This window comes from Meles meles, chromosome 3 (assembly GCF_922984935.1).
Source record: "Meles meles chromosome 3, mMelMel3.1 paternal haplotype, whole genome shotgun sequence".
NCBI lineage: Eukaryota > Metazoa > Chordata > Mammalia > Carnivora > Mustelidae > Meles > Meles meles.
This window is the reverse complement of record NC_060068.1, coordinates 25524485-25596573: the sequence shown is the minus strand read 5'-3', so window position 1 is coordinate 25596573 and position 72089 is coordinate 25524485. Positions and strand designations below refer to the sequence as shown.

At 37.0% G+C, this 72089-nt stretch overlaps 3 protein-coding genes across 3 annotated transcripts; all 3 read right to left on the bottom strand.

Annotated features, from left to right (window-relative positions):
• Window positions 1-19142: 19142 nt before the first annotated feature.
• Window positions 19143-20087, bottom strand: LOC123938703 (olfactory receptor 2G3). The gene has a single exon (XM_046000314.1). It carries the CDS (start codon window positions 20085-20087, stop codon window positions 19143-19145), a length of 945 nt encoding a protein of 314 aa, XP_045856270.1.
• A 34488-nt stretch (window positions 20088-54575) lies between these two features.
• LOC123938707 (olfactory receptor 2G2-like) lies at window positions 54576-55529 on the bottom strand. The gene has a single exon (XM_046000317.1). It carries the CDS (start codon window positions 55527-55529, stop codon window positions 54576-54578), a length of 954 nt encoding a protein of 317 aa, XP_045856273.1.
• A 13617-nt stretch (window positions 55530-69146) lies between these two features.
• Window positions 69147-70094, bottom strand: LOC123939173 (olfactory receptor 2G2-like). Its single transcript, XM_046001116.1, has one exon. The coding sequence runs from the start codon at window positions 70092-70094 to the stop codon at window positions 69147-69149; it is 948 nt and encodes a 315-aa protein (XP_045857072.1).
• Between the last annotated feature and the right edge of the window lie 1995 nt (window positions 70095-72089).

Here is a 72089-nt window from a genome sequence, read left to right as displayed (position 1 = left end):
GATGAAACACATTTGTTAGGACACTCAGAGCACCTGGGGAAGAACCTAGATCTCACTCTTCATTTCATAAATGACATTTAATAGAAATGTTTATAGGAAGAAATTAACATATAAAAGTCTACAGTAAAAAACAGTGATGATATTAATCAAATATTCAGAGTAGAACACCTTTGGTTTTTATTTGTTGTTTGCTTGTTTTTTAAAGATTTTATTTATTTATTTGACAGACAGAGATCACAAGTAGGCAGAGACAGGCAGAGAGAGAGAGAGAGGGGGAAACAGACTTCCTGCTGAGCAGAGAGCCCAGTGCGGGGCTCGATTCCAGGATCCTGGGATCATGACCAGAGCCGAAGGCAGAGGCTTTACCCCACTGAGCCACCCAGGTGCCCTGAGTAGAACACCTTTGTAAAGAAGTAGTTTTTGATTCATTTATTCTTCTCCTATCCCCCTACCCCCCCATGATTGGGAGGGAGACAAACCATAAATGACTCTTAATCTCACAAAACAAACTGGGGGTTGCTGGGGGGAGGTGGGATTGGGAGAGGGGGAGCAGGCTATGGACATTGGGGAGGGGAGGCGAACCATAAGAGACTATGGACTCTGAAAAACAACCTGAGGGTTTTGAAGGGTCAGGGGTGGGAGGTTGGGGGAACAGGTGGTGGGTAATGGGGAGGGCACGTTTTGCATGGAGCAATGGGTGTTGTGCAAAAAGAATGAATACTGTTACGCTGAAAAAATAAATAAAATGGAAAAAAAAAGAAGTAGTTTTTGATATTAAACTTTGAACTATGTGCCATTTCTAGCTTAATAGAGGAGCTATTTAATTTTTTTTTCTTTTTTAAAATATTTATTTATTTCGTATTTTTTATAAACATATAATGTATTTTTATCCCCAGGGGTACAAGTCTGTGAATCACCAGGTTTACACACTTCGCATCACTCACAACAGCACATACGCTCCCCAATGTTCATAACCCCCTTCCCCCTCTCCCATAAAATTTGATGCATATATAAGGCAGATTTCCTTTTCAGATATGCCTACATAGAATCTCATGGAGTCTTGAAGAATACTGAAGCAAAATTCATTTGATTTTGAATAGCTTTATTTATTTATTTATTTAATTTTTTTAGTGTTCCAAAATTCATTGTTTATATTTTTAAATTTTTTATTGTCTTATGTTAGTCACCATACATTACATCATTAGTTTTTGATGTAGTGTTCTATGATTCATTGTGTAGCTCCACTGAATAGCTTTATTTTTAACAATGTTTACACTGGTTAGATCATTTTGAAGGTAAAGAGCGAACAGACCCTATTAATCAAATTCAGATCTTTAGGTTGTCCTTTTCTAAGGAATTAGAGATATTAGTGTTGTCCTCATTAAATGTTTCTACCTGAATAATATCCTTGGTGGTGATATGGTACTTTTTTTATTTTTTGCTTTTTTTATTTATTTATTTTCTGCGTAACAGTATTCATTGTTTTTGCGCCACACCCAGTGCTCCATGCAATACGTGCCCTCTCTATTACCCACCACCTGGTTCCCCCAAACTCCCACCCGCCCCTTCAAAACCCTCAGATTGTTTTTCAGAGTCCATAGTCTCTCATTGTTCATCTCCCCTTCCATTTTCCCTCAACTCCCTTCTCTCCATCTCCCCATGTCCTCCATGTTATTTGTTATGCTCCACAAGTAAGTGAAACCATATGATACTTGACTCTCTCTGCTTGACTTATGTCACTCAGCATAATCTCTTCCAGTCCCATCCATGTTGTTACAAAAGCTGGGTATTCATCCTTTCTGATGGAGGCATAATACTCCATCGTGTATATGGACCACATCTTTATCCATTCGTCTGTTGAAGGGAATCTTGGTTCTTCCACAGTTTGGTGACTGTGGCCATTGCTGCTATAAACATTGGGGTACAGATGGCTCTTCTTTTCACTACATCTGTATATTTGTGGTACATACCCAGCAGTGCAATTACAGGGTCATAGGGAAGCTCTATTTTTAATTTCTTAAGGAATATCCACACTGTTCTCCAGATTGGCTGCACCAACTTGCATTCCCACCAACAGTGTTTCTCCACAACCTCTCCAACACACGTTGTTTCCTGTCTTGCTAATTTTGACCATTCTAACTGGTGTAAGGTGATATCTCAATGATTTGGTACTTTTGATAGGTAATTTAAATATGATATCTCATTTTATTTTGGATTTTGCATGGTTTTTCCCACTGTATCTTTACTAAAATTCTTGAGAATGTATTTTTATGAGCTTTATCATTTTCTGAGATCATGTTCAAATATCATTCCTTCACGTATTGTGAGTGAAGGCATTTCTGCTTGAGACCGTTGTGCGTGATAGTTATAATGTTACCTGACACCACATGATCTTTTAAATAATCCAGAATTCAGTAATTCACTTCCTTTATTATATCTTACATATCTCCTCTTATTTTAGGTGCAGAAGAGCAGGCACAGTTCTGAGATCTGATTCAACAGCATATTCCATTTATTTGTTATTTACAAAATGTGATATATTCACCCCAACCATGCTACTTGCTGCCTCCATCTGGTCTAAAACATTGCACAAAGTAGATCTTACATAAGAATTTTGATAAAGAGATAAAGATAAAGAGATAAAGGACATATATTTTAAAATGGCCATTACAAAGAGAGATACAAAGGCCATAGTGGCCTTTATCACCTCATATCATTTGAAATTATTCAAGTTAAAATATTTGACAGAGAGAGATCACAAGTAGACAGAGAGGCAGGCAGAGAGGGAGAGAGGGGGAGACAGGCTCCCCACCGAGCAGAGAGCCCGATGTGGGACTCAATCCCAGGACCCCGATATCATGACCCGAGCTGAAGGCAACAGCTTAACCCACTGAGCCACCCAGGCGACCCAAGAATTTTTCAATATTCACAAGAAGAACTTTCTATTGTAACTGTCATGAAGTTATGTACTTCTCATGTGCATTGATGAGCCAGTCATATTTATGATATCACTAGTAATCAGTTTTTTAAGTACTTTATTATATGATCTTAGGGAGTGGAAGAAGGAGGATGTGAAAAGGGAATGAAATGAGAGTCAATTATAACATCAAAAAAAAATTTTAGTGATGGTTAAATTGATAAATATATCTTTCTGCCTGAAACTTATTTGATAATGGAGGATTCAGAATATATATTCTGTCTTTCAAAGGTGAGTTAGTGTGTATATGAACAAGAGTCACAACAACAACAAGAACAGAGAACTTATGTTTGAGAAGCATTTGAATTACTGAAGAGTTTGAATTCAATGTGTGATGGCTTTGTTCCAGTGGGTATATTTCACTAAAACTTCCCTGAGGTGGTTTCTCTAACTTGATAATCAATTGACATCCCAGTGAGGCTATTAAAATAGAGACAAATTAAAGTTATAGGGACTGAGCAAATAATTAAATTGTCTCTCATAGAATTTGGTAGGAGCGAGCCTGGAAAGCAATTTTGTTCACTTTACTTAGTGACTGGGGGCCCTGGGATCCCTGCCCCTTAAACCCCTGGACTGGAAGTTCCAAGGGACTTGTTAGAAAGCTACAGTACAACAATTAAAAGTTGTAATTAAACAGAGGAAATGACAAGCACTGCCTGTGTAGTTTGTATTCCTAGATTAGATGAGCTTGTTAAACATCCCTTGGGGTTCTAAATCAGCTCTTCCTGGCATTCTGACAGTAATAAAGATCCACATTCATTTAAGGTGAAATTGGCAACAGTGAAAACAAAGAGATAGCTTGAGAAAAAGTTTTAGGATTCTCCTGATATCAGATGTACTTCTCAATAGGACTTACAGACCATTTGCTTATCATTAAACACATTATGTCTGTGATGATAAGTGTATTGGGAATGGGAGGACAATTGTGTATTCATCAATCTGAGGTCTTAGAAAGCAAAATGAGCTTTCCTTGGTGGGCTGTGGGCTCATTTAATCACTATGTAACTGCCTTATGAGGCTTTTGGACTTACAATGGGTAACACCAGAATAAATCAATCATTTCAAGGATGGACTCTTTTCCCTAATAATGACACTTATTTCAGTCTCTTGAAGACAACTCCAGATTCAGATAAGCTTATTTTAATATTTTGACTATGTCATAGAATTTATGGTAAAACTCCCACTGAACTGAAAATATAAATGGTTATTTTATTAGGTGTAGAACACATGATAAGCAATTTCCTCACGTTTCAAGAAGCTATTCAGTAGTTCAGAATTTACTCACAAGTTTCACTTCATAAAATCCAAAAATGGGGGTGACAATATTCAAAACAACTAATAAATTGTATCAATTTCATAAAGATTTCAGTCAATGCAGTGAAAAATAAAAAAAAATCATACAACAGACTGAATTGACTTATTTCAGTGAAAATACTTCAATTTCAGCCCTCATTTAAGGAAAAGTATTGATTGTCTTGGAGAACTTCCAAGATAAGTCATGTTCTGTCAGTTTTCTCTGTTTTCTGCTACTTTGATGACTCTTCTCTGGCATAAAGTTACTTTTAGTATTTTCTGCTTAGTGTTTCCCCTTCCCAGGTTCTTAAACTTATGTATTTGTTTTTGAAATTGAAATGTCATATATCTCCCAAAATCTTCCCATCCCCATTTTCTTCCTTGTTTTTATGTAAGAGTATTTAAATCCTAGGTATGTTTAAGATAATAGCAGTATGATTATCATTAATATATGATGATATAACAAATGATAATAATATTTTAAATATTTAATTAATCATAATTTGGAAAATTGTAAGATTTCCCAGCATACACTATGATGTTTAGTCTTTAGGTATCTTATTTAAGATTGTAAAACCTATAGATTTTTAAATATCCATGACTTATGACTCTCATTCCCTCCATATTATAACAACTTTACATATTTCTTAACTTCTTTGTTACATACTGGGCACATGTGTGATTATTGTCTTCTAATTAAATAAATAATACTTTTTGTTTGTTTGTTTGTTTTTGTTTATTTACAGCATAACAGTGTTCATTGTTTTGGCATCACACCCAGTGCGCCATGCAATACATGCCCTCCCTATTACCCACCACCTGTTCCCCCAACCTCCCACCCCTGACCCTTCAAAACCCTCAGGTTGTTTTTCAGAGCCCATCCCCAGGGGTACAGGTCTGTGAATCATTATATGTTTATTAAAAAAAAATTTGGAAGGGGAGGTGAACCATAAGAGACTATGGACTCTGAAAAACAACCTGAGGGTTGGGAGGTTGGGGGAACAGGTGGTGGGTAATAGAGAGGGCACATTTTGCATGGAGCACTGGGTGTTGTGCAAAAACAATGAATACTGTTACGCTGAAAAAATAAATAAAATGGAAAAAAAATTAAGAAAAAAAAAAAAAGCATTGTTGTTACCTTGCTCGTTTTCTCTTTGGATGATCTGTCCACAATGTAAGTGAGCAATTAAAGTTCCCTACTATTATTGCATTATTGTCTATTTCTTTTTTTATATCTGTTAATAATTGCTTTATATATCTAGGAGCTCCCATGTTGGTTTCATAAATATTTGCAATTGCTATATCCTCTTGTTAGATTATTCCCTTTATGGATATGTAATGTCCTTTGTGTCCTGTTATAGTCTTTCTTAAATTTCCAATCTTATTTATTTACTTATTTATTTATTTATTTTGTTACTCATAGGAAATATCACTTTTTTTGTTTGTTTGTTTATTTACAGCATAACAGTGTTCATTGTTTTGGCATCACACCCAGTGCTCCATGCAGTACGTGCCCTCCCTATTACCCACCACCTGGTTCCTCAACCTCCCACCCCCCTGCCCCTTCAAAATCCTCTGGTTGTTTTTCAGAGTCCATAGTCTCTCATGGTTCATCTCCCCTTCCAGTTTCCCTCAACTCCCTCTCCTCACTTTTGACTGAATTCGGCCTTAGAGGTAGAAGCTCTCAGAGAGAACAACCTCGATCTCTTGACATTCTGTTCCTTGTGGTTTTTCTTTGACTTCCTTCATTCTCTTGGCCAAAAGGTGAGCATATTCTGCAGCCTCTTTCCTATTTTCTTTTTTTATACTGTTTCTTCAGAGTAATATACTAATATTTGTGTTGGCGGATACATGTAGTCACAAGATACTGAACCTTGGGTGCTTTGGTTCTTGGTTTTTTACGTTCTTTGTTGAGGCATTTTATCACTGCATACTTGTAGACATCTTCTTCTCTAGAGATATTAAAAAATTTGCAGGTTCTGCTAACTCATTTGGGCCCCAGGCAACAAGGCACAATACTATCACCGAGTTTGGGAATATTCTTCTCACCTTTTTTATAATGATCAATTTGAGAATACTGAGATTATCTTCCACAATGCAACCCTGAATAGATTTGCCCTTTCTTTCTCCAGTCCTCCTTAGTCTGTGGCAGGCTGAACAGTATTTCTCTTAAAGAGAACAGTTACATTCTCTTAAATATAGGAATAATCTTGTGTGTGATCATACCTTGTTCAGGCTGTATGTAGAGACTTACTACGTGGCTAAGTTTGCTGGGATGGGGAAGATGTCCCATAGCGTTCCTTTTTGAGGATGCCCTGAAAGAGTAGACAGAGAGCTTCAGTGAACACAGGATAGGACATTTCCAGGGATTTTCATGCATAGTGTCCTTGAAGAACAGTTTAAGTTGAAGTGAATGTATGCTGGGGAGTGTCAGGGCTCTGTAGAGAGGGAAGCCCGTCAGGGAAGTTGAATCTGAGGTAGGTACAAACCAGGTTATCCCAGCATGCTCAGCACAAAGACCACCTTGGCAGCATACCTGCAGCTGAGGCAGACATGGACCAGCGTTTCCTAGAGTGCTCCATGCATGGGACCCTGGCAGGACAGTTGAAGCTAAATAAGAATGATCCAGGAGGTATCAAAGTACTCTGCACTGGAGGTGCCCTTTTACATCATCTAGAGGGAAGTGGTGCAGGCCTGGAATGTTTCATGGTGCTCTCTGACTGCCACTTTGGCAAGATGATTAGAATAGTGGTGAATCTTGAAGGGGCATATCCAGATGTGCAATATACAGGACCACCTTAGTGGGTCAGCTCGGATAGTGTGGGTTAGGGGTCCATAGCTCACTTATGTGGTTTGCCAGCTAGGGAAAACAAAGCCTGCTCCTATTACCACTATCAAAATCATGGGAGAATGTAAACTGTGGTGCTTGCCAGAATCTCAAACCTAGAAAGTGTTCCCACAGCGAATATAATTTGGTACGGTTATTTATCGAAAAGGGCTGGCTCTTCTACATTCTAGTTGCTTATTTATTTATTTATTTGACTCTGAATACTTGGTTACCTTTTTGTTTTGTTTTGTTTGTATTAAATTTTAATTCCAGTATAATTAACATACAGTGTTATATTGACATTAGGTGTACAACTTAGTTACTCAACAATTCTGTAATTGTTCATCCCAACAAGTGTACTCCTTATCCAACTGAGTCCAAACTAGGATCTTTTCAACAGCCATAAAATCTCAGGTTCTTCAGGCTCCTGGGTGACTCAGTTGGAAGAGCATCTAATTATTTTTTTTCAAAGATTTTATTTATTTATTTGATAGACAGAGATTACCAATAGGCAGAGAGGCAGGCAGAGAGAGAGAAGGCAGCAGGCTCCCCACTGAGCAGAGAGCCCAACGCGGGGCTTGATCCCAGGACTCTGGGACCATGACCTGAGCCGAAGGCAGAGGCTTTAACCCACTGAGCGACCCAGGAGCCCCATAATTGTATTTTTTTATTTTATTGAGGCACCTCCATACTGTTTCCCACAGGGGTTGCACAAACTTGCATTCCCACCAGTAGTGTCTGAAGGTGCCTTTTACTCCACATCCTCACCAACACCTGTTCTTTTTTTTCTGTTTTAGCCATTCTGATAAATGTGAGATAGTATCTCATTGTGATTTTGATTTGTATTTCCCTGATGATTAGTTATGTTAAACATCTTTTCATGTGTTTGTTGCCATGTTATATCTTCTTTTGGAAAAATGCTTATTTAGGTCCTCTGCCAGTTTTCTTAATCAGTTTTTTCTTTCTTTTTTTTTTTTTTTGGTGATTACATGTTGTGAGTTCTTTATATATTTTAGGTATCAACCCCTTATTGGATATATCATTTGCAAGCATCTTCTTCCATTCAGTAAGTTGGGTTTCCATTTTGTTGATGGTTTCTTTCATTTGCTGGACAGAAGGTTTTATAATTTGATAGTTCCATTTGTTTAATTTTACTTTTGTTGGCCTTGTTTGAGGAGACAGATATGTAGATATAGATATAGATATAGCTTAGACTGGCATCAGAGAAGTTGCTGCCTATGTTTTCTTCTAGGAGTTTAATGGTTTAGAAGATATATTTAAGTTTGTAAAACCTCAAGATTTCAGGTCTTACATTTACATTTTGAATCTTTTATTTATTTATTTATTTGTGGATGTCTTTTTTGTTGTTGTTGTTATTTTTTTTTTTTATTTCAGTGTACCAGTATTCATTCGTTTTGCACCACACACAGTGCCCCATGCAATACGTGCCCTCTCTATTACCCTCCGCCTGGTTCCTCAACCTCTCACCGCCCCTTCAAAACCCTCAGGTTGTTTTTCAGAGTCCATAGTCTCTCATGGTTCATCTCCCCTTCCAATTGCCCTCAACTCCCTTCTCCTGTCCATCTCCCCATGTCCTCCATGTACTTTGTTATGCTCCACAAATAAGTGAAACCATATGATACTTGACTCTCTCTGATTGACTTATTTCACTCTGCATAATCTCTTCCAGTCCCATCCATGTTGCTACAAAAGTTGGGTATTCATCCTTTCTGATGGGGGCATAATACTCCATCGTGTATATGGACCATATCTTCCTTATCCATAAGTCCGTTGAAGGGCATCTTGGTTCTTTCCATAGTTTGGTGACCATGGCCATTGCTCCTATAAACATTGGGGTACAGATGGCCCTTTTTTTCACTCCATCTGTATCTTTGGGGTAAATACCCAATAGTGCAATTGCAGGGTCATAGGGAACCTCTATTTTTAATTTCTTGAGAAATCTCCACACTGTTCTCCAAAGTGGCTGCACCAACGTGCATTCCCACCAACAGTGTAAGAGGGTTCCCCTTTCTCCACATCCTCTCCAACACATGTTGTTTCCTGTCTCGCTAATTTTGGCCATTCTAACTGGTATACAGTGGTATCTCAATGTGGTTTTAATTTGAATCTCCCTGATGGCTAGTGATGATGAGAATTTTTTCATGTGTCTGATAGCCATTTGTATTTCTTCACTAGAGAAGTGTCTGTTTATATCTTCTACCCATTTTTTAAAATTTCTTTTCAGCATAACAGTGTTCATTGTTTTTGCACCACGCCCAGTGCTCCATGCAACACGTGCCCTCACTAATACCCACCACCTTGTTTCCCCAACTTCCCATCCCCCACCCCTTCCTGACCCTCAGGTTGTTTTTCAGAGTCCATCGCTTCTCATGGTTTACCTCCCCTTTCAATTTCGTGCAACTCCCTTCTCCTCTCTATCACACAATGTCCTCCATGTTATTTGTTATGCTCCACAAATAAGTGAAACCATATGATACTTGACTCTCTGTGCTTCACTTATTTCATTCAGCATAATCTCTTCCAGTGCCGTCCATGTTGCTACAAAAGTTGGGTATTCATCTTTTCTGATAGATTCTGCCCATTTATTGATATGATTATCTGTTGCGTGTGTTTTGAGTTTGAGGAGTTCTTCAATAGATCCTGAATATCAACCTTGTGTCTGTAATGTCATTTGCAAATATCTTCTCTCATTCCGTGGGTTGCCTCTTTGGTTTATTTATTATTTTTTTTTTGACTGTTTCCTTTGCTGTGCAGAAGCTTTTGATTTTGATGAAGTCCCAAAAGTTCATTGTCGCTTTTGTTTCCTTTGCCATTGGAGACATATCTTGAAAGAAGTTGTTGTGGCTGATATCGTTGAGGTTACTGCCTATGTTCTCCTCTAGGATTCTGATGGATTCCTGTCTCACATTGAGGTCTTTTATCCATTTCAAGTTTATCTTTGTGTATGGTGTAAGAGAATGGTCGAGTTTCATTCTTCTACATATAACTCTCCAGATTTCCCAGCACCAATAATTGAAGAGACTGTCTTTTTTCCATTGTATATTTTTTTCCTGTTTTGTCAAAGATTATTTGACCATAGAGTTGAGGGTCCATATCTGGGCTCTCCACTCTGTTCCACTTGTCTATGTGTCTGATTTTATGCCAGTACCACACTGTCTTGGTGATCACAGCTTTGTAGTAAAGCTTGAAATCAGGTAAAGTGATGCTGGCAGTTTTGTTTTTGTTTTTCAACATTTCCTTAGCAATTCGGGGTCTCTTCTGATTCCATACAAATTTTAATATTATTTCTTCCAGCTCTTTGAAAAATACCAGTGGAATTTTGATTGGAATGGCATTAAAAGTATAGATTGGTCTAGGCAGTATAGACATTTTAACAATGTTTATTCTTCTGATCCAAGAGCATGGAATGGTCTTCCATCTTTTTGTGACTTCTTCAGTTTCTTTCATGAGTGTATCTCTGGTTTCTAGCTCATTGATCTCTGCTCTAATCTTGATTATTTCCCTTCTTGTGTATAGTTGGTTTGATTTGTTGTTGATTCTCCAGCTCTTTAAGGTGTAGAGAGAGCTGGTGTATTCTGGATTTTCCAATATTTTTGAGGGAGGCTTGGATGGCTACGTATTTCCCCCTTAGAACCAACTTTGCTATATCCCATAGGTTTTAGACCAAAGTGTCTTCATTTTCATTGGTTTCCATGAATTGTTTAAGTTCTTCTTTGATCTCCTGGTTGATCCTAGCATTCTTAAGTAAGGTGGTCTTTAGCTTCCAGGTGTTTGAGATTTTTTTCCTTGTGATTGAGTACCAGTTTCAAAGCATTGTGTTCTGATAATATGCAGGGAATAATATCAGTCTTTTGGTATCAGTTGAGTCCCTCTTTGTGACCCATTATGTGGTCTATGCTGGAGAAGGTTCCATGTGCACTTGAGAAGAATGAGTGTTCTGTTGTGTTAGGGTGGAGTGTTCTGTATATATCTATGAGGTCCATCTGGTCCAATGTGTCATTCAATGCTTTAGTTTCTTTATTGATTTTCTGCTTGGATGATCTGTTTATTATTGAGAGAGTCATGTTAAGATCTCCTACTATTAGTGTATTCATATCAATATGACTCTTTATCTTGATTAATAGTTTTCTTATGTAATTGGGTGCTCCCATATTGGGTGTGTAGATATTTACAATTGTTAGATCACCTTGGTGGATAGACCCTTTAAGAATGATGTAGTGTACTTCTGTATCTCTGACTACAGTCTTTAGTTTAAAATCTAATTTATCTGATATGAGAATCGCTACTCCAGGCTTCTTTTTTTAATTAATTAATTTATTTTTTCATCAAAACAGTATTCATTGTTTTGCACAACACCCAATGCTCCATGCAATACGTGCCCTCCTTACTACCACCACCTGGTTCCCCCAACCTCCCACCCCCGCCCCTTCAAAACACTCAGGTTGTTTTACAGAGTCCATAGTCTCTTATGGTTCGCCTCCCCTTCCAGTTCCCCTCAACTTCCTTCTCCTCTCCATCTCCCAATGTCCTCCATGTCATTTGTTATCCTCCACAAATAAGGGAAACCATTTGATACTTGACTCTCTCTGCTTGACATATTTCATTCAGCATAATCACTTCCAGTCCCGTCCAGTTTGCTACAAAAGTTTGGTATTCATCCTTTCTTTCTTTCTTTTTTTTTTTTTAATAAACATATAATGTATTTTTAATTTTTATCCCCAGGAGTACATGTCTATGAATCACTAGGTTTACACACTTCACAGCACTCACGATAGCACATACCCTCCCCAATGTCCATAACCCCCTCCCCCTCTCCCAACCTCACCTCCCCCCAGCAACTCCCAGTTTGTTTTGTGAGATTAAGAGTCATTTATGGTTTGTCGCCCTCCCAATCTCATCTTGTTTCATTTATTCTTCTCCTATCCCCTAACCCTCCATGTTGCATCTCCACATCCTCATATCACGGAGATCATATGATAGTTGTGTTTCTCCGAATGACTTATTTCACTAAGCATGATACCCTCTAGTTCCATTCACGTCGTCACAAATGGCAAGATTTCATTTCTTTTGATGGCTGCATAGTATTCCATTGTGTATATATACCACATCTTCTTTTTTTTTTAATTTATTTATTTATTTTTATTTGCTTATTTACAGCATAACAGTGTTCATTGTTTTGGCATCACACCCAGTGCTCCATGCAGTACGTGCCCTCCCTATTACCCACCACCTGGTTCCTCAACCTCCCACCCCCCCCCTCCTGCCGCCCCTTCATAACCCTCTGGTTGTTTTTCAGAGTCCATAGTCTCTCATGGTTCATCTCCCCTTCCAGTTTCCCTCAACTCCCTCTCCTCTCCATCTCCCCATGTCCTCCATGTTATTTGTTATGCTCCACAAATAAGTGAGACCATATGATACTTGACTCTCTCTGCTTGACTTATTTCGCTCAGCATAATTTCTTCCAGTCCTGTCCATGTTGCTACAAAAGTTGGGTATTCATACTTTCTGATGGAGACATAAGACTCCATTGTGTATATGGACCACATCTTCCTTATCCATTCATCCGTTGAAGGGCATCTTGGTTCTTTCCACAGTTTGGCGACCGTAGCCATTGCTGCAATAAACATTGGGGTACAAATGGCCCTTCTTTTCACTACATCTGTATCTTTGGGGTAAATACCGAGCAGTGCAATTGCAGGGTCATAGGGAAGCTCTATTTTTAATTTCTTCAGGAATCTCCACACTGTTCTCCAAAGTGGCTGCACTAACTTGCATTCCCACCAACAGTGTAAGAGTATACCACCTCTTCTTTATCCATTCATCTGTTGATGGACATCTAGGTTCTTTCCATAGTTTGGCTATTGTAGACATTGCTGCTATAAACATTCGGGTGCACGTGCCCCTTCAGATCACTACATTTGTATCTTTAGGGTAAATACCCAGTAGTGTAATTGCTGGGTCAAAGGGTAGTTCTATTTTCAACATTTTGAGGAACCTCCATGCTGTTTTCCAGAGTGGTTGCACCAGCTTGCATTCCCACCAACAGTGTAGGAGGGTTCCCCTTTCTCCGCATCCTCGCCAGCATCTGTCATTTCCTGACTTGTTAATTTTAGCCATTCTGACTGGTGTGAGATGATAACTCATGGTGGTTTTGATTTGTATTTCCCTAATACCCCGGTCTTCTTTTGAGGCCCATTGGCATGAAAGATGTTTCTCCATGCCTTCACTTTTAGTCTTGGTGTATCCTTAGCTTCAAAATGGGTCTCTTGTAGACAACATATGGATGGGTCCTGTCATTTTATCCAATCTGCAACCCTGTTTTTTTTTATGGGCGCATTTATGCCATTCACATTGAAAGTGATTATTGATAGATACGTTTTTATTGACATCGTGTTACCTTTGAAGTCTTTCTGTCTGTAGATTGTCTCTATATTTCTGTTCAATGATATTCTTGGGATTTTTCTCTTTTATGGAACCCCCCTTAATATTTCCTGCAGTGTCGGCTTGGTGGTTGCATAGTCTTGTAAGCCTTGCCGGTCTTGGCAACTCTTTATCACTCGATTATTTTGAATGTCAGTCTTGCTGGATAAAGTATTCTTGGCTCCATGTTCTTCTCATTTAGTGCCCTGAATATATTTTGTCAGCCCTTTCTGGCTTGCCGGGTCTCTGTGGACAGGTCTGACGTTATTCTAATGGGCTTTCCTCTGTATGTAAGGATCCTCTTTGTCCTAGCAGCTTTCAAGAGGATCTGCCTACAGTTATAATTCTTCATTCTTACTATCAGGTGTCTCAAGGACTTTCGAGAATCTATAATCTTGGGGAGGGGAACTGTTCTGCCTCTAGTACATGAATGCTCATTCCATTAGTGAGATTGGGAAAATTTTCATAGACAACTTGTTCCACATATCTTCTAGATTTCTTTCTTTCTCCTCCCCTTCAGGGATTCCAATAATTCTGACATTGGAACGTTTCATGGCATCATTTATTTCCCTGATTCTGTTTTCTTGGCTTCTGAACTGTTTGTTCCAGGCTTCCTCCTGTTCCTTTCTCTCTATCTGTTTGTCGTCCAGATCACTAATTCTATCTTCTGTCTCAGTTACCCTAGCTTTTAGAGAATTTTGATTAGATTGGAACTCATTGAGAGCATTTTGAACATCATCCCTGGTGGCTTTCAGTTCTGCCCTAACATTGTGAACATCATCCCTGGTGGCTTTCAGTTCTGCCCTAATCAATTCTGTTTGGTCATCTATGGCTTTCTCTAACCTAGCTATTGCCTAGATAATTGTTAGCTGGAATTCCCTTTCCAACATATTGTCTATGTTGATAGCCATTAGCTCTTTTGTAGAAGGCCTATCCTCTGTATTTTTCTTCTGTTGGGCAGTTCTCCTCCTAGTCATTTTGGTGAAAGATGACTAATCGAATGTACCTGGATGTATCAAGTGTGGTGCAGTGAAGGTACACCCTGGAATGCTTCTGAGCAATCAGGATTCCCCACTCAAATGAGAGAAAAAGGAAAAGAAAAAGACATAGAGAAAAAGAAAAAAGAAAAAAAAAAGAGAGAGAGAGAGAGAGAGGAAAAAAAGGGAAAGGTAAAAGAGAAGGCTCAGCCCAAATGGGCCCCAAGGTAAGATTTATGAAGTATACAAACAAAAACAGAAAAAGAAAAGACTGATAAAAGTATATGATAAGATGGAAAAAAAATATGTATATGTATAAAAGCAAAAAAAAAAAAAAAAAAGAAGAAGAAGAAGAAGAAGAAGCTTGTCAAAAAGAACCCCAAGTATAAGATTTATATACTATCAGGACAAACACAAATACACAAAAACACTGGTGGAAGGAAAAGATGGGAGACTGATTATAAATTCTCAGTGTGGGCGAGGAAGGTTATTTTGATTCTTCCTGGATGTATCTTGATATCTTTGTTAAAGGACTCAATCTTCCTAAGATAAATGCAGTTTAAAATTTGGTTTACCTATAGGGGTAGCATTGATTGGGGAAAGGGGATTACCTTGAAGTTTAACTCTATATTAATATTAGAAAATAAAAATAAAAAAGAAGAAACTAGACTAAACTAAACTAAAATTTTATTTAAAAATTTTTAAAAAAATTGAAAGGCAAAGAAAAACACGGATGCATGTATCAAAAAGTTCAGGTTAGAAGGTTGTTATGGAATTTGATGTACTGGATATCTCACTGTGATGGTAAATAGGTTTAAAAATTATCTATATGTAAAAAAAGAACCAGAATAGTGATAACGAGTTAAAAATAAAAGTTGTGTCTATGAAGTAGTGGTGGTTATTTTTTGGTCTTTTTTTTTTTTTCTTTCCTGGTTGGTTCTCTGGGGAGGGGCCTGCCATGTGGGTTTTCAGTCAATGATGTTCTCTGAGTTAAGTCCTCCCATCCCCCTCAAGGGGGTGGGATCTGAGGAAACCGGTTTTTCAGGCTTTTGTTCTCTGGAGGTTTTTATGTTTGTTCATGTTTTCTCTCTCTCTCTCTCTCTCTCTCTCTCTCTCTCTCTCTCTCTCTCTCGCCTTGACAGCTTTTGATGGTTTTTCCGAGGTTTAGAGGAAAACAAACTGCACCCCAACCTCCCTGTCAGAGAGAAGCCTCAGTCTGCTCCCCTGTGGGTGTTGGTGAGTGCATAAATTCCCTCTTGGCCACTGGAAGAATGGGTTCTGAGTCATGGTCCCTAGGGACACAGGATCTTCTGCTTGTATCCAAAACCACAGCAGGGCAGCGGTGGCTGTCTGGGCAGCTCCAGACTGCCAGAGAGGTTCCAAGCAGTGATTGCACACTGAGATTTTCCAGCTGCCTGGGCTGGGAGTTCCTGGTCTTTTGGGGTCCTAGAGCTCCTGACTGGCACCTGTGTGCACTCTCCCAGGGGAGGGTGTGGGGCTCATGCTTCTCAGGCTCTAATGGCGCAGCAGGGCTCTAAGAGTGAGCCCTGGGCTGGTGCCAACCCGCACCTCTCTCAAGGCAAGGTGTGGGGCATGCTCGTCTCAGGCTCTGAAAGCGTGGCCCGGTGTTCTGCCATCTGGCGAGGATCCCAGCCCTTCACAAGAGCTAGACCCCATGCGTTCTCAGGTGCGCTGGTGCCTCAGGGTCCACGACCTGGTTTCTCCATCACACTCTCTCTGGCTCAGCACCAGGGGAGGCTGTCCTGGGTCTGAGGACTTAAGCCCCTGTCCCTAGCTGCCCCAATTCCCACAATTTCCCCCCATGATCCTTTGCTCTTTTTGACTGCTTTCAACCAGACCCCAAGTTAATGCTGGTCCCCAGTCACAGGCACTCTCGTGTTGGGGTATTACTTTCCAATCAGTCACCTCTGGTGACTCCCTCCCCCTTTTGTTTGTCTTCCGATATCAGTCCAATGTTCCCACTCCGCGTTACCTGCCCACTGGCATCTTCTGCCCCCATAGAGATCTAGACATATGTATTTCTGCTCTCAGACTGATTTCATGGGTGATCGGAGTTCTTTGGTAGGTAATCAGCTCACTTTAAGGTACAGCTTGAAACAGCGCCTCCTCCTACTTCCCCGCCATCTTGTCTCCCTCCACTTGGTTACCTTTCAAATTTATTTCCAATCATTTAGAGCTGGATTAATGGGAAAAAAAGGTGCCTTTTGACTCTGGCAACTGCTGCTCCCCCCAAATGTCAAGGTCTGATATTTGATGCCATTTTCCCCAGTCAGCTTACAGATGTGTCACTTCCTCTCTTCCCAGCCCTCAGACCCACTCACCCACCAAGGACTTTCACATCATGTTGATGATAAACTGCACTGTCCAGGAATATCCAGACTTTCTCCCCCACTGGCAGAGCAAAGGCAGGCCTTCTGGTTGGCCACAGATTCCCTGGATGCCAAGGAGAGGCCTCAATTCCTCCTTCTTTCCTCTCTTGCCCCAGGATGGCACCCAATTTTCCCAGGCCAGGTGTATATCTTAGGATGAGGTGTGTGTTCTCATGGTTTGCCTGGTGGTACAAATAGCAGGGTAGGCTTGTGGGGTGCATCTTCTCACATGGAGGTGAAGTAGGCATTGGGGGAGTTGAGACCTGGTGACTCTCAAATAAAGTACTGCTTTCTGCTGCTCTCACCTTTATCCCACAGGGCTGCATCTGCACTTTAAGCAAACCCCATGACCTTGCCTTCATTGGTGTGGTATGCGCCCATGTGCTAGCACAAGTAATGTAGCATGAGGAGGAGGAGGTGGCAAATCTGGAGGAAGGATACAGCCGTGATCATACCTGCAGTGATGGTGATGAACATGCCAGGGTTGAGCTGGTTGGCAGGGCTGTGACATGCTGTTGGGGCTGCTTATCACTGATAGGGGTGGGGCATCCACTGGGACAGAGGCTGAGAAAACATCAGAGTGGTGGTGAGGGCTGTGCCTGCTTGCTCCTGACCCTCAGCAGCCTATATTCTAGTTGCTCTTTTAAATTTTGGCTTTTTCTCTGTGCCCCTAATCATCTGGGCTGGTATGGATTAGTGGCCTGGGAATTACTGAGTCAGAAGTTTTCTTATAAAACCTGGACCCTGTTCTCTCTGTTATCATAGCAGAGAGAGAACATAAACCATGGTGCTTGCCATTTTCTCTGCCCCAGGGAGAGTACCAGCCATTTTTCCACTGTAGGCAGATTTTAAGGGCTAGGTCATTTAGAGTCTAGCTTCTGTTTTAAATCATGACTTTGTGTGCCTCAGGACATCCAGGACTGGTGTAAAATAGGGTCCCAGGGATCCCTGAGGAAGCAGGCAGGGTAGAGTGCCCAGAACCTGCTCTGTCTGCCATATCAAAATAGAGAGGGACCATAACCTTGGCACTTGCCAGCTTCTGTGATTTGGAGAGATTTTCAACACTCCCCCCACCATTTGGCAGGGTTTTAGGGCTTGCTTCTTTATATCTAGTTGCTCCTTTAACCCACAACTTTTTTCTGTGCCCCAAGGCAAATGAATATCCTCACAGGTCTCACTATCATTCCCCACTGCAGTTTTCAACATCAGAGGTGGAGGTTCTCTTTGTTACTGTATCTCTATCTCTTTTGTTATTCCCTATGAGACAGATCTGGTTGAACAGAAGCTGTTCAGTCAGTTCTCAGTTCTTTTTAGGAGGATTTGCTCTATCAATTGCTGTAGATTTGGTGTGTTTATGATGTGAGTTTAGGGTCTTCCTACCTTATCATCTTACATCAGGCCTTCTCCCAGTAGGCACTTCTGTTTTGCAGTTACAGTGAAAATAAAAATTACTATATGTATTTTAGAATCTGAATATTCACATTTAACTGAGAAAATATCAATAAAATTAGTGACTGTGAAAACTGCCTTTTTTGATGTTCTATTTACAATGTCAAGAATAATGTCACCTAGTGATAAGGCACAGCTTAATTCTGAAATGAAATCTAGCCTGGAAATGGGAATAAGGTAGCATCTTTTTGGGTAAAACAAAAAAGAGAAACAGTATGCTTAGTATATTTTGTTTCTCTTAGTCTTTCTTAGTAGTTGTTTTTAAATGAAAATATGGAAAAGAACAGTTATTATGATATCCTTGTTTTTAATAAATTGATAGTATGAGAATATGTTTTTCTGATGTGGTAGGGGAAGTACATATATAAAGTGCTTATTTTCCAACATGAAGCTTTAATGAAGAGACCTTATAAAGTAAATTTAAGGTGTTAAAACACTAAATAATTAATCAAAATGAAAACAACAACAAAAAGTAAATTGCAACCCAGACAATTGGTAAATATGTAATTATTTACTTTTATTGACTCCCTGAGAATAAATGTCAGAAATAAAATATAAACTTTCTGGTGAGGGCTACAATCTATACAAAGCTCTCTTCCCCGTGGCTCAAGCTCTGAATTTAAATAAGTATATATTTTGTTTAGTTACCCATACAAGAGGAAAATCTCCCTTGTTAGATTAAGTAAATGTAAGTTTAACTGGCATGAAATTGGGAAATATGGTAATGTGGTTTGGCTAAATAGAAGCTGGGTGACTGACTACATGTCTTGGAAACACTTCCTTGAACATCATGTTTGTAGGAAGCACATTTTTTTTGAAAGAAGTGTTTTCAGAGCTACTTTCATGTCCTTGTTCCTTAAAGTGTAGATAATAGGATTTAAGGTTGGGGTCACCATGGTATAGAGAAGGGAGATAAACTTGCCTTGGTCCTGAGTATAGCTGTTACTTGGTTGCAGGTACATGTAGATTATGGTTCCATAGAAAATAATTACCACTGTAAGGTGGGAGGAGCAAGTGCTGAAGGCTTTGTGCCTTGCTTCCACTGACTTTATCTTCAGCACAGCTTGACTAATGAAGCCATAGGAGATAAGAATGAGTGCTGGGGGGATTAGAAGAAACAGGACACTAACCACAAAAAGCACCAACTCATTGACAGTGGTGTCCACACAAGCCAATTTGAGAAGAGCTGGTACTTCACAAATAAAATGATCAAGTCTATGGTTGCCACAAAGAGGCAATTGTAAGGTAAAAGTGGCATGGATCAGGGAATTAGCCAAACCACTGAGCCAGGAGATGGATGCTAGCTGTTGGCATAGCCGTGAGTTCATGATAGTCACATAGTGAAGGGGCTTGCAGACAGCAATGTAGCGATCCAAAGCCATTACAGCCAGAAGGATACACTCAGTGGAGCCCAGTGCTAGAGAAATATAGAGTTGTACCACACAACCACCATAAGTTATAGTCTTCTCTGGACCCTGCAGGTTAACTAGGGTCTGAGGTGCGAGGCTAGTGGTGAAGCAGAGGTCCAGCAGGGAGAGGTTGCTGAGGAAAAAGTACATAGGGGTATGGAGAAGGGGATCCAGGTATGAGATAATGATGATGGCGAAGTTCCCCACAAGCGTCAGGAGGTAGAAAAAAAGGACAAATACAAAGAGTGCAGCCTCCAGGTGAGGGTGGTCTGAGAAGCCTAGAAGGATGAAACCCATCAGGGAACTGTCATTGGCCCTTTCCATTTCTACAGAGGGAACTGCTTCAGCTAAGAGGGAAATGAGAACAGGTACATGTGAAACAATTTATCATAGAATCACAATGTACAAGTTGAAGGGATGAAGGAAAGTATCTTGTGCAACTTAACTTTTTACCCTCAATATGTAGTTGATTCAGAATATCAATCAAGTCCAATGACTTTCCAAAACTTTTGAGTGTTTTCAACTTTGGAGTTTTCTGGACACTAATTGCTAAAACCAATCAAGTGTAAATTTGTACGTATATCAAAAAACATGAGATCATTTCTACTGAAATTACTTATCTCTCAAGATAAAGAAGCAAGTGTCATCTTCATGGTTTTAACTCTCAACAAAAATATGCATGCAAAATACAATATTCAGTTCTTAACATAGGGAGAAATGGGGATGGGAATTTCTCCTCATCTTTCCTCTTTATAACAAATTCTTACACAGTCCTCTGTGTACACTATATCGACAGAGAAAAGTAAAATACTCATGGTTTTAAAACTTTACCTAGAGATTATAAAACAAAGTTGAATAATTCAATATTTAATAATTTTTATTTTAAACTGAATTTTTGGTTTTGTGGCTGCCATCATGTGCCATGCCCAGCTACCAGTTGCACAGCTGTCACTACGCATTCCATGCAGCTGCCACACCACACTCAGCTGGTACATCATTTCCAATCTCCATGCTGCCACCAGGATGCAGCAAGCCATGTGCTCCTAGCCAACACTGCACACCAGACCCAGCTATGGCCAGCCATTCTGACATGCACACCTGGCCTCCTATCACCAGCCATCCTAGCAAGCTGTCACTGCAGTGCTTCAGGGGACCTGGGGTATGACTAGAGGTCCATCATGAACTGCTGCACTTCCAAGATTCCCAGTGAGCACACCCTTCAAGCTAGCTTGCCTGTGTCCCACTAACACCACAGAGAGTAAGTATAGCCCACAAAAGGCAGAGATGAAGTGCAGATAAGGGAAAGTGACTCAGACAAAACAGCAGGGGATAAGCAACACACAAAGAAGACTCTCCTGAAATGTCAGGTTCTAGGGAACAGCAGACAAGGTGCTGCAGGGCACTCCGGGACCTCTTCTGCATAAAGTCACTACTTTCAAGAAGAGAAGATACAGCTGACTTTCTTAACACAGAGAAACAGACATACAGAGACAGAAAAATGAGGAGACACAGGAATTTATCCAAGATGAAAGAACAGAACAAGGCCACAGCCAGTGATTTAAGTGAAACAGATACAGGTAACATATCTGTCAGAGAATTTAAAGCAATGATCATAAAGACACCACTGGACTTGAGAAAAGTGGAAGAAATGAGGGAAGCCCTTACCACAGAGATAAGGAATAGTGACTCAGAGATAAAGGGTTCAGTAAACAAAATGAAAACATACTTGATAGAATGAAGAGTAAGCTGGAAGAAGCAGAGGAATGAATTAGCAATCTAGAAAACAGAGTAATGGAAAATAATTAAGCTGAACAAAAGAGAGGAAAAGAATTATGCAAAATGAGAATAGATTTAGGGAACTCAGTGAGTCTATCAAACATAACATTCATACCAAAGGAGTGCCAGGAGAATAAGAAGAGAGAAAAAGAGCAGAAAATTTATTTGAAGACATAATAGCTGAAAACTTTCCATATCTGGGGAAGGACACAGATATTGAGATTCAGGGGGAACAGAGAAACCCATCCTATGCACCAAAACCAGAGACATATGAAGATATGTTGTAATTAAATTGGCAAAATACAGACATAAGAAAAATTTAAAACAGCAGGAAAAAAAGGAGTCATTAACTTACAATGGAAGCCCATTGGCTAGCATGAGATTTTCAACATAAATTTGGCAAGCCAGAAGGGAGTAGTATGCTACATTCAAAGGGCTGGATGGGAAAATATGTAGCCAAAAACACTCTGTCTAGTAAGGTTATCATTTATAATAGAAGGAAAGATAGTTTTCCAGACAAACAAAAACTAAAGGAGTTTGTGACCGCTAAACCAACCTTGCAAGAAATGTTAAGGTGGATTATTTGAGTGAGAGGGACTGATCAAAAGTGACAATGTAAAGGTAGGAAGCACAAAAGCAGTAAAAATGAATATTTCTGTAAAAAATCAGTCAGTGAACTCACAAAAAATAGAATAGAATATGAAATGAATTAACATATACCTAAGATGTATAAAGGAGAGAGGAAAAAATGTTCAAATTAATGACCATCAACTTAATATAGACTGCTCTATGAAGAAGTTTTATATACAAACCTTATAGTAACCATAAATCAAAAACTACTAATTAATACACAAGGAATAAAGAAAAGTAATTTCAAAAATATCTCTAAAGAAAATCAGCAAGCCATGAAAGGACAAGACAACATCAGAGAAGATCTTCAGAATAAATCACAAAGCAAGTAATAAGATGGTAATAAATACATATCTATCAATTACTTTGAATGTAAATGGAATAAATGTTCCAATCAAAAGACATACCATGACAGAATAGATAAAAAAAAAACCAATCTGTATGCTGCCTAACGGTGACCCATTTTAGATCTAAAGACACCTGCAGATTAAAAGTGAGGAGATGGAGAATCATCTATCATTCAAATAGATGTCAAGAAAAAAAAAAGCTGGGATAGCAATACTTATAGTGGACAAAATAGACTTTAAAACAAAGACTGTAACAAGAGACAAAGAAGGACACTATATAATCACAAAGGGGACAATTCAACAAGATGATATACCAATTACAAATATATATGCACCCAATATGAAAGCAGCCAAATATTTAAAATGTTTAATAACAAACATTAAGGAACTAATTGAAAAATACAGTAAAACTATGGGACTTCAACACATTACTTTAATCAATGGACAAATATCTAAATAAAAAATAAACAAGGAAATAATGGCTTTGAATGAAACACTGGACCAGATGGATTTAATAGAGATATTCAAAATATCCTATCCTTTAACAGCAGGATACACATATTTTTCAAGTGCACACTGAATATTCTTCAGAATGGATCACATAGTAGCCCACAAAACAAACCTCAAGAAAATCAAAGGCATACAATGCATCCTTTATGACCACAGTTCTGTAAAACTACAAGTCAAACACACACACACACATACACACACACAAACCTGGAAAGAAAAAAAACTCATGCAGGTTAAATAACATTCTGCTAACAATGAATGGGTTAACCAGGAAATAAAAGAAGAACCAAACACTGCATGGAAAAAAATAAATACATAATGATCCAAAACTTTTGGGTTGCAACAAAAGTTGTTTTAAGAGGGAAGTTTATAGGAATCAGGCCTACTTCAATAAGCAAGAAAAATTTCTGATGGAAAAACAAATATTACACTAAAGAAATTATAAAAAGAACAACCAAAGCCCGAAACCAGATGGAGATAAATAAAGATTAGAACAGAAATAAATTTTCTAGAAACTAAAAAGGCAAAAAAAAAAAAAAAGTCAATGAACCCAGAAGCTGACTCTTTGAAAAAAAAAATCAATAAAACTGATAAAACTTTAGCCAGACATATTAAGGAAGGAAGGAAAAAAAAAGAGAGAGAGAAAAAATTGAAATAGATAAAATGATAAAGGAGAAAGGAGAAATAACAACGCACACCACAGAAATGCAATTATAAAAGAATACTATGAAAAAATAGATGACAACAAACTGGACAACCTAGAAGATGGATAAATTCTCAGAAACATAAAGCTTGTCAAAATTGAAACAAGAAGAAATAGAAAACTTGAGTACATCAAAAAATGGCAAAGACATTGAATCAGTAATCTAAGATCTCCAAACAAACAAAAGTCCAGGGCCAGATGGCTTCATAGGTGAATTCTACCAAACATTAAAAGGCTTAATACCTATTCTTCTCAAATCATTCCAAAAAATAGAAAAGGAAAAAAAGAGTTTCCAAACATATTCTATGACACCAGCATTACCCTGATACCAAAATCAGATAAGTACTCCACTAAAAAGGAGAACTATAGACCAATACCCTGATTAACATGGATGTAAAAATTCTCAATAAAATATTAGCAAACACCACTTAAAATATATTAAAAACATATTCACCACAATTACATGGGATTTATTCCTGGGTCATAAGGGTGGTTCCATATTCCCAAATCAATTAACCTGATATATCACATCAATAAGAGAAAAGATAAGAACTATATAAGCATTTTAATAGATGCAAGAAAACCATTTATCAAAATACAACATCCATTCATTTTAAGATCTTATTTGTTTATTTGACAGAGAGAGTAAGAGAACACAAGCAGGGCAGAGAGTGGGGAGAGAGAGGGAGAAGCGGATTCCTTGATGAGCAGGGAGACTGATGCGGGGCTCGATCCCAGGACCCTGGGATTGTGACCTGAGCCAAAGGCAGACACCTAACCATCTGAGCCACCCAGGTGCCCCACAGCATCCATTCTTTTCTTTTTTTTTTTTTATTTTTATTTTTATTTTTTTTCCATTTTATTTATTTTTTCAGCGTAACAGTATTCATTCTTTTTGCACAACACCCAGTGCTCCATGCAAAACGTGCCCTCCCCATTACCCACCACCTGTTCCCCCAACCTCCCACCCCTGACCCTTCAAAACCCTCAAGTTGTTTTTCAGAGTCCATAGTCTCTTATGGTTCGCCTCCCCTCCCCAATGTCCATAGCCCGCTCCCCCTCTCCCAATCCCACCTCCCCCCTCTTTTCTTTTTTTTAAGATTTTATTTATTTGATAGACAGAGATCACAAGTAGACAGAGAGGCAGGCAGAGAGAGAGAGAGGAGGAAGCAGGCTCCCTGCTGAGCAGAAAGCCCGATGTGGGGCTCGATCCCAGGACCCTGGGATCATGACCTGAGCCGAAGGCAGAGGCTTTAACCCACTGAGACACCCAGGTGCCCCCACAACATACATTCTTGATAAAAGCCCTCAACAAAATAAAATTAGAGGGAAACATACCTCAACATAATAAAGGCCGTACATGAAATTCCCACAGCTGATGTTATCCCTAATTAGAAAAAACTAAGAGCTTCTCCTCTATGGTCATGAAGACAAGGATGTCCACTACACAACTATTATTTAACATAGTAATGGAAGTCCTAGCCTCAGCAATTGAATGAATGAATGAATGACATTGAAATCAGCAAGGAAGAAGTAAAGCTAAAACAATTTGCCAATGATATGATACTCTATATTGAAAACCTGAAAGTCTCCACCCAAAAACTGCTAGAACTGATACATGAATTCAATGAAGTCACAGGATACAAAGTCAATGTGCAGAAATCTGTTGCAATTCTGGTACACCAATTATGAACCAGCAGAAAGAGAAATTAAGAAAACAATCCCATTTACAATTTCACTGAAAACATCAAATTATTTTAAAAAGCTGTAGTAATCAAGACAGCATGGTACTGGCACAAAAATGGACACATGGATTAATGGAACAAAGTAGAAAACCCCAAAATGAATCCACAACTATATGGTCAACTGGTCTTTGAGAAAGCAGGAAAGAATACCCAATGAGAAAAAGACAGTTCCTTCAAGAAATGGTGTTGGGAAAACTGGACAGCCAAATGCAGAACAATGAAATTAGACCACTTCCTTACATTATACACAAAAATAAATTCAAAATGAATGAAAGACCTCAGTGTGAGACTTGAAACCATCGAAATCCTAGAGAAGAACACAGGCAATACTTCTTTAACATGTTATAGTAACTTTTTCCTAGATAAGTCTCCTGACTTATCTAGTCAATATATTAAATATATTAAATATAATATATGTATATATTAAATATATTAAATATAATATATTCATATTATATTAAATATAATATATGTAAATATATTAAATATATATTATATATTTATATATATACACATACATACACACGGAATACTATTCAGTGATTAAAAAAGAGTGGAATCTTGCCATTTACTCCTGAGGCAAGGGAAATAAAAGCAAAAATAAACTAATGGGACTTCATCAAAATAAAAAGCTTCTGCACAGCTAAGAAAGCAATCAACAAAACTGAAAGATAACCTACTGAATGGGAGATGTTTGCAAATGATGTATCTGTAAAGAGCTAGTACCGAAAATATATAAGGACTTATAAAACTCAACTCCCAATAATAATTCAATTAAATGAGCAGAACACATGGGCATTTCTTCAAGAGACATCCAGATGGTTAACATATACATGAAAAGCTGTTCAACAGCACTCATCATCAGGGAAGTACAAATCAAATCCCTAATGAGATACCACCTCACACCTGTCAGAATGGTTAAAATTAACAAACCAAGAAACAACAACAGGGGTTGGTGAGGATGTGCATAAAAAGAAACACTCATGCACTGTTGGTGGGAATGCAAACTGGTACAACCACTCTGGAAACATTATGGAGGATCCTCAAAAAATTAGTAATAGAATCACCTTATGATTCAACCACCACATTCTTGGATATTTACCCAAAGTATACAAAAACATTAGTCCAAATGGATACATGCACCCCTATATTTATAACAGCATTATTTATAATAACCAAGATATGGAAGCTGGCCAAGTGACTATCAATTGATGAAAGGATAAAAAGGACGTAATGAGATTTTATATATATATAATATATAATATATATGTCATAAATATATTATATATAAGACATATATATTATATGATATATATATATATATATGTCATAAAAAAGTTAAATCTTGCCACTTGCAATTATGTGGATGGAACTAGAGAATATTATACTAAGTGAAATAAGTCAGTCAGAGAAAGGCAAATAACCATATGATTTCACTATATATGGAATTTAAGAAACAAAACAAATGAGCAAATGGGGGGGAATGAAAGCAAGAGTGAGAGACTGAGAGAGACAACCAAGATACAGAATATCTATAGAGAATAAATCAATGGTTACAAGAAGGAAGGTGGGTGAGGGAATGGGTGAAATAGGTAAGGGCAATTAAGGAGTGTCCCTGTGATGGGTACTGGGTATTGTATGAAAGTGTTGAATCAGTGTATTATACACTTTAAATTAATATTTCATTGTGTTAACTAACTAGAATTTAACTAAAATATTTAAAATAATTAAAATATTTTATATATAGTATAAATAGTATATATAGTATAGAAAATAGTATATATATATACTATTTTCTTTTTAAAGTACATATATATTATTTTAAGTATATATATATATACATATATATACTATTTTCTTTTTTAAATGTGTATATATATACATGGAATAGTATTCAGTGATTAAAAAAAAGTGGAATCTTGCCATTTACAGTGACATGAATGGAAATGGAGAGTATAATGTCAGGCAAACTAAGTCAGTCAGAGAAAAACAAATACCACATGATTTCACGCACATGTAGATTTAAGAAATAAAACAAATGAACAAAGAAAAGAAAGAGAGGGGGCAAACCAGAAAGAGACTATCTATAAGAACACACTGATGATTACAAGAGGGGAGGTGGTGAGGGATGGGTTAAATGGCTGATGGAGATTAAAGTATTAAGTTTTGAATCACAATATTGAAACTAATATAGCACTGTATGTTAACTAACTCAAATTAATATAAGAACTTAACAAAAAGGATAAAAAGATGTTTCCATTCTCCTCACAAAGTAGGATTATGTAGTGTGAGTAGACAGCATTACTGAAAATGATAATATTACCTAAATAAAAATTAATTGGAGGAAAATAAATTAAATTAAAAAGACAAAATTGAACACTAAGTTTTTAATGAAAAGAGGGACGAAATGAGTACTATAAGACAATCACATGTGTTCCTTTCAGAATGAGAAAATGTAGAATGTCAAATTATATTTCCCATTCTCAAACAGTTTGTCTGATTTACCAAGAGTCCAATTCAAAATATGTTCCACTTCCCCACTGGCTAAAGTTATTCTTCCTGATTGTGAAATAATAGTAATAGAATTCAAATAAAGTGATTATATCTAGTGGGCATATTTTATGCACAGAGCAAGATATGAGTCAAATATAATCTTTCCCTTTCTATAGGTAGTAAGGAGAATGTCTGTCCATGCTGATCTCAAATGACTTTTCTATGTTTAGAAAATTCTAATGTCAAATTTGTCCCTATAATTGAGAATTAGTACACTAAATATGACAAAAGGAATAAACATGGATAAAATATAAATATTATTGTCAGTTAAAAGAAAGGAAATGTTACAACCACATTTTAAAAAGCAGGCAGACAGCAAGCTGACTTTCAATACAGATACAAATGAATAAGTAACAAGTAGTAAAGATGTTTGAAATAAGGCCAAATTGTGTGAGAAATCTTAAAATGAGGATTCTCTTTGTGTTTTCCTAAAATAACAAGTACTATGTTACTGTGTGTGTATGATGGGAGAAATAATAAAAGATTACAAAGAACTCTGTATGTTAGTTTGTTAAGGACTTTGGAATAGTTTTGAATAAGGCTGTTTTAAAATATCTGACTGTGTAGAACTGATTGGGTAAACAATAATGAAGTAAGATACAGCAAATGATGTGTTTCAGTTGAAAAAAGCAATAGTGAGTATTATCTTTTCACCTCTAATTCAAACTAAGCCCCAACCACTGGACAGAGTGACAGGCACTATGAACAAGTTCTCAAGGCCCTACTTGTGCTGACCCATGCCCCCCCATTATCTGTCTTCACCCTTCCATACCTAATTTATCACCCTGCTATACTGAGCAATTTGCAATATCCTAAATTTTTGTCACTCAGCTGCACATTTTTCCATGCTGTTCCTCTGGCAAAAATATTTTCTCCTCTAATCCCCACTCCCCTGAAAATTATCTACACACTTTTTAAGACTCAGCGCTAGTCATTTATGTACAAAGCTTTCTTGGACTCTGAAGGACATTGACCCTTTACACCCCATGTCACTTCATGCTGCAAGATTAAGTGTCCATCCCACATCCTGAACCTCCTTCGATCATAGAAACTATAAGATACTACTGGCCTAATTTTTACATCTGTATTATTTCTACCAAGCTATAAGCTACTTCTTAAACTGAAGTCATGTTTTACTGATATTATATGTAATTTTTATGGTGCCTGGTGCATTGATCAATAGCTGCCTTATGAAAGAAAGGATGAATTTTTGAGGTGTCCTTTTCCCACAGTCAGTCTCTGTTTTGGTTGTCCCTGGATAGCAGTTAATGAGGAAACAAAAGTGGTTATGGTCAGGTCAGCTGAGCTTGGATGGAGAACTGAACTGCCTCTGTTGGAGCAGACAATTAAAGCAAGCAGCCAACATAAGAGTTACAATAAAACATTTGGCCATGTACTCTAAAGGCATGGGAAAAGTCTAAAACTGTAGAAAGGATCAACAATTCCTGTTCATGTATCCTCCATGGAATGGTGCATTGGGGAAGGTGAAATAAATTAGAATGGGTGAGGAAATCGTATCTCTGTTGAGGCTACCTTGAAAAAATGGCTTCTGAAGTTTTATGGGTCCTGGAACCAAGGGGAGGGAGAGAAGTGGACAGCTAAATGTGGGTACATAGTGAGTACTGTATCAGAGTGGGGAAACTTGTCTTTAAGATTTTCCTTTCCTCCCCTCTACAAGGGGCACTGGGCAGAAACGCCTGAGGAAGAGAACTGGGAATGATGATACCTAGGATAGAAATACCAAAATGTGTAAGAACATGAGGAAGGACTGGTATTTGAATCCTTGACCTCAACACCCTTCACAGACTGCAATGCCCTGGCTGTAGGACAAGTCCAGTGTAGGAAGGGCAGCTCTCCAGGTAAAGCTTTGTGCAATTCCTTGTGGTCAAGACTGAAGAAACACACACACATAGGTTTTCAAGCAGCCAACTCCTCAGTTACTTATGCTTTGTATCACACAATCCTGTTTATTATCCCAATGACCTGACTGTACAAATCTTTGGAACAGGTGGCAGCATCATTATTTTGTCCTCTCTCAATTTTGAAAATAAAAATGTAAGACAGATGTATTTTATGTTCTAGTATATTACCTGTATGCTTTGGTCCTCCATAACTTCTGTGTCTATTGGTGAAAATAGAAGACCAATGATTATAGATTTCCCATTATCTGTTCAATTATTTTAAGTATAGATTAGAAGTTGCCCACCTGATCATGCAGTGCCTAATGTGACTTGTAAGCAAGTGTTCTCTACCCATACATATTCTGATTCCTGCTAATCCTCAAATTTTTGGTAAAATACAATCATGTCCTTAAAAAAAAAAAGAGACCATAATATCAGTTCAGTGAAGAAAAAAATGGTCTTCTAGAGAACACTTTATTCCTTCTCAACAAAATCTAACCCAAAAATTCAAATCTTTAATCATGTTGGTTAAATTGTACTTACACTACTCCTCTGTTTGAACTTCAGAGTTCAAGGGCTTGCAATGATACATGAGTTAATTAAGGTTCATTTATGGCATTTCTCAAGTATTTTTTATAGTAACTTGAAATCACCTTGAACTGAAGTGCTCTGGTTGAGTTGTGGAATTGTGTCGATGTGGAAATGAGTGTGTGTATAGTTATCTATTAATCTATCTTTCTATCATCTGTCTATATATCATCTATCTATCTGACCTCTATCTATCTATCATCTATCTACCATCTATCATTTATCATCTTCATCATTATTATCACAATCATCTATGGTGTTCTTTTTTTTAAATATAATTTTTTCAGTGTTCGAAGAGTCATTGTTTATGCACCACACCCAGTGTTCCATACAATACGTGCCCTCCTTAATACGCACCATCAGGCTCATCCAACCTCCCACCCCCCTCCCTCCAAAATCCTCAGTTTATTTCTTAGTGTTCACAGTCTATGGTGTTCTTACAAAAATTAATTCAAAAAGTTAGTTATCCTAAACATTTGCATAGCACCAACTTGGACTTATGAGGAATAACAAAATTTCTCTATGCTCTTATTTAATAGGCATAATCTGAAGTTTAGATAGTTTATCTGTCTCACCAGATGCCATTATTTTAATGATAGAATGAGCCCAACTGTGATAGAAATTGTAAAGTTGCTACCTTATTATTTTTGAAAAACCCTTGAAAGTACAAATGCACTCAATTAACACCAACAGACTAAATTTTTACTTACTATCAGAGCTATTTAAATGTGTCAAAGTTTCTCACATCTTCAAGGAAGCACTTTATATAACATTTTCTTAAATTGTGTTTATAGGTCTAACCAACCCCTGACACATAAGATGACTGATTTCTAAAATATGTCTGTTAAATATTCACATTTCTAACACAAGCAAATCCTGAGGAAACTATTTTAGCAATAATGAGAATTGTGATATAGGGGGATCTTAGAATGGGGAAGTTGGCAATGTCTTGAAAAGGTCATGGCTTGTTTACAGTTATAAGTCATCTGGGGAAAACATGTGTCCCCAGCAGCCAGGAGACTAACTTCTGGAGATCATCCAAGAAAAATAGATACACATATTTCCCTAGTGTGAAGTATTCCATTCTTTCTTGAATATTGCTTTGGGACTGTCTACTTAATAAAGGAAATAGAAGCCATTAGACTTGCACAACATAAAAACAAGTTATTTCATTAATTGATTTTATTAATTGACTAAAACAGTCTACTTGTATCGGATTCTTTCAACTTCACTCCAGTTATAAGGGAGAAAATTACTCCTGTCTTTTTGAAGCTAATCCTTCCTTCTGTATTTTGAATTTCCTGCATCATTTTACTCACTGTAACTTCAAGCACCTTTCCCTATTAGACAAAGTAACATTCAAAAAGTTTGTTCCCTATTAGAACAAAGTAACATTATAAAAAGGTGATCTGGAAAATGTATAGATTTACTAACTTTTTGCAATCTCAACTTTCTTTAAGTTTTAATGTTGGATTCCTCAACCCCAGTCCAATGTCCTCTTCTCTTATCACATTTGATGTCTCCCTAATTGAGCCCATCTGTTAATGACTATATTAATTATGTATATATATATATATATATATATATACATATATATATATGAAGACCAAATCCATTTACACAAATTACTTCTTATTTTTCAATTTTTATTTAGATTCCAGTTAGTTAACATACAGTGAATATTAATATCAGGTGTACAATTTAATGAATTAACACTTACACAAATACCTGGTGTTCATCAAAAATATGCCTTCCTTAATCCCCATCCAAATTAACCCATCCCCTCAACCCACATCCCCTTTGGTAGGCTTCACTTTGTTTTCTGTTAAAAATCTGTTTCTTGGGGCGCTTGGGTGGCTCAGTGGGTTAAAGCCTCTGCATTTAGCTCAGGTCATGATCCCAGCGTCCTGGGATCGAGCCCAGCATCCTGCTCTCTCTGCTCAGCAGGGAGCCTGCTTCCTCCTCTCTCTCTCTCTGCCTGCCTCTCTGCCTACTTAAAATCTTTAAAAAAAATCTGTTTCTTGGTTTCTCCCTTTTCCCCACTATGATCTCTTTCTTTGTTACTTAAACTCCACATATGAGTGAAATCGTATGGCATTTATCTTTCTCTGACTGAATGACTTCTCAGCAAAATACCCTCCAGTTCTGTGCACTTCATTGTGAATGGAAAGATTTCATTCTTTTTTGATGTTGAGCATTAGTCCACTGTATATATATACCACATCATTATTTTTTTTTTAATTTCAGGTTTTTATTTAAATTCCAGTTAGTTCTTATGTGGAATTTAAAATACAAAACAGATTAATATATAGGAAGGGAAAAAAGAGAAAGAAACAAACCATAAAAAACTCTTAACTATAGAGAAAAAAGTGAGGGTTGATGGAGGGGCATGGGTGAGGGATGGGCTAGGTGGGTGATGTGTATTAAGGAGGGCACTTGTGATGAGCACTGGGTTTTGTATGGAAGTGCTGAATCACTGAATTCTACTCCTAAAACTAATATTACACTGCATCTTGACTACTAGAATTAAAATAAGATTTGAAAAAAAAATTAAAAAAATAAATTTCAGTTATTTAACACATATTGTAATATTAATTTCAGGAGTAGAGTTTAGTGGTTCATCACTTCCATACAATACCCATTGATCATCACAACTATACTACTTAATCTCTAACACTCATTTAACCCATCCCTCTACCCACTTCCCCTCTGGTAGCCATTTGTTCATTCTCTATACTTGAGTCTCTCTTATGGATTGCCTCCCTCTCTTTTTTTTCCCCATTCCATATGTTCATCTGTTTTGTTCTTTAAATTCCACAGATGAATGAAATCATATATATTTGTTCTTCTATGACTGATTTATTTCACTTAGGGTTCTACTCTCTAGTTCCATCCACACCATAGTAAATGGCAAGATTTCATTCTTTCTCATGGCTGAGTAATATTCCACATATATATTCTCATACATGTCAGAATGGCTAAAATTCACAAAACAGGAAACAAAAGGTGTTTGTGAGGAAGTGGAGAAAGGGGAATCCTCTTACACTACTGGTAGGAAAACATATATTCAGACTGAATGACTGATTCAATATCTTTGCTGGTTATCAATCTGTTCAAGTTTTCTATTTCTTATTGTATCTGTCTTGGTAATTTATGTTTCTCGGAATTCATCCATTTCTTGCAGGTTGTCCAATTTTTTGCATACAGGTTTTCATAATATTCTCTTAAAATTATTGATATTTCTGTGGTGTTGGTTGTTATTTCTCCTTTCTCATTTGTGATTTTCTTTATTTGGGCCTTTTCTCTTTTTGATAAGTCTGGTTAAGGGTTTGTCAATTTTATTGATTTTTTTTTCAAAGAACCAGCTCCTGGTTTTACTGTTTTATATCAATATCATTTATTTCTGCTCTAATCTTCATTATAATCCTCCTTCTGTTGGCTTTAGGATTTGTTTATTATTCATTTTCTAGTTCCTTTAGGTATAAGGTTAGGCTGTTCATTTGAGATTTTTATTCCTTCTAGAGGTAGGTTCAAATTGCTACATACTTCTCTCTTAGAATGACTTTTGCTCCATCCCATAGGTTTTGAAGTAATGTTTTTTTTTCCCTTCATTTGTTTACATGTATTTTTTTATTTGTTCTTTAATTTCCTGTTTGGGTCATTCATTGTTTAGTAGCATGTGATTTAACCTTCATATATTTGTATTCTTTTCAATTTCTTTTCTTCTGGTTGATTTCAAGTTTCATAGTATTATGGTCTGAAAATGTGCATAGTATGTTCTCAATCTTTTTGTAATTTTGAGGTCTGGGTTGTAAACTATTATGTGATGTGTTCTGGATAATATCCCATGTGCACTTCAAAAGAATGTGCATTCTGCTGTTTCAGGATGAAACCGTCCTGAATATATTGTTTATCTGGTCCAATGTGTCATTCAAAAGTATTGTTTCCTTGTTGATTTTCTGCTTAAATGATCTGTACATTGCTGTTAGTGTTACACTAACACTTAACTATTATTATGTGAGTAACTTTAAGTTTGTTATTAATTGTTTTATGTATTTAGGTGTTCTCAAGTTGGGTGCATAAATATTTATTACCATTAGATCTTCTCTTTGGATTGTCCCATTTGTTATGATATAGTGTCTTTCTTCATTTCTTGTTAGTCTTTTTTTAAAGTCTAGTTTGTCTAAAATAAATATTGCTATGCTGACTTTCCTCTGACAACAATGTGCATACTAAATATTTCTTCCCCTCACTTTCAGTCTATAGATGACGTTTCATCTAAAATGAGTCTCTTGTAGGTAGCACAAAAGTTTTTGTTTGTTTGTTTTTATCCATTCTGACACCCTATGAATTTTTTAAAAATATTATTTATTTATTTATTTGACAGACAAGAGATCACAAGTAGGCAGAGACAGGCAGAGAGAGAGAGGAGGAAGCTGGCTCCCTGCTAAGCAAAGATCCCAATGCGGGGCTTGATCCCAGGACCCTGGAGTCATGACCTGAGCTGAAGGCAGAGGCTTTAAACCACTGAGCCACCCATTCATCCCAACCCCATGTATTTTGATTGGAATGTTTAGCCCATTTACATTCAGTGTAATTACAGATGGATAGGTATTTAGTGCCATACCTTTTGGTCATTGTTTCTGGAGATTTTCCTCTGTTCTTTTCTTGTCCTTGCCACCTTGTCCTTTCCTTTATATTCAGAGAATATTAAAATATTTCTTGCAGGGCTGGTTTAGTGGTCATAAACTCCTTTGGTTTTTGTGTCTGGGAAACTCTTTATCTGTCCTGTTTTGAATGACGTTCTAATTGGATGTAGTATTCTTGGCTGCAGATTTTTCCCATTTAGCAATTTGAATATATCATGGCTCTCACTTCTCGCCAAGTTTCTGTTAAGAGATCTGCAGCTAGCTTTATGGGTCTTCTCTTGTAAGGTATGGACTTCCTTTGCCTTTCTACTTTTAAGGTTTTTTTTTTTTCTTTATCATTATTTTACATCACAACAGGAAGAACAAGAAAATGTCACAGAGGGATCTAGTCAAAACAGATATAAGTAATATGCCTGATCCAGAATTTAAAGCAACAATCATGAGTATGCTATCTGGGTTTGAGAAAAACATAGAAAACATAAGAGAGACTCTTACTACAGAGATAAAAGAGTTTACAACCAATCAGGCCAAAATGAAAAATGCAATAACCAAAATTCAAAACCAACTGGATGTAATGACTACAAGGATGGAAGAAGCAGAGGAATGACTAAGTGATATAGAAGATAGAATTATGGAAAGTAATGATGTTGTACAAGAGAGAGAAAGAAAAATCTTGGATCATGGAAGTAGAATTATGGAACTCCATGAAACATTATGGCATTTATATCATAGGAGTTCCAGAAGAGGAGAGTGAAAAGGGACAGAAGGTTTATTTGAGGAAATTATAACTGAAAGCTTCCTTAACCTGGAAAAGGAAACAGACATCCTATTGCAAATTTAGTAACAATATGTCTTGTCGGTTTGCTTTTGTTGATTTTAATGGGAGTACTCTGTGTCTCCTGGATCTGGAAGTCTCTTTTTTTCCCTCAAATTAGGGAAGTTTTCAACTACTATTCCATCAAATAATTTTTCTGCCTGCTTTTCACTCTCTTTTTCTTCTGGGACTCCTATAACGTGTATATTACATTTGATAGTGCCTCTGAGTTCCCTAAGACTATTTTCATGTTCCATAATTCTTTCTTGCTTTTGTTCAGATTCATTGTATTTCATTATTTTTTATACCACTTATTTGTTCCTCCACTTCTTCCAGCCTACTCTTCATTGCATCAAGCCTGTTTTCCAATCTCAGTTATTGCATTCTCTATTTCTGAGTGACTCACTTATAATTACTTTATCTCTGCAGTAATGGTTTCCTTGAAGTCTTCTATTCTGTTTTTCAAACCCAGCAAGTATCTTTATAATTGTTGCTTTAAATTCCCCATCAGTCATATTACTTATATATGTGTCTTGCAGATCTCTGGTCATGTCCTTTCCTTTTTTTTTTTTTTTTTTAATTTGGAATGAATTCCTCCAACTTGACATTTTGTCTAAGTTTCCACCTTCTTCTTTGTGTTAGAAAAGTCCATTATGTTTCCTGCTCCTGAGAGAAATGGTTTTTTGAAGAAGTCATTCAGTGTCCAGGGCCTGACACTTCAGGGAGTGTCAAGGAGTGGTGTGTGCTGCAAGCACTCTGCTGTTGTGTTTTGACTGTTCTATCCTTTAAGCCTGTCACATGCAGAGGCTCTCCTTGACTGTTGTGGACAGTGTTTGATCCTTGGTCAGATTGTGTAAAGTTTTAACAAGGTGTGCTCTTGTCTGCTTTGTAAATGAGAACTGACTCTACTTACACTAGAACTGAAGCCTAGCAGAACCCTCTGATTAGTAAACATTGTATGCACAGGGGTTTCTGCTGGCTTTCTTGGGGAGGAGGCTCTAGCTTGACTGAGAATGGTAGGTCCACCAGAGCACAGTGCTGTGGGACTTACTGTAAAACAATGAGGCAGTGAGTGTTGTCACTGCTCTATCCAGTCTTTGTTTTATAGTCTAGTTTGCCTAATATATATATATATTAGTACTCTAGTTCTCTTTTGACATCAATTTTTGTGAAAAATATTTCTCCATTCCCTCACTTTTGATCTGCAGGTCTAAAATCTTTAGGTCTAAAACAGGTCTCTTGTAGACAGCATATATTGATGGGTCTTGTTTTTTAATACATTCTGTTACTCTATAACTTGATTGGAGCATTTAGCTTATATTTTAAATAATAATGATAGCTATGTATTTATTGCCAATTTGTCATCTATTTTGTTTTTTTTCTTGAAGTTTCCCCTGATTCTTTCTTGTTTTCCTCTCATGATTTGCTGAATTTCTTTAGTAATATATTTAGATTTTTTTATTCTTTTCATATTAATTAGTGGGGTTTTATTGATATGTGGATACCATTAGGTTTGTACATAACCTCTTCTTTATATAGTTATCTATATTAACTTAATGGTCATTAAGTTTGGACCCATTCTTTCCTCCTCTCCCCCAGGTTTTAAGTATATGATATTATATTTTATATTCTTTGCTTGTGAGTTTCCTTTTTTTAAAGATTTTTTTTTTGAGAGAGAGATAGAGAGAGAGTGTGTGTATGTGTGCACACAAAAGAAAGAGCAGGATCAGGAAGGATGGGCAGAGGGAGAGGGAGAAACAGACTCCCAAATGAGCAGGGAGCTCTATTCGGGGCTCAATCACAAGACCCTGGGACCATGACCTGAGCTGAAGGCAGACACTTGACCAACTGAACCATCCAGACAGTCCATTTTCTTGTGAGTTTCTTGTCTCATATTTTACAGAAATATTAATTTTTACTACCTTTGTGATTCCTACCCACACAATGTCATTTTTGTTCTCTCCTTTCCACTTGAAGTGTCCCTTTTAATATTTCTGACAAAGCTGGTTTAGTGTACATGAATTTCTTCAGTTTTGTTTGTCTGAGAAATCTTTATCTCTTTTACATTCTGAACGATAGCCTTGTTGCATAAAGTATTCTTGACTGTAGATTTTCCCGTTTAGTGCATTGAATATATCCAGTCACTCCTTCTGGTTTGTTTTCTTTGAAAAATCTCCTGTTAGCCTTATCAGTTTTCCCTTGTAAATTCCTTCATGTCTTGGTGCCTTTAAGATTTTTTCTTGAGCACCATATTTTGCCAATTTAATTATGTCTCAGTGTCAGTCTGTATTTGTTGAATTTGATGGGTTTCTCTGTGCTCCCTGGATCTGAATATCTGTTTCCTTCCCCAGACAGAGGAAGTTTTCAGTTATTATTTCTCTAAATGAAGTTTCTCTCCTCTTTTCTCACTTCTTCTTCTTTTTAGGGACTTCTATAATTTTTATTTTATTATGTTTGATGGAGTTGCTGAGTTCCCTAAGTCTATTCTCATAATTATTTTTCTGTCTTTTGTTCAGTTTGATTTATTTCCATTACTCAGTCTTCTAGGTCATTAATTATTTCCTCTGTTTCTTCCATCCTGTTATTCATTCCATCAAACATGTGTCTCATTTTGTCCAGTGTACCTTTTATATCTGCTATTATATTCCTTATACCTGTGTTAAGGGTCTCAGGTCTCCCTTCCTATTCTCAAGTCCTGGTTGGTAATCTTACAATAATTGCAAATTCTGCAACAGGCATGTTACTCATATCCATTACACTTAGATATCTGGCTGTAGCCTTGTCCTAATATTTCATTTGGGATAAATTTCTCTGTCTCCCTATCTGTTTCCCTCTCTATGTCTGTTTTTCTGTATTAAGAAAGTCACCTGTGTCTTCTACTGTTGAAAATAGTCACTTCATGAAGAAGAGTTCCTGGAGAGTCCTGCAGCGCAATATCTTCTATTCACCAGAACCTGACACTTCAGAAGAGTATTCTATGTGTTGCTCATGCACTGTTGTTTTGTCTGAGTCACTTTTCCTTTCAGCGCAGTTGTCTGCACCGACTTTATGCCCTTTGTGGACTACACTTGCTCTCTGTGGTGTTAATGGGATTAAAGAAGACCAGCTCTGAGGTGGCACCCTACCAGGGACTTGGGAGTGCAATGCATTATTAGCAAAATAAGTGCTGAGACAGTAGTCTTATGCCTTATCCCTCAAAGTACTGCAGTGGCTGGGGGTTGTGTGCAGGGTGTAGGAGGCATGTGCAGCTGGGCCCTGTGCAATGGTGGCTGGGGTGCATGTCTGGACACGGAGTGCTATGACTGCTGGGGTGCATGAACAGGCAAAGCATGCAATAGCTCCTGGAGGTGTGTGGCTGTATTATGCATCTTTTCCAACCACAATGCTATAAAACTAGAAATCAATCACAAGAAAAAAGTCTGGGAAAAAACACAAATACTAAAGGCTAAATAAATGCTGCTAAACAATGAATAGGTCAACAAAGAAATTAAGCAGGAAATCAAAAATGCATGATAATGAGTGAAAATAATACATAAACAATGAATCTTGGAACACTACATAAAAAACTAATGATGTGATGGGTCAAGATGGCGGGGAAGTAGGAGGAGGCACCATTTCAACCTGTACCCTAAAGTGAGCTGATTACCTACCAAAGAACTCCGACCACCCATGAAATCAGCCTGAGATCAGAATTATACACGTCTGCATCTCTACTGGAGCAGAAGACCCCAGTGCCAGGTAAAGCAGACTGGGAGCATCGGACTGATATCTTAAGATAAACAAAAGGGGGAGGGAGCCACCAGAGGTGACCAATTGGAAAGTAACACCCCAACACGAGAGTGCTCTGCATCTGGGGACCAGCATTAACTTGGAGTCTGTTTGAAAGCACTCAAAAAACAAACAGCAAAGGATCGCGGGGGGTAATAGTGGGAACCTGGGCGGTTAGGGTCAGGGACCTAAGTCCCCGGACCTAGGACAGCCTCCCCTGGCACGGAGCCAGAGAGAGTGTGGCAGAGAAATCAGGTCTCCATCCCTGAGCAGCCAGTGTGCCTGAACACCAGCGCGCCTGAGAATGAGTGGGTCTGGCTACCGTGAGGTGCTGGGAGCCTGGCCAGATGGGAATCCTGAAACGCTCACGTCCCACACCCTCCCTTGGGATAGGTGCTCATAGGCGCTAGCCTGGAGCTCTGGCATCCAGAAAAACCAGACATTCCCAGCCCGGGACAGCGGGAAAATCTCAGTGTGCGATCTCTGCTCAGAACCTCTCTGGCGGTATGGAGCTGCCTAGACAGCCACCGCTGCCCTGGTTTTGGGCACAACGAGGAGCTCCTGCATCCCCAGGGAAAGTGACTCAGAACTGACTCTGCCAGCAGCTTTTGCAAAACAGTCTGAGGCTTCTCTCTGAGAGGGAGGTTGGGGTGCTGTTTGCTCTCCTCGAAACCTCCAAAAACCATCAAAAGCTGTCAAGGCGAGAGAAAGCAGATGAAAGAACATAAAAACCCCCAGAGAACAAAAGCCTGAAAAAAACAGTTTCCTGAAAAAAAAGAGCTCACCCCCTTGAGGGGAGCGGGAGGACCTAACTCAGGGAACATCATTGTCTGAAAACCCACGTGGCAGGCCCCTCCCCCAGAAAACCAACCAAGAAGGAAGAAAAAAAAAAAAGACTACAAGAGAACAACCACCACTACTTCATAAATACAACTTTTTTTTTTAAAGATTTTATTTATTTGACAGAGAGAAATCACAAGAGAGGCAGGCAGAGAAAGAGGAAGGGAAGCAGGCTCTCCGCTGAGCAGAGAGCCCGATGCGGGACTCGATCCCAGGATCCTGAGATCATGACCTGAGCCGAAGGCAGCGGCCTAACCCACTGAGCCACCCAGGCGCCCCATAAATACAACTTTTATTTTTAACTCTTTACCAATATTCTGGTTCTTTTTTTTTATACATACAGATAATTTTTTAACCTATTTACCATCACACTGAAATGTCCAGTACATCAAATTCTTTAATAACATTCTAACCTGAACTTTTTGATACATACACCGTGTTTTTCTTTTGCTTTTCTATTTTTTTAATTCTTTTTAAATTTTAACTTAGTTTAGTCTAGTTTATTCTTTTTTAATTTTTATTTTCTACTATACATATAGAGTTAAAATTCAAGGTAATCCCCTTTCCCCAATCAATGCCACCCCTATAGGCAAATGAGTTTCTAATCCCCCTGTAACTTAGGAAAGTTGAGTCCCTTAACAAAAACATCAAGATACCTTCAGGAAGAATCAAAATAACCTTCCTCACCCACACTGAGAATCTATAACCACTCTCCCAATTTTTCCTTCTGTCAGTGTTTCTGTGAATTTGTGTTTGTCCTGATAATATATAAATCTTATACTTGGGGTTATTTCTGATGAGGTTCTTCCCTTTTTTTGCTTATATATACATATTTTTTTCTCTTGTCATATACTTTTATCACTCTTTTTGTTTGTCTGTTTTTGTTTGTATACTCCACAAATCTTACCTTGTGGCCCATTTGGGCTGAGCCTTCTCTTTTATCTTCCCTTTTTTTCCTATCTCTCTCAGTCTCTTTTTTTTTCCTTTTTTCTTTCCCTTTTTTTTCTTTCTTCTTCTCTATTTCTTTTTCTTTTCTTTTTTCTCTAATTTGGGTGGGGAATCCTGATTGCACAGAAGCGTTCCAGGGTACACATTGACTGCACCACAATCGATAAGTCCAGCTGCATCTGTTTAGTCATCTCTTACCAAAATGACTAGGAGGAGGAATACCCAACAGAAGAAAAATACAGAGGATGGGTCTTCTGCAACAGAGCTAATGGCTATTGACATAGACAATATGTCAGAAAAGGAATTCAGACTAACAATTATCCAGGCAATAGCTAGGTTGGAGAAAGCCATGGATAACCAAACAGAATTGATTAGGGCAGAACTGAAAGCCACCAGGGATGATGTTCACAATGTTAGGGCAGAACTGAAAGCCACCAGGGATGATGTTCAAAATGTTCTCAATGAGTTCCAATCCAATCTAAATTCTCTAAAAGCTAGGGAAACTGAGACAGAAGATAGAATTAGTGATCTGGAGGACAAACAGATAGAGAGAAAGGATCAGGAGGAAGCCTGGAACAAACAGCTCAGAAGCCACGAAAACAGAATCAGGGAAATAAACGATGCCATGAAACATTCCAACGTCAGAATTATTGGAATCCCTGAAGGGGAAGAAAAAGAAAGAAGTCTAGAAGATATAGTCAAAGAAGTTGTCTATGAAAATTTTCCCAATCTCACGAATGGAAACAACGTTCATGTACTAGAGGCAGAAAGATTTCCTCCCAAGATTTTAGATTCTCGAAAGTGCTCAGGGCACCTTATAGTTAGAATGGGGAATCATGTTTCAAGAGAGACCCTCTTAAAAGCAGCTAGGACAAAGAAGCTTCTTACATACAGAGGAAAGCCCATTAGAATAACGTCAGACCTTTCCACAGAGACCTGGCAAGCCAGGAAAGGCTGGCAAAATATATTCAGAGTACTAAATGAGAAGAACATGCAATCAAGAATACTCTATCCAGCAAGACTGACATTTAAAATGGATGGAGAGATAAAGAGTTTCCAAGACCGGCAAGGCTTAAAAGACTATGCAACCACCAAGATGACAGTGCAGGAAATATTAAGGGGGGTCCCATAAAAGAGAAAAAATCCTAAGAATATCATTGAACAGAAATATAGAAGCAATCTACAGACAGAAAGACTTCAAGGCAACACGATGTCAATAAAAACCTATTTCTCAATAATCACTCTCAATGTGAATGGCCTAAATGTGCCCATAAAATGACACAGGGTTGCAGATTGGATAAAACGACAGGACCCATCCATATGTTGTCTACAAGAGACCCATTCTGAACCTAAGGATACACCCAAACTGAAAGAGAAGGGATGGAGAAGCATCTTTCATGCCAATGGGCCTCAAAAGAAGGCCGGGGTAGCGATTCTCATATCAGATAAATTAGATTTTAAACTAAAGACTGTAGTCAGAGATACAGAAGGACACTACATAATTCTTAAAGGGACTATCCGACCAAACGATCTAACAATTGTGAATATCTATGCCCCCAATATGGGAGCACCCAATTACATAAGAAAACTATTAATCAAGATAAAGAGTCATAGTGATATGAATACAACAATAGTAGGAGATCTCAATACGCCTCTCTCAGAAATAGACAGATCATCGAAGCAGAAAATTAATAAAGAAATAAGGGCACTGAATGAAACATTGGACCAGATGGACCTCATCGACATATACAGAACATTCCACCCTAAAACAACAGAATACTCATTCTTCTCAAGTGCACATGGAACCTTCTCCAGAATAGACCACATACTGGGTCACAAACAGGACTCAAACGATACCAAAAGACTGACATTATTCCCTGCATATTCTCAGATCCCAATGCTTTGAAACTGGAGCTCAATCACAAGAAAAAGTTCAGAAGGAACTCAAACACCTGGAAGCTAAAGACCACCTTGCTTAAGAATGCTTGGCTCAACCAGGAGATCAAAGATGAACTTAAACAATTCATGGAAACCAATGAGAATGAAGACACCTCGGTCCAAAACCTATGATATACAGCAAAGGCGGTTCTAAGGGGGAAATACATAGCCATCCAAGCCTCCCTCAAAAACATTGAAAAATCCAGAATACACCAGCTGTCTCTACACCTTAAAGAACTGGAGAATCAACAACAAATCAAACCAACTCCACATGCAAGAAGGGAAATAATCAAGATTAGAGCAGAGATCAATGAGGTAGAAATGAGAGATACAGTAGAACGTATCAATGAAACTAGAAGCTGGTTTTTTGAAAGAATCAATAAGATCAATAAACCATTGGCTACACTAATCCAAAAGAAAAGAGAGAAAGCCCAAATTAATAAAACTATGAATGAAAAGGGAGAGATCACAACTAACACCAAGGAAATAGAAACAATCATCAGAAATTATTACCAACATTTATATGCCAATAAGCTAAGCAACCTAGATGAAATGGATGCATTCCTGGAAAGCTACAAACTCCCAAAATTGAACCAGGAAGAAATTGACAACCTGAATAGACCGATATCTAGTAATGAGATTGAAGCAGTGATCAAAAACCTCCCAAAAAACAAGAGCCCAGGACCTGACGGATTCCCTGGGGAATTCTACCAAACTTTCAAAGAAGAAATAACCCCAGTTCACCTGAAGCTGTTCCAAAAACTTGAAGCAGAAGGAAATCTTCCAGACTCTTTTTATGAAGCCAGCATTACCCTGATCCCCAAACCAGGCAAAGACCCTACCAAAAAGGAGAATTTCAGACCAATATCACTGATGAATATGGATGCAAAGTCTCTCCACAAGATCCTAGCAAACAGGATCCAGCAGCACATACAAAAGATTATCCACCATGACCAGGTGGGATTCATCCCTGGGTTGCAAGGTTGGTTCAACATTCGCAAATCAATCAGTGTGATAGAGCACATCAATAAGAGAAGAGAGAAGAACCACATGGTCCTCTCAATTGATGCAGAAAAAGCATTTGACAAAATCCAGCATCCGTTCCTGATGAAATATAGGGATAGAGGGAACATTCCTGAACTTCATAAAATCTATCTATGAAAGACCCACAGCAAATATCATCCTCAATGGGAAAAAGCTTGCAGCCTTTCCGTTGAGATCAGGAACACGACAAGGATGCCCACTCTCACCACTCTTGTTCAACATAGTATTCGAAGTTCTAGCAACGGCAATCAGACAACAAAGAGAAATAAAAGGTATCCAAATTGGCAAGGAAGAAGTCAAACTCTCTCTCTTCTCAGATGACATGATTCTTTATATGGAAAACCCCAAAGACTCCACCCCCAAACTACTAGAACTCATACAGCAATTCAGTAACGTGGCAGGATACAAAGTCAATGTACAGAAATCAGTGGCTTTCTTATACACTAACAATGAAAATACAGAAAGGGAAATTTGAGAATTGATTCCATTTACTATAGCACCAAGAACCATAATATACCTGGGCATAAACCTAACCAAAGAAGTAAAGGACCTGTACTCGAGGAACTACAGAACACTCATGAAAGAAATTGAAGAAGACACAAAAAGATGGAAGACTGTTCCATGCTCTTGGATTGGAAGAATAAACATTGTTAAAATGTCTATACTGCCTAGAGCAATCTATACTTTTAATGCCATTCCGATCAAAATTCCACCGATATTTTTCAAAGAGCTGGAGCAAATAATCCTAAAATTTGTATGGAATCAGAAGAGACCCCGAATTGCTAAGGAAATGTTGAAAAACAAAAACAAAACTGGCGGCATCACATTCCCCGATTTCAAGCTTTACTACAAAGCTGTCATCACCAAGACAGCGTGGTACTGGCATAAAAACAGACACATAGACCAGTGGAACAGAGTGGAGAGCCCAGATATGGACCCTCAACTCTATGGTCAAATAATCTTCGACAAAACAGGAAAAAATATTCAATGGAAAAAAGACAGTCTCTTCAATAAATGGTGCTGGGAAAACTGGACAGCGATATGTAGAAGAATGAAACTCGACCATTCTCTTACACCGTACACAAAGATAAACTCGAAATGGATAAAAGACCTCAATGTGAGACAGGAATCTATCAGAATCCTAGAGGAGAACATAGGAAGTAACCTCTTCGATATCAGCCACAGCAACTTCTTTCAAGATATGTCTCCAAAGGCCAAGGAAACAAAAGCAAAAATGAACTTTTGCGACTTCATCAAGATCAAAAGCTTCTGCACAGCAAAGGAAACAGTCAACAAAACAAAAAGGCAACCCACGGAATGGGAGAAGATATTTGCAAATGACAGTACAGACAAAAGGTTGATATCCAGGATCTATAAAGAACTTCTCAAACTCAACACACACAAAGCAGATAATCATATCAAAAAATGGGCAGAAGATATGAACAGACACTTCTCCAACGAAGACATACAAATGGCTATCAGACACATGAAAAAATGTTCATCATCACTAGCCATCAGGGAGATTCAAATTAAAACCACATTGAGATACCACCTGACACCAGTTAGAATGGCCAACTGGAAAGACTGGAAACAACGTGTGTTGGAGAGGATGTGGAGAAAGGGGAACCCTCTTACACTGTTGGTGGGAATGCAAGTTAGTGCAGCCACTTTGGAGAACAATGTGGAGATTCCTGAAGAAATTAAGAATAGAGCTTCCCTATGACCCTGCAATTGCACTGCTGGGTATTTACCCCCAAGATACAGATGGAGTGAAAAGAAGGGCCATTTGTACCCCAATGTTTATTGCGACAATGGCTAAGGTCGCCAAACTGTGGGAAGAACCAAGATGCCCTTCAACGGATGAATGGATAAGGAAGATGTGGTCCATATACACAATGGAGTATTATGCCTCCATCAGAAAGGACGAATACCCAACTTTTGTAGCAACATGGACGGGACTGGAAGAAATTATGCTGAGCGAAATAAGTCAAGCAGAGAGAGTCAAGTATCATATGGTCTCACTTATTTGTAGAGCATAACAAATAACTTGGAGGACATGGGGAGATGGAGAGGAGAGGGAGTTGAGGGAAACTGAAAGGGGAGATGAACCATGAGAGACTATGGACTTTGAAAAACAACCAGAGGGTTATGAAGGGGCGGCAGGGGTGGGGGGGGTGGTGGGGTTGGAGGTTGAGGAACCAGGTGGTGGGTAATAGGGAGGGCACATACTGCATGGAGCACTGGGTGTGATGCCAAAACAATGAACACTGTTATGCTGTAAATAAACAAATAAAAATAAATAAATAAATAAAATTATAAAAAAAAACTAATGATGTTTGCTGACTAACATAACACAAGAAAAATTTTATAAAAAGGAGACATAACAGTCCAAAATCATTGTGATACAGCAAAACCTGTTCTCAGAGAGAAGATTATAGTAATACAGGTCTACCTCAAGTAATAAGAAAAATCTCTAAAAAACAACCTAAACTGGGGCGCCTGGGTGGCTCAGTGGATTAAGCCGCTGCCTTTGGCTCGAGTCATGATCTCAGGGTCCTGGGATCGAGCCCCGCATCGGGCTCTCTGCTCCGCGGGGAGCCTGCTTCCTCCTCTCTCTCTGCCCATCTCTCTCTCTGTCAAATAAATAAATAAAAATCTTTAAAAAAAAAAACAAACTAAACTTACATCTAAAGGTGGTACGAACAAGCCCAAAATTAGTGGAAAGAAGGACATAATAAAGTTTAGAGGAGAAAATGAAATAGAAACTAAAATAACAAATAAGACAGATCAATAAAACCAACATCCAATTTCTTTAAACAAAAACGAAATTCATAAACATTTTGATAAGCCAAGCGCATCAAAAAAATGAAAGTGACAAGGCAAGTAAATAAAATCATAAATGGAGGGAAAATAACACCTAATATCACAGAACCAATGGATTATAAAATAGTACTAGGAAAAATTATATGCCAAAAAATTGGACAAGCTAGAAGAAATTGATAAATTCTTAGAACCATATAACTTTCCAAAACTGAATCAGGAAGAAATAGAAAATTTGAACAGACTGGTTATTAGTAATAAAGTTGAATCAGTATCAAAAAGTTCCAAGCAAACACAAGCCCAGAACCAGATGGCTTCAAATGTGAATTCCAATAAACATTTTAAAAAGAGATAATACTTACTCTTCTCAAACTATTCCAAGAAATAAAGAAGAATGAAATTCAAATTAATCCTACCAAGCCAGCATTATCCTAAAAGCAAAATGAAATAAAGACTAATGAACATAGATGCAAAATTCCTCAACAAAATGTTAGCAAACTGAATCCAACAATAGATTACAAAATACAATTCACCATAATCAAGTAGATCTTTTTCCAAGGATACAAGCGTAGTTCAATATTCACAAATTCACAAATCAAAGAGAGAAGATAAAAACCACATGATAATTTCAATAGATGAAGAAAAAGCATTTGTCGCAGTGCAACATCTTTTCATGATAACAACTCTTCACAAAGTAGGATTAGAGGGAACATTACTCAACATAATAAAGGGCATCTATGAAAACCCCACAGCAATTTCATATTTAATGGTACAAAACTGAGAGCTTTGCCTCTAAGATTAAGAATAAAACACAATTACCATATGATTTCACAGATATGTGGAATTTAAGGAACAAAGCATGAACATAGGGGAAGGGAGAAAAAGAGAGAGAGAGAGAGTCAAGCCGTAAGAGATTTTTTTTTTTAAGATTATGTTTACTTATTTGTCAGAGAGATACCACAAGCAGGGGGAGCATCAGGCAGAGGAATAAGCAGACTCCCCACTGAGCAAGGAGTCTGACACAGGACTCAATACCAGGACCCTGGCTTCATGACCTGAGCTAAAGGCAGTGGTGGGTATTAAGGAGGGCATGTATTGCATGGAGGGCCAGATGTTATACATAAATAATTAATTCTGGAAGACTACATCAAAAACTAATGATGTATTGTATGGTGACTAACATAACAGAATAATAAATACATTAAAAAAATGACCCTGAACCAACTGAGCTACACAGGTTTCCAAGATTCTTTTTTTTTCCATTTTATTTATTTTTCAGCATAACAGTATTCATTGTTTTTGCACAACACCCAGTGCTCCATGCAAAACGTGCCCTCCCCATTACCCACCACCTGTTCTCCCAACCTCCCACCCCTGACCCTTCAAAACCCTCAGGTTGTTTTTCAGAGTCCATAGTCTCTTATGGTTCGCCTCCCCTTCCAATTTTTTTTTTTAATAAACATATAATGTATTTTTATCCCCAGGGGTACAGGTCTGTGAATCGCCAGGTTTACACACTTCACAGCACTCACAATAGCACATACCCTCCCCAATGTCCATAGCCCCCTCCCCCTCTCCCAATCCCACCTCCCCCCAGCAACCCCCAGTTTGTTTTGTGAGATTAAGAGTCATTTATGGTTTGTCTCCCTCCCAATCCCATCTTGTTTCATTTATTCTTCTCCTATCCCCCTAACCCCCCATGTTGCTTCTCCATGTCCTCATATCAGGGAGATCATATGATAGTTGTCTTTCTCCGATTGACTTATTTCACTAAGCATGATACACTCTAGTTCTATCCACGTCATCCCAAATGGCAAGATTTCATTTCTTTTGATGGCTGCATAGTATTCCATTGTGTATATATACCACCTCTTCTTTATCCATTCATCTGTTGATGGACATCTAGGTTCTTTCCATAGTTTGGCTATTGTAGACATTGCTGCTATAAACATTCGGGTGCACGTGCCCCTTCAGATCACTATGTTTGTATCTTTAGGGTAAATACCCAGTAGTGCAATTGCTGGGTCATAGGGTAGTTCTATTTTCAACATTTTGAGGAACCTCCATGCTGTTTTCCAGAGTGGTTGCACCAGCTTGCATTCCCACCAACAGGGGAGGAGGGTTCCCCTTTCTCCACATCCTCGCCAGCATCTGTCATTTCCTGACTTGTTAATTTTAGCCATTCTGACTGGTGTGAGGTGATATCTCATTGTGGTTGTGATTTGTATTTCCCTGATGCCGAGTGATGTGGAGCACTTTTTCATGTGTCTGTTGGCCATCTGGATGTCTTCTTTGCAGAAATATCTGTTCATGTCCTCTTCCCATTTCTTGATTGGATTGTTTGTTCTTTGGGTGTTGAGTTTGATAAGTTCTTTATAGATTTTGGATACTAGCCCTTTATCTGATATGTCGTTTGCAAATATCTTCTCCCATTCTGTCAGTTGTCTTTTAGAGAACAAACTGAGGGTTGATGGAGGGAGATGGTGGGGGGGATCGGCTAAATGGATGATGGGCACTTGTTGGAATGAGCACTAGATGTTATATGCAACTGATGAGTCACTAAATTCTACCCCTGAAACTAATAATACAGTATATGTTAACTTAATTGAATTTAAATAAAGAAATTTTAAAAAATAGCTTGAAATAAAAAAACACAAATGTCTACTCTCAGCACTTTTATATTTATTTATTTTATTATGTTCAGTTAGCCAGTATGTAGTACATCATTAGGGCACAAACTAAGGGCTTTTTACTATTTGCATATGACATGACACTACCTGTAGAAAACCCTAAAGACCACCAATAAATTTCTAGAACTAAAAAAGGAATTCAGTAAAGTCACAGGATACAAAATTAATATAAAACAATGTGTTGCATTTATATACTAATAATGAAGTAGCAGAAAAAGAAATTAAGAAAGAAATTCCATTACAATTGCACTAAGAAGAATAAAATACCCAGGAATAAACTTAATCAAACAGGTGAAAAACCTGTACTCAGAAAACTATAAAATATAAAATATTGGTGAAATTGAAGATGAAACAAACAAATGGAAAGATAGTCCATGCTTATGTACAGAATCATTATTATTAAAATGTCCATACTACCTAAAGCAATCTATGGATTGAATACAATGCCTATGAAAATACCAAAAACACTGTTTATAGAGCTAGAAATAAACTAAAATTTGTATGAAACCATAAAAGATCTCAATTAGCCAAAATAATCTTGAAAAAATAAATAAATGATAAGAAAACTGGAGATATTATCATCCCAGATTTCAAGTATAGCGATCAAAACAGTATAATACTGGTACAAAATAGACACACAGATCAGTAGAACAAATAGAGAGCCCAGAAATAAACCCACACTTAAGTGGCCAACTAACTACAAAGGATGCAAGAGTATGCAATGGGGAGAAAACAGTCTTTTCAACAAGTTATGTTGGGGAAAATGGACAGTTACATGCTGTCTACATGCTGAAGAATGAAACTGGACCACTTTCTTACATCATACACAAAAATAAACTCAAAATGTATTACAGACATAGATATGACACCTGAAATCAAAAACTCCTAGAAGAGTACATTAGGCAGTAGTTCCTTTGACAACAGCTATAGAAACAGTTTTCTAGATAGGTCTCTTCAGGCAAAGGGAATAAAACCAAAAGCTACTTAGACTTCATCAAAACAAAAGTTTTTGCACAGTGAAGGAAACTATAAATGAAACAAAAAAACATGGCACACCTGGGTGGCTCAGCAGGTTGAGTCCTGACTTCAGCTAGGTCATGATCCCAGGGTCTTGGAATCAAGTCTGGCATCAGACTCCTTGCTCAGCAGGGAGCCTACTTCTCACTCTGTCTGCCACTTCCTCTGCTTGTGTTCTCTCTTGATAGATAGATAATAGATAGATCAAAATAAAATCACACTTATGACAAGGATGCAAAAATATGTAAAAAAAAATAGCAACCTACCAAATGGGAGAAGATATTTGCAAATGATATATACAATAAAGGGTTAGTATCCAAAAATATATAAAGAACTTACACAAGTCAACATCAATAATAATAATCAATAATAATAATCTGATTAGGAAATGGGCAGGAGACATGAATATACATTTTTGAAGAAGACATACAAATAACCAAAAGACCTGAAAAGGTGGCCAACATCAGCAATCATCAAGGAATGCAAATGAAAACTACAGTGAGATATCACCTCACACCTGTCAGAATGCCTAAAATCAAAAGAAAGAACACCTGTTGATGAATACGAGGAGACAAAGAAACACTCCTGCACTGCTGGTGGAGATTCAAGTTGGTGCAGTGAAAGACTGTAAAGAGGTTTTTCAAAATATTAAAAATAGAGTGGCACCTGGGTGGCTCAGTCACTTAAGTGTCTGATTCTTGATTTTGCCTCAGATCATGCTCTAAGTGTCCTGAGATAGAGTCCCCTGTTTTGGGCTCTGGAATGAGTCAAGCTCTGGGCTCAGTGGGACATTTGCTTGAGATTCTCTCTCTCCCTCTCCTTCTGTATCTCACCGCACTTGTGTTATAATAAAGAAATAATCAATCAATCAATCAATCAACAAAATCTTTTAAAAAATAGAGTTCCCATATGATCCAGTAATGTCATTGTTGGATATTCACCCAAAGAAAACAATTACACTAATCTGAAAAGATGTATGTATTCCTGTTTATTGCAACATTATTTACAATAGCCACAATATAGAAGCAGCTCCTATTTCCATTGACAGGTGAATGGAGAAAGACATGGTGTGTGTGTGTGTGTGTGTGTGTGTGTGTGTGTGTGTGTGTGTGTGTGTTTTCCTGTGTGTGTGATGGAATATTACACAATCATACATAATAATGAGATTTTGCCATTTATGACATGGATGGACATTGAGGGTATCATCTAAGTGAAATAAATCACTAAGAGAAAGATAAATACCATGTGATTATGCACATATGTGGAATTTAAGACATAAAACACATGAAGAAGCAGAGAGAAAAGAGATAAAGACCCAGACTCTTAAATATAGTGAACAAACTGGTGATTGCCAGAGGGAAGAGGGATGGGATGATGGGTGAGATAGATAAAGGTGATTAAGAGTACACTTGTCTTAAAGAGCTCTGAATAATCTATAGAATGTTTGAATATTGTACACTCAAAATAATATAAAACTGTATGTTAATCATACTTAAATTAAAAAAATAAAAAACACACACACAAAGAGATAGAATCTAGAAAGAGCATTATCATTCTAATTATACCTCTGCATTAGAACAGTTAGAAGTGATAATTCATTCCCTGACTTCTTATTCTTTATTTGAAATTATTACCATATCTGGACCTGCAGGAAACTACCACAAAATTCTTCCTCATTTCATTGAATTTATATGTTTATTCTGATGCATGTTTAAACACAGCATTTTTGGAAGCTAAAGACCACAAAATCAATGTTTGCTACAATTCAGTGAAATAGTGTTTACAAAAAACTCAGTGAAATGGAGTGTTTACAAACAAATTCCCAAAAATCAAGATGTAAAAGTTACTAATTTCCAGAAAGGAATTTTTTTTAAATTCAAATCGATTAGCCAACATACAGTACATCACTAGCTTTTCATGTAATGTTTAATGATTCATTAGTTGTGTATAACATGCAGAAAATAAATGTTCTAAGCAAAGGCCATTTAGAGTGAAGTTCTGGGAAACAAATCATCAGTGCTATAGCATAAACAAGACTAGTTTGACTAAACTCTCATCTGGAATATAAATCTCGAAGTTAAGAAAATGTGTTTAAATATAGAAATGTAGAGTTACCTAACAATAGTGAATGCTTTTTATTTATATGTATTTGCATGCCCTAGAATATTATATAGCTAAGCTTTTTCTTATGAATCAGACTTCATTGTTAGTCATTTCCAGAAAAGAAATTTGGTTTATCATAGTGATCCAAAGGGACACATGCACCCGAATGTTTAAAACAGCAATGTCAACAATAGCCAAACTATGGAAAGAACCTAGATGTCCATCAACAGATGAATGGATAAAGAAGATGTGGTATATATACACAATGGAATACTATGCAGTCATTAAAATAAATGAAATCCTGCCATTTGCCATGATGTGGATGGAACTAGAGGGTATTTTGCTTAGTGAAATAAGTCAATCAGAGAAAGACAACTATCATCTGATCTCCCTGATATGAGTAAGTGGAGATGCAATGTGGGGGGCTTGGGGGGTAGGAAAAGAATAAATTAAACAAGATGAGATTGGGAGGGAGACAAACCATAAGAGACTCTTAATCTCACAAAACAAACTGAGGGTTGCTGGGGGGAGGGGGTTGGGAGAGGGTGGTGGGGTGATGGACATTGGGGAGGGTATGTGCTATGGTGAGTGCTGTGAACTGTGTAATCCTGGTGATTCATAGACCTGTACTCCTGGGACTAATAATACATTTTATGTTTATAAAAAATGAAATATTAAAAAAGAAAAGAAATATGGTTTGTCAATCACTTAATCAGTCATTTAGTCAGAACTGGTTTATTGGCTCAACTACCTTTGTCAGTCACTTAGAACTGCTTTTATTGGCTCCACTACAAAATAATAGAACCAGGTTCATTCTTTCTACTTTATCCTCTACCTGAATGTATGGTTTTTGTCCCCATGTGGATTATGCTCTTCTACACATTGATATCACATTCTAAGAGGATAGAGTATAGGAGGAAATAAAAATTCTGCCTCATAACAGTTTTCTTCAATTTCTTCCATCTTAGGCACAACTTTGGAAAAAGGGAAGACTCTGGTCCAACTAGAGATACAGGAAAGCTGAGAGACTAAATATGTTTTTCACAAATAAAGAAAAAAGAAATGACTAGTTTAAAACATTTCTCAATTTTTTTTCTCAACATGGGAAAACAACAATTTCAGAGGGTTTCATAGATGATATATTTCAGGAGGAAAGATACTTAAGAATAGATTGAAGTATTGACTTTTTTTTTTGCTATTTTTTGTTGCTATTGGGTAAAGGCAAAGTTGGTATTAGACACATAAATTCCACAGTATATTATAGAATGTTGTATAAATAATTAACCAAAATAAAATGGGAGAAAATGACCCAAATAGGCTTTTATTACAAAGCTTAATGTTTAAAAAAAAAGATTCATGTTTTTTTTTTACCACACAGAAAGAGATGTCTTCACATTAGTGCTTTTTAAAAAAACTTTTTTTTAATAATCATGTAAACTTTATTCCCAGAATCTTTCCTAGAACTTTCCTTAATGCCCACTTAACCTCTTTATTTCTCAAAGTATAAATAAGAGGGTTGAGCATGGGGGTCACCACGGTGTAAAAGAGGGAAACAAACTTTCCCTGGTCCTTGGATCTACTCTTGGCTGGTTGCAGATACATGAAGATGATGGTTCCATAGAAGATTATGACAACCATCAGGTGGGAGGAGCAGGTCCCAAATGCTTTCTTTCTTCCAAAAGCTGACTTAATCCTCAAAACTGCTTGGGCAATGTAGCCATATGAAATCAGGATGATGGAAACAGGTACTATAAGGAAGATAATGCTAGCTACAAAGAGCTCAGCCTCATTGAAAGTGGTGTCCACACAAGCCAACTTGATGAGTACAGGGACCTCGCAGATGAAGTGATCTAGTTGATGATGCCCACAGAAAGGTAGCTGCAAGGTGAGAGTGGACTGTACTAGAGTAGTGACCACCCCACTGAGCCATGCCAAAGATACCAAAGCCATACAAAGATGAGGATGCATTATAACAGTGTAGTGGAGGGGACGGCAGATGGCAATGTAGCGATCATAGGACATCACAGCTAGGAGGACACATTCTGTAGATCCCAAGGCAAGAGAGACATAGAGCTGAACCACACAGCCACCATAGGTGATGTTTTTCATAGGATCCCACAAGTTTACCAAGAGCTGAGGAATAACACTGCTGGTAAAGCATATATCCAAAAAGGAGAGATGAGAAAGGAAAAAATACATTGGCTTATGAAGCTTGGATTCCAGACGAGATACCAGAATGATGGTGGTATTCCCAAAAATGGTTAATAAATACAAGATCAAAATGACCACAAATAGAACCTTCTGTAACTGAGGATAATCAGAAAACCCCAAGAGGACAAAACCTGTTAGTCTGGTCTCATTGGTACTCCTCATCATCCCCATATGCAAAGTGTGTTCCCAAAGGCTGTTACAGTTGAGAAAGATGACATATTATATAAGGTAAAATGAGACAGTATACTTCCCCCAAAAGTATTCTATGTTAAGTTCTTAGAACCTATGTCCTTACATCTAGTAGCTTAGATCTTTTTTTCCCACTCTGTGCATTGTAAATAAATACACATCTTCTCCTCTGATGCTCTCTAAAATAGAGAAGAGCAGACATATGTAAAAATATCATAATCAAGCTACAATAATTAGAACCTATGGTACTGGCATAAATGTAGATGTATATATCAGTGGAGTAAAATGAAGGGCCCAGATAGAACCCATTTATATACAACCACTGGATCATCAACAAAGTTACCAGGGATAGATAATGGGGAAAAGATAGTCTTTTCAATAAATGGTGCTGGGAAAGCTATATATCTACATGCAAAAGAATGAAGTTGGACATCTAGCTTACACTATATGCAGCATTAATCAACTCCAAATGTATTGAAAACTTAAATGTAAGATCTAAAACATAAACTTTTAGGAGAAACATAAAGGAAAAGCTTCATGACATTGGTCTTAACAATATTTTTACAGATATGACACCAAACCCACACAACAAAAGGAAAATCTAGGAAACGGAAGAAAATATTTGCAAAGCAAATATCCAATAAGGAGTTAATATCCAAAATATATAAGAATCACAAATGAAACAATAGATAAATAAATAAATAAATAAAAATTTAATTAAAAAGTAGGCAAAGTCTTGAATGGACATTTCTCCAAATGAGATATACAGATGTTGAATAGGTATAGGAAAAAGTGCTTGGCATCGTCATCACCAAGATAATGCAATGAAAAATACAATATCACATCATACCTGTAAATATGGATGTTATCAAAAAAGATAGGGAATGTTGACAAGGTTTTGGAGAAATTAGAATCCTTGTATGGTGTTGGTGGGGGTGTAAAATGGTATAGTCTTTATGAAATACAGAATCAACATTCCTCAAAAATTAAAAACAAAACTTCTACATAACCTAACAATCCCATTTCTGGTTTATATCCAAAAGAGCTGAGATCAGGATCTCAAAGAAATGCCTTTATTTTTGTGTTCATTACAGCATTATTTACAACAGCCAACTTAAATGTCCATCTATGGGTGAATAGAGATGATATTTATTACTCACTCTTAATGAATATTATATCATTTGTTATTAATGTAATATTATTCAGTTTTAAAAAAGAAATCCTGCAATGCACAACATGGATAAACCTTGAGGGCATTATGCTAAGTGAAATAAGCCAGACACAGAAGGAAAAATACTCCTTTTACATGAGGTATATAAAACAGTTAAACCTACAGAAACAAAAAATAAAATGGTGTGGTGGCCAGAGGATGGGAGGAGAGAAAAATAGGAAGTTGCTCAATGGTTATAAAATTACAGTTATAAAAATGAATAAATTCTCTTATGTTTCTCTGAAAGACAACCTGAGGGTTTTGAAGGGGTGGGGGTGGGAGGTTGGGGGAACCAGGTGGTGAGTAATAGGGAGGGCACGTATTGCATGGAGCACTGGGTGTTGTGCAAAAACAATGAATACTGTTATGCTGAAAAAATAAATTAATTAATTAAAAAATCCAAAAAAAAAGAATAAATTCTGGAAAACTACTGTCCAACATATTGCTTGAATTTAATAATACAGTTATGCAATTAAAATTAATTATGCAATTAAAATGTGTTAAGTGGGCAATTTATGTTAAGTATTCTTACCACACACACACACAAACACACACACACACACAGAAGAGGACACAAGTAAACTAGAAAACTTTTGCAGGTAATTTATTACCTTGATTATGGGAATAGTTCATAAATATGTCCAGATTCATCAACTCTACACTTCAAATATGTGAAGATTTTTGTGTATCAGTTATACATCAATAAAACTGTGTGTGTGTTGAGGGAAGCAATATTATCTATTGCAGGAAATAAATTAGACCATCATTTCCATCCAATCAAATTTACCTCTTTATATTAACATCTTTCTAGTTACAGAAAGATGGGAAATACAACTAATTTCAATAGAAGGAAAAAAAACAGGTTTGTTTTAAGCAATTTTTAATCAAGAGGAAATAAGACCATTTGTCATCACCCAAAATAGTAGAAGCCATTTATAAATTTATATTTTTAAAAATATATCAGATGTAATGGTCATTACATTTTTTTAAATAGCATTACTTTAAAAATCAAGTCCTGAGAGCTTATGTGACCCAAAGGCACACATATACTTAACAAGTATATTATATATAAAATTATATATATATTATATGTAATATACTATACACTATATATATTGTATTATATATATATAAGTGTATTATATATAAAATATATATATTATATGTAATATGATATATGCTATATATAGTGTATTATATATAAGTGTATTATATATAAATATATATATATTATATGTAATATGATATACACTATATATAGTGTATTATATATACGTGTATTTTATATATATATAAATTATATATATATAATATGTAATATAATATACACTATATATATATAATACACTTGTTAAGCACATGTGTGCCTTTGGGTCACATAAGCTCTCGGGACTTGATTTTTAAAGTAATGCCATTTAATAATATATAGTATATATATACGTGTATATATACACGTATATATACACATATGTATACATCTACATGTATATGTATATGTGTACATGTGTACATGTATACATACATATATACATGTATATATATACATATATATGTATATACATATATGTATATATATACATATATATGTATATACATATATGTATATATATATACATATACATGTATATAATATATAGTATATATATTATAGATACACTATATATACACTATATATAATACACTATATTATTATATAATACTATATTATAACACTATATAGTGTATATAATATATACTATATATTATTATGTATTATATATGTATTATATACATTATATAGTGTATATAATATAGTATTAGATAATACTATAGAGTATTTTATATATAGTGTATTATTTTTATATATATATATATAGTGTATTATATACACTTAACAAGTCTATTTCTTCCTCCAGTTAATTCTCTACACTACCTTTCTTCTTCCTTCTCATTATGTTTATTTTTTAGGGGTTTTTTGTTGGTGGTCTTGGTGGTCATGGTGGCTTTTTTTTTTTTAATTGTTTGTTTGTTTTGCCTACTCCTTTTTTCAGAGACTCTGGACACTCCAGGCTCTATAATCAATTTTTAGGAAGTGAAATCCTATCCATATTGTTTTAGCTATCTTTTTCCTGGAACCATGTGTACTTTAGTCATCAGCTCAAAGTGTGAATGCAAAACGTGGCTCTTGTTTTGGAAACAAGGGGATATTTTATTTCCAATGATGGCACTGTATCCAATTTATAAAATAATGATACTTAGCAAGCTACTAATTATGATTTCATCATAAAAAAGTGAGTTCTTCTTTTACATTGCAGCTACCAATGAAATTTTCCTCAGTATCATACTTTAATACTATACTCCAAAACCTTTGTCCTTATTTGAAAGGGAAACTATCTAATGGGGTAATTTCTTTTTTTTGCACATGACTAGATAATAGACAACATTTTCTCTATTTGCTCACATGACTAAGTTGTGTATTATCTGTTCACAACAGCTTCTGAGAGTCATGAGGTCATATAAAATGTAATTTTGTAGCACCCAATCCTTAGATGGCTCAGTACAAAGTAGCCTCCCCAAAATTAGTCAGCAATTCATCTAAATCACATTCACCATTTCATACCTATTTCATTTTCCCTAAAGAGACTAACACATCTCTAGTCAATAGTAGAGTTACTAGTAAATACCATTACCAAATGAATGAATAAGCAGGCCTTACCAATCTTCCTCCACCTTGGAGTTGCCTCAAACACATGCTATTCTGCCACTATTTAAACATGGCTATATTAGAATTGTTCAAATCAACAACATAGGAAGCAACAGGTGTTGGCAAAGATGCAGAGAAAGGAAAATCTCCTTACACTGTTGGTGGGAATGCAAACTGGTGTAGCCCTCTGGAAACAGGTTGGAGGTTCCTCAAGATGTTAAAAATAGAGCTACTCTATGGCCCAGCAATTGTACTACTAAATGTTTATCCAAAGGATACAAAAATACTGGTCTGAAGGGACATGTGCCCTGATGTTTATAGTGGCATTGTCAACAATAGTCAAACTATGGAAAAATCCCAAATGTCCATAGACTGATAAATGGATAAAGAAGATGTGAGGGTGCCTGGGTGGCTCAGTGGGTTAAAGCCTCTGCCTTCAGTTCAGGTCATGATCCCAGGATCCTGGGATTGAGCCCCACATCGGGCTTCCTGCTCAGTGGGGAGCTTGCTTCCCTTCCTCTCTCTGCTGCCTCTCTGCCTACTTGCAATCTCTCTCTGTCAAATGAATAAATAAAATCTTAAAAAAAAAAGATATGGTAGATACATACAATGGAATATTACTCAGCTATCAAAAAGAATGAAATTTTGCCATTTTCAACAACATGTATGGAGCTAAAGTGTATTATGCTAGGCAAAATAAGTCAATCAGAGAAAGATACACACTGTATTGATTTCACGCTTACGTGGAATTAAAAACAAAACAAAACAAAACAGGGAGGGGGGAAAATGAGGAGACAAATGACAAAAAAGACTCAATGACCTCATATCAGGGAGATCAGATGATAGTTGTCTTTCTCCGATTGACTTATTTCACTAAGCATGATACGCTCTAGTTCCATCCACGTCGTCACAAATGGCATGATTTCATTTCTTTTGATGGCTGCATAGTATTCCATTGTGTATATATACCACATCTTCTTTATCCATTCATCTGTTGATGGACATCTAGGTTTGAGGACATGGAGAAGCAACATGGGGGGGTAGGGGGATAGGAGAAGAATAAATGAAACAAGATGGGATTGGGAGGGAGACAAACCATAAATGACTCTTAATCTCACAAAACAAACTGGGGGTTGCTGGGGGGAGATGGGATTGGGAGAGGGGGAGGGGGCTATGGACATTGGGGAGGGTAAGTGCTATCGTGAGTGCTGTGAAGTGTGTAAACCTGGCGATTCACAGACCTGTACCCCTGGGGATAAAAATACATTATATGTTTATTAAAAAAAAAAATTTGGAAGGGGAGGCGAACCATAAGAGACTATGGACTCTGAAAAACAACCTGAGGGTTTTGAAGGGTCAGGGGTGGGAGGTTGGGGGAACAGGTGGTGGGTATGGGGAGGGCACGTTTTGCATGGAGCACTGGGTGTTGTGCAAAAAGAATACTGTTACGCTGAAAAAATAAATAAAATGGGGAAAAAAAAGACTCAATGATATAGTACAAGCTGACGGTTGCTGGAGGGGAAGTAGGTGGAGGGATGGTTTGAATGGGTGTTGGGTATTAAGGAGTGCACTTATTGGGATGAGCACTGGATGTTGTATGTAAGTAATGAATCTCTAAATTCTCCTCCTGAAAGAAATATACTGTATGTTAAGTAGAATTTAAATAAAAACTTACAAAGACAAAATAAAATTAAAAAATGAAATTAAATTAAATAAAATACAAGTATTAAAAAGCATGAATTTGATAGGGGGACTTATAACGTGATAAGCAGAAGTCAGACCACACAAAGTCCTCTTGGTTTTGATGAACTCCACCTCAATCTTGTAATTACAAAATGGAACCATCCTGGAATATCTTCATTACTATTTTGTCTATTTGCCCCATTCTTTTCCAGTAGGAAACTTCATGTATTTTATCTATTACTAAAGAAAATATATGTCTATTACAAAAGCAAATGCTTCCTTTTTCAAATTCATTTTTTGAGTAAATATTATGCAGAATTAATTGTTTTTAGTTCTGTCTTTACCACTTAAGGTAAGAAAGAGTCCTGCAAAATGTCCCCAGCTCCTTCACTGGTGAACCCTGAAACCACTATCTTTAATATGCATGGGGAATAAACATTGCCTCAGTCTACCCTCCTTGCATTCTGAACCTTTATTGATTTCACTCTACACATCCACAAAGGGACTCACAGAGAACAGCAGTGTCCAGTCACCTGCCAAAGATACATTGCAGAGTTTACAGAAAGCAATTAATTCCACTTCAGATAACACTGAGTTTGGACCTTTTAATCATAGCAATTTTTCTGATCAAGTTAGGAATCCTCATTACTCATTAAGAGCATCATAAATTACTAAGCTTTGAAGGTTTTTTAAATTAGTTCTATAGAAAAATTATTAAGCTGTAAATATTGGCAGTGAATGCAGTGTTTTCACAACTTTTCTCTTCAAACCTTATAGCTTTAACATATCAAATAGGGAGTAGAAAGAGAATATTCTAAACAGGAACAATTCTAAAACTATGGAATGTGTAAACATATGTATCACATTCCATGTATATGTGCCTAAATTAGAGGAATTCTGTATAGTCATATGTCCCTATATATGCAGATACACAGGAAGCTGCTCAGAGCAGTGGCTTATAGGAGTGGTAGACCTCTGGGAGAGAGATGAGATTTTGCCATTCACCATTTTATTTGACTTGTGTAACACAAATAGTAATTGTTCAAATATGAATAAATATTTTTCCTATTTTAAAAAGATGGAGTGAAAAAAAGATCATGTTTAGCAAATAGTTTAATAAAACATGCCTCAGTTTTAAAGTATATAAAAGTGTATTTAATATATATTAAGCAATGTTCACTACAAATAAATGTGCTTAATGAGGAAAACGCAAAAAAAGCATCCAGGGGAAGAAAAGGAGAAAGACAGACAAAAGAAATAAAGAAAAGAAAGAAAGAAAGGAAGGAAGGAAAGAAGGAAGGAAGGAAGGAAGGAAGGAAGGAAGGAAGGAAGGAAGGAAATAAGACAAATGGTTCTGTTTATTCAGGAAACAATAAGCCTAGATCACTATGTACATCCAAAGGTGGGTATTTAAGAAATATAAAAACACTGGACCTAGGTTTTGAACATCTCAAAAAACAACTAAAATACAAAACAAGACCAAGGACAAAGACAAAAAGGAAAACGTGCAAGCTTCAAGAAACAAAAGCTCACTGAAGAACATATACTTGCAGAAGAATTTTTTCCAAAAACCGGTATAAATATTTGGGAATCAAACAGTAGTTCTTCACACTCAAGAAATTTAAGACAAGAGTGTTACTAAAACAAATGATTCAAAACAACAGTTGATTTTAAAAGGTAAACTGGCTGTAGAAAATGATTAAGGACATATAGAGCAGTTACATCCTAATTTGTACTTAGGAAGTGAAAACAAAGCTAAGTAAAAGATATGCCTAAGTAACTTGCCCAGAATGGAATAAAGGAGAAAGAGGGAGTTACAATGAAAGGTGACATGAAAGAGTTAAAAACATAATATATCATAAGATTTTCAAAGTTAGTAAATTTTGACATCAAACACTCACAGTTTAGCATTATGAAAGCTACATGCAAGCTAAAGTTCTAATTCTCACAGTTACTTTATAACTATATGTTACTCTACAATGAGATATAGCCCTACTAAATTCCCATAAAACAAACATAAAATACACAACACACTGGTCATATAATAAAGTTTGTGTTATTGACCAGGTATTAAGCTTTAATGAAAAACTCAATTTTGTGGAGAATGGAAATTTCTCTCATTACATTCTCTAACTCATTGTTGTGAAACTTAAATATATAATAGAAATTTCTCTCATTATATTCTCTAACTCATTGCTGTGAAACAAATATATAATAGAAATTTAGGTGAAAGAGGGCGCCAAAATTTCAATTGGGGATTATTAAAAGAATTATTTTTTATAATTTGAATATTAAAATGTAAACAGAGTTTTTAATACTTCCTTTAAATAAGATAAAATGAAAAAAAAATAAGATAAGTAAGTTAGAAAAATGCCAGAAAATAAAATCTAGTAAAAATAAAGATAATATTTTACATAGCATAATAAACAAAAGTAATCATGAATATTAATATAACATCCCCCAAAATATAAAAAATAGCATATTACAGTAACACAAAAGTAACAAGATAATTTTTTAAAATATTTCAGAAACAGTTTAATAATTTAATAATTTTCATATAAAACAGCAAATTAAGAGGCTACATTGTAAGCTATTTGTATATTTTTTACAAAGCTGTAAAACACCTGCATTACAAAATATTATCTCTGTTTTCTTAATTAAAGCAGAAAATATCTATAAAGAAAGACACATTTCCATAAATATTCAGGGAAACAATGAGATTGTCTATTTGGGAACCAAATAAATCAGGCTAATCGTTGCCTCTTTTACCAATATTGAAGAAGTTTCTTTCAAAGTCCAACCAACTTCCCTTCCAGTCCCTGAAGATGCTGACCATGCCCCATTATGCTTCTGTTTCTCCTTTCTGCGCAGACTAGTCTTCCTTGCCATTCAAACACACTATAGCCTGACCCTTAAACTATCATATAAAGCTGAATTTTGCACTTGACAACTGAAAAGACCTTTTTTTTTTTCTTAAAGATTTTATTTATTTATTTGACAGATAGAGATCACAAGTAGGGAGAGAGGCAAGGCAGAGAGAGAGAGGAAGAAGCAGGCTCCCTGCCAAGCAGAGAGCCCGATGCGGGGCTTGATCCCAGGACCCTGGGATCATGACCTGAGCTGAAGGCAGAGGCTTTAACCCACTGAGCCACCCAGGCGCCACCTAAAAAGACCTTTTAACATGAGCATTTTTAGTCCCTTTGTCTAGACCCTACCCATAGTGACATACAGCATCCCATGGGACAGGGTTCTCTACACCTTTGCAGATAATGCTTTCTTTTCTCCACAGTCACTCACCACTTTTAAAGACTACTAATAGTGCCAACCTCAGAATAGAAATGATCTTAATCAATGCTATTTTGGGTATACCTCTCATCTATCTGCCTTAGAATATAGTAAACTTCTGGGTATTTCCATATCACACAAGGTCTAGCCTGATTATCATATCTGATTATCATTGATAAATCCCATGCCCCCTGCTTGTGTTGGACACCCCCATAGCCGCTCACCCCCACTTGGAGATTTTCCTCCTTTAAAAACGTATTCATCAGATTCCAGCTCTAGAGTCACTTTCCCAGTCTGCTATTCTTGGTTGACCCTATCAGAAATGCTACATGGATCACTGGATTTTGTGAATTCCTACATCTTACCTCCTTCTCCAAGTGGAATTATTTTCACTTTGAGAATAGTGTGCCCTCCATTATTTCACTGTGTGATTGCAGAGCATGAGTTGAAAATGCTATTGTAATGATGAGCCCATGTATTCTCAATGTTGCTATGAACTACTTAACACGCTACTCTGTTCTGGTAGACCCCCCCACCCCTTTTATTCCTTTCTAGACCCAACTACAAAACACAAAACAGGAACTTACTTTTAACATACTAAAAGCAACTTTCTCATCCAAATAGAATAAATTTAGGCCAAAGGACACAAATATCGTCGGCTAACTAGATGTACTTTTTAATACAGGAAAAGTTGCACTCAAAAGCAATTTTTTTTTAATTGAGTTCAGGGCGCCTGGATGACTCAGTGGGTTAAGCCTCTGCCTTCAGCTCAGGTCATGATCTCAGGGTTCTGGGATCGAGTCCCACATTGGGCTCTCTGCTCAGCAGGCAGCCAGCTTCCCCTCTCTTTCTGCCTGTCTCTCCGCCTACTTGGGATCTCTCTCTCTCTCTCTCTCCCTGTCAAATAAATAAATAAAATCTTAAAGAAAATGAGTTCAGAGGCACCTGGATGGCTCAGTTGGTTAAGCAACCAGCTCTGGGTTTGGCCTCAGGTTGTATTCTTGGGGTCATGGGATTGCCCCGGCATCATGCTCCCCACTCAGCGGGCAGTTGGTCTGCTTCTCTTCTTCTACCCCTCCCCTACTCTCTCTAAAATAATTTATTAATTAAAAACTCTTTTAAAAAAATGAACTCAAATGTTCTCTCAAAACAAGATAGTTATGACATGTGCCATGAAAGGAGGGAGCATGTTGATGTAAAATACAAGCATCTTCATTGTCTATAGAATCAAAGAAAGCTCCGAGCAGTTCAGAAGACTGCAGCTGCAAGTAGACAAAGCAGCAAAGAGGGTGGTAAGTGGACATACATGCTATATATTGATCTCCTTTCAGAGCCAATTTTTTCAAGAATTTATTTGTAGTCAGAATTAAGATGAATTAGTTGAGCAAATAATGTATATCCTCAATCAATTCCCTTTTAATTCAATGAGATTGTCACCATATCCTGGTAAAATGTTTCACAAATGTTTATTAAACGCAAAAATATTTGGGTGGGAATGATGATTTTTTTCAGTTTGAAGAACATAGAAGAATCAAGAGTGACCAATATAAACCCAGTCTTTGCTGCCTTTGAGCAGAAGGAATATTGGGTATAAGAAAGAGAACAAAATAAAAAGAATTTTAGGAGATATTTCCCGTTTGGTTGTGAATAGTCAAAGGCAACATGAAAAGTCTGAAATTCAGACTTCAAGATTCTGAGTTGCTTTAATTTCAGTTTGATCTACATGCCATAAAACATAGAAACTGATCATAAATGTAAATATACCTATTTCAGGCCAAGAACATTCATTCTGGCCTCAGGAGTTACTTTCTTGTCTGCAGTATCTTCAACTGCCTGTGTCTTGAGAGGAAATAAAAAGGTGTCCCCAGGTTAAGATCCCAGAAAGGACTAGCTGGGAACCACAGGTAATTCTAAGAAAAGAGGAGTCTGGGTTTTTGTAGACTCCAGTCACTGACTGCCCCTAAACCAGATAGCAGTATGCCCAGAAAGATGATACCTACCTCTTACCACTGTCTGGAAAGGTATGCAAAAATGTTGAAGCTATGGCTGAGAGTTAGGACCACAGGTGAAGTCTGACACTCAGTTACACTTGCAAAGTAAAACAATGGCTCAAAAGCTGCCTCTCTGGGCCCTGAATCTCTCTGCAACATCTCCAAAAGTGGTTAATCCTGATCCATGCCATATGTGGTAAAACATGGAAATGTTCATGCCAAATAAGGTAAAAAATTAAATGGTTTCTAGACTAGATGTCAGGACTTGCCTGGGAACATGTCAGAAGAAAGTGAGATAACCTCAGTGACTCCACTTCTAAGAAAAAGAACTTGGAAGTTAGAAACCCAGTGACTTACCTCTGAGATGAGGAAATGGCTTAAGCTAGGAAAGAGAAAAAAAAAAAAAAAGTCCTGTTGATGTGACCTAATCATGTTAGAAGGGTTAGAGATTTACCATCTTCCCTCTATGAAAAATGTGTAGCTTGTTAAAATGTTGGTAGGAGAGGATGCTGGGACATGGTCACACACAAGAGCCCTGCAGTCATAATTTCCCCCTATCATGTAAGGATGCACTAAGACATCAGGAACTTACCTTGACACTTTCCAAAACATTACCAATTAAATTCATCCTGATTATCCCATTGTAATGCAAAAGACAGTAGAAAAATGCTATCTTTCAGTAATCACACAGAATTCAGAGAAATAACCTCAAGAGTAAGTCCCTTGAGTAACTGGTTCACAATATCATGGTGTCTATGGACTGAGTTCCAGTGGGACACCAAATACCAGACATTATTGCACTGTGCTATTCTCACTCTAGTAAACTGTCCCTTTACAATTTTGAGCAGAAAAATTAATAATTCTATTCTCATTTATCGCATCGACACTTAAACACTTTAATTGCCCTATAGAAGTAAAAAAAGAATTGTTGCTTTATTGTTACTCAAAATAGGAGAGTCTCCATTTTTCCTTGGTTATCTAAGTCTCTGATCATGCTTATTAACAATTCCCAAACTCTGCCTAAGAAATCTTTTCATTTCCCATATGTTTTTCTAGATCATTAAGACCCAGTTTACTTGGAGTTCAGAGATGTCCGTGCACTCCTGAGCACAAAGAAAAGCATTCTATTTCCAACCATATCTTTATATTCTATATATCCTCTGGCTCTTCTAATAATTTTAAATAAAATGGCCTCTCGGTTATCTAAAGTGTACTGTATCATTTGAAGACTATTTGACTTCTGTTATAAGCTGTCAGCCCTTTAAAATTCACCCATGGATTCTTTTCTTTCTTATACACATATTAACTTACTTGTAGCTTAGCAAAAAACAATATAAACTCTTTCCTCCTTTTTCAAGTTGATGTGCCACTGTTTAGATAAAGTTGATTTGCAACCACATCAATTTAGTAACAAATAAAATATCCAAGTAAAATAAAACATACAGCCATTAACCTTATAGTTTGAGATAGATTTGATTTTTTGCAACCAACTTGGTGAAAGTGACTTTTTCCCTCATTAATGACTTATTTTGTTAAATAATAGATACTATCACATAGTGAAAATCTGCCAATTAGCTGAATTGAACCACTAGCATATAAATGTACTGTTTCCTTCACATCTGTGCTCTCAATGTCTCAATAATTGTTGGACAAATAATTGCATTTCTTAAAGCAGATAAGACAAGCATATGTTCCACAGTGCATTAAAAATTGTGTGCACCTAGTAATGTAAGATAGAGGGTATAATGGAAGGAAGATGTGAGCAATTAATTAAATAAATATCTCTCCATCTAGTAAAGAAGCCATCTCAGCAGTATGCAGGTAGCAGGAAATTAAAATGGAAAGAAGTGGGTAAACTAGAGAGATAAATAAAAGGTAAAATCTACAGAATTGTGTATAGGTTACATACAGTTGTTGAAAGAAAGGGCAGGATTTAGGATGGTGCCTGCTTCATTTTGTGGTATTGAGAATAGTGAGAAAAAGCCAAAAGCAGAGAAGATTTTGACTTAGTTATCATGTGCTCATTTTGAAGTTGTTTTAATACACCCAGGTGGAGAAGTAAAACACATAGCTGAACATGAGAATATAGATAGAAAATACAAATCCAGGAGTCACCTGTAAATACATTCTACTTTAAATCATGATTAAGTCAAAATGTAGTTGTCATTCTCAAAAGAGAAATACAAAAAATGAGAAACTTGTCAAACAGGGGGGCAAGTGCTGGAATAGAAATGAGCTCAGTGTGTGATGGAGACTTGACCACAACTTCAGGGTCCAATAATCCACAGTCTGTTGAAAGAGCAATACCACTGAAGTTTAACATTTCTTCTTTCTGTTTTGAGCAACTAGTTAAAATACATTGATCTCTGCAAAATAAGGCATAACAGTACCCATCTAGCATACAGTTGTGTCTATTAAATACAAGAGACTTTATGAATAAACTTTATTTAGAGTCAAATGCTTAGGATAGTGACCTAATTTTAATTTGGTTTGTTCAATATTACACTTTCCAGTTCATAGATAGTATAAATGTTATGCAAATTGTTCAGGTCACACAGCTATGTGTCATGAAATGAGCATTCATACTCAGGTTTGTCCAACTCAGAAATTCAAGTGCTATTAATTTTTTTCTAATGAAACCCACTATAGGTTTATGGACATAAACAAATAATTTACTGAGTCATCATCCATTAAATTAATCAGTCATAATAACTGCCTCCTAAAAAATTCTTGATAATCATGTTTCACTAAGTCAAAGTTCTCTCAAGAATTTTTTTCAGGGCTGCCTTCACTTCCTTGTTTCTCAGGGTATAGATGAGGAGGTTGAGTATGGGGGTCACCACAGTGTAAAAGAGGGAAACAAACTTTCCCTGGTCCTTGGACCTACTCTTGGCTGGCTGCAGATACATGAAGATGATGGTTCCATAGAAGATTATGATAACCATCAGGTGGGAGGAGCAGGTCCCAAATGCTTTGTGCCGTCCGATGGCTGACTTAATCTTCAGAATCACTAGGGCAATGCGCCAATAGGAGATCAGGATGAGTGACAAAGGCACCACCAGGAATAAAACACTAGCCACGAAGAGCTCTGCCTGGTTGAAAGTGGTGTCCACACAAGCCAAGTTGATGAGTACAGGGACCTCACAGAAAAAATGATCCACTTGGCGATGCCCACAGAAAGGTAGCTGCAGGGTGAGAGTGGACTGTATGAGGGTGGTGGCCACCCCACTGAGCCATGCCACAGATGCCAGGATGTGACAGGGTCCAGGGCGCATGGCAATGGCATAATGTAGAGGATGGCAGATGGCAATGTAGCAATCATAGGACATCACAGCCAGGAGGACACACTCTGTGGATCCCAGGGCAAGAGAGACATAGAGCTGAACCACACAGCCACCATAAGTGATGGACTCATCTGAGCCACCCAGGTTGACTAGAAGCTGAGGAATAATGCTGCTGGTGAAACAGAGGTCGAGGAAGGAGAGATGGGAGAGAAAAAAGTACATGGGAGTGTGCAGTTTAGAGTCCAAGAGGAATACTAGGATGATAGTGGTATTGCCTAGGAGTTTCATCAGGTTAAAAAAAAAAAAAAAAAAAAAAAAGATTATCCCAAAGAGAACCAGCTCTAACTGAGGCCAGTCAGAGAAGCCTACCAAAATGAACCCAGGGAGTGTGCTATCATTAGTCCACCACATTACTATTTGATTATTAACTCCAGAGTGATAAAGTCACATTAAACAGAAACTGCAAGGATTTTATGTAAATTCCTTCATAATTAAGATGTAAGTGTTGAAAAATAAGACTTTGGATGTAGGTAAAGAGAATATCAAATGAGATGCCATTGATTATCCCACGAAGTGGCATACCTGGTGTGTTGATTATACGTTTTCCATCTACCTTGAGGGCAAAACAAGAGTTAAAATACATCAAAGATCAGATTTATCCCACTGTTTTTTCAATACCCTTTTTTCAATATAAAGGTAACGGAATTGTGTAGGAAATGTGGGAATTAAAAACACCACACTGCATTCTCAGAATCTATCATACAGGTGGATAAATTAGGGGGGAACATGATGAAACATGTCAGAATGTACAAGACATCACCTGGGTCAGCAGTGTGGTATGAGAATGCAGAGCAGGGAGAAGAATCTATAGAGGGAAGGCTGAGATTAAGTTCAAGGATTAGGTTACATCCTATTCTTAAAAATGAGAGCAATCAAAAATGATAGAATTGCACAATGTTAAGAAATAAGTATAGAAATGAAGAGTACATTATAGAGTGTCATTAAAAAGAAAGGAACTAAATTTAGGGTGTGATTATTGCATATACTGGCTATGCAATATAATAGAATATGATATTTACAAGGTAAATTTGAGTCGCTTTTTCTTTTTCTTCTTTCCTCTTTTTTAAGAAAATTTATTTATTTATTTGACAGACAGGCTCACTGAACAGAGAGCCCAATGCAGGGCTCGAACCCAGGACTCTGGGATCATGACAAAAGCCAAAGGCAGAGACTTTAACCCACTGAGCAACCCAGGTGCCCCACACTTTTTCGATGACCATAAACATCAGTAAGCATTATTTGGATAGCAGAGGTTCTTTTTAGGAGGATTTTTGTTTGATTTAAATTTTTCTTTTCAAGATAAATATGGCTACACAATATAGATTTGGGGGTAGTAACTAAAGGGATGGGGGGAGGGGGATGGATGAAATAGGTGATGGAGATTAAGGAGTGCTCTTCTCATGATGAGCACTGAGTGTTGTATGGAAGTGTTGAATTACTAAATCCTAAACCTGAAACTAATATTACACTATATGTTAACTCACCAAAATTTAAATAAAAATTTGGGAGAGAAAAAGAAGCAATATAGAAGACTTTTAAAAAGAAGACCCTCTGGTCCAGAAACTATGTAGACAGCCAATGTAACAGTGAACAACACCATGTTACAAATTTGGAATAGAATAAAGGCGATGTAAATAGAATGCAAGAAAAGCTGCACAGTTAAATGACAATCATTAAGATTTAACTACTAATGGGATATAAGACAAATGAATAGGAAGAAGTTAAATTATTAAAGTTTTACATATGATGAAAAAGGGAGATCTAGTAATTAAGAACAGCCTGCATTCATTTGGTCCCAAGTCACTCGTTGATTCCCGGAAGAATCAGACTGATAATTTCTACAGAGTCCTAGAATAGGGTAGATGACCATTGTTTTGATGTTCTCCTTGGTAGAAAGACTTGAACCCAGAGTCTCACTTAAGCTGTGATGGATTGGTGGCAGCTACTCATTTGATAACCCCCACAATTTAGACTCTATAAAAACACGTAAGTCATATATATCTTATATAACCACAAAAATTGCATCAAAGCATGAATAAGGAAGCTCAATTAACATAAGGACTATTCCCAGTCAAAACTCTGTATGTCTGAAGAACAATATGGCTAATTAATAATTGTGATCTAGGGTGGTTGGGTTATGGACATTGGGAAGGGTATGTGATATGGTGAGTGCTATGAAGTGTGTAAGCCTGATGATTTGCAGACGTGTACCCCTGGGGCAAATAATACATTGTATGTTAATAAAAATAATTAATTTTTAAAAAGTTAATACTGCTGAAAGGAGTTCATTAAGTTCATTAAGGTCCTAGGTCTTTACTCTGAAGTTATGTTTCAACATCCTATTAA

Bases quoted from the DNA above. Each gene is read 5' to 3' on its own strand.
- LOC123939173 (XM_046001116.1), bottom strand. From the start codon at position 70,094: ATGTGGTGGACTAATGATAGCACACTCCCTGGGTTCATTTTGGTAGGC.
- LOC123938707 (XM_046000317.1), bottom strand. From the start codon at position 55,529: ATGGGGATGATGAGGAGTACCAATGAGACCAGACTAACAGGTTTTGTC.
- LOC123938703 (XM_046000314.1), bottom strand. From the start codon at position 20,087: ATGGAAAGGGCCAATGACAGTTCCCTGATGGGTTTCATCCTTCTAGGC.